The sequence below is a fragment of the Nicotiana attenuata genome, unplaced genomic scaffold, assembly GCF_001879085.1.
Source record: "Nicotiana attenuata strain UT unplaced genomic scaffold, NIATTr2, whole genome shotgun sequence".
Classification (NCBI taxonomy): domain Eukaryota; kingdom Viridiplantae; phylum Streptophyta; class Magnoliopsida; order Solanales; family Solanaceae; genus Nicotiana; species Nicotiana attenuata.
Genome location: NW_017670322.1, coordinates 898481 through 970569, shown reverse-complemented (window position 1 = coordinate 970569; position 72089 = coordinate 898481). Strand labels below are relative to the sequence as shown.

Sequence of the window (72089 nt, the reverse complement as noted above, 5' to 3'; positions counted from 1 at the left end):
GAGGGATCTCAACTGTGGCAGGGGCTGACTGTGCCTGAACTACAGTGGCCAAGTTTGACAACTTGGATGTCGCAGCTGACATCCAGTTGTTCAAACTGGCTAGAGACTGAGCAAGCTGGTGGGCAGTGAACCGGTGAGTCTTCGATGAAGGGACATCCGGGTCCGCTGCAGTAGATGGACCAGCAATAGTAGAAGGACCCAGAGGCAATGTCTCATTGGTAGCAGGGATGGTGGAAGGCTCAGTGGACTGCTCAATAACCGCTGGCTCCTCAGACTGGCCAGGTGCGGTGGAAGTGGATGCCTGAGGCTTTTTGGACCTCTTTGGGTTGTCGGGACCCAACTGACTGTACCATGAGTAGGGGGCCACCGGATCTACCTTGACATCAAACCTCTTCTTCTTCACCTTCAATTCTCTAAAGTACAGGGAAAGAGTGTTCGGGAAGGGGTAGTTTGTGTTGGTCTCCTGCCCGACCGTAGAAATCACCCTTGACATGATGTTGCCCACATTCAGAGGAAAACCAGCCATAATAGATGCCACTAACACCGCACGGGGAATAGGAACTGTGTGATCATGAGTGGAGGGATCAAGCCTACTACACACGAAGGTCAACCAACCCTTTGCTTCAAAACTGAACGTGTTTCTCAGAATCTTCTCCCCTGCTTTCAACCAAACTGGGACAGTGCCCGGGGCTGCCAAGTGCTGGGCCAACCAAGGACGAACCTCTTCTTTCATTGCCAGCTTTTCTAAGTATTGGGTTTCGTCCTCTTCGTTGAACCCCAAAAACTCATTCAGAGACTTCCCATCAAACATCACCACTTTGTCCCTCACTTATGTCGCCTTTGAGTCCTTCACTACATGATGAACATTGCAGTAAAATTCTTTCACCATATGTTCATTTGCGACTATGCAACGTTCCTTGAAGAAACCCCAACCCTCTCTAGTACGGAATTGTGCTTGCACATGTGGGTTTAGAGGAAGAAGATCAGAGTCAATAAATTGCCTCTCCGGAATCAATTTTCTTTTTAGGGTCCACCNGTCTCATGCAAAGAGAAGGCAGTGTTAGCCTTATGCAAATAGGAGACATGGCTTAGCCTCATGCAAGATTCGAGACAGGGCTTAGTCTCATGCAAAAAGAAGGCAGTGCTTAGCTTTATGCAAATATGGAGGCAGGGCTTAGCGTCATGCAGAGAGAAGGCAATGCTTAGCCTTATGCAGTGAACAAGTAGCAAATAGAAGTAGAATATTTCTTAGCTGGAGAGACATTTGCGTTTGGTGGCCTGATTGGTAGTGGTTTTGATATGTGTACATTTTGCGAATACCCCTGTTATGTTCACTGTGCCTGCATCCAAAGAAAAATTGTGAGTTTTGTAGGGGGGAGGTTGGTTCGTGCCTTCGTGTGCTGGCTTTGCTTTGCTCCGTTCTAGAGTCCCTGTTTGAGTTGCCTGTGTAACACCTGGTTGCCATAGAAATAAAGTTTCCAAAAATATGCACTAATTGATGAAATAGAGTTATTTTAGAAAACTTAGTGGTATATAATATCAAGTAAATTAGATTAACTAATGATTGTAACACTTTAGAGACATTGCGACTTCCTTGTACTAGAATTTTGAGGGTCCTCCTCAAAATTCTGCCCAGTTTGGTAAATGATCCTTCGGCCGTTCTGCATGTAGCGGGGTTGGTTGGATCTGCTCCGGAATTTTGAGAATCCTTCTCAAAATTCTGCCCCATTTACTTAACCGTCTTGCATATGATGGCGTCGGCTGGACTTGCTCCGAAATTTTGAGGGTGCTCCTCAAAATTCTGCCCTAGTTTCTGGTTCTGGGGGAAATGAAGATTTTATTAAGATATGACCGAACCCACATAGCTTCCTACGTATCCCCTCTTAAACGCGAATCAAGTCAAGCATAGTTCAATTCCATCAGATGAATGAATGTAAACAATCTAAGAATAGTATCTCTTGACTGCATCTGAATTGATAGGTTTTGGCCAAACTTCTCCATACATTTCTGCGAGTATGAGTGCTCCTCCTATTAGATACCCTGTGAACCATGTAAGGACCTTGCCAGTTGGGTGAAAATTTTCCTTTAGCTTCGTCCTGATGCGGGAAGATCCGCTTCAGCACCAGTTGCCCTGGTGCGAATTGTCTTGGTCTGACCCTTTTGTTGACAGCTCTGGACATTCTGTTTTAATAAAACTGACCGTGACATATTGCATTCATTCTTTCTCCGTCTATGAGGGCTAGTTGCTCATAGCGTCTTCTTATCCATTCTGCATCACTGAGTTCGACTTCTTGTATGATCCTTAAAGAAGGAATTTCTACCTCAGCTGGAATGACAGCTTCGGTACCATAAACCAGTAAATAAGGAGTTGCCCCAGCATTCTTTAGACTGAATGTCATCATCTTGTAGCAGTACACTCCCCATGGTGTGATGAAGGTTGTTTTCTCTGCGTCTTTTTCATCCATCCAGATCTGGTGATAACCTGTGAAGCAATCTACAAAGGATTGGAGTTCATGCTTGGCGCAATTATCGATCAGGATGTGTATATTTGGCAGTGGGAAATGGTCCTTGGGACTTGCTCTGTTTAAATCCCGATAGTCGACACACACCCTGACTTTCTCATCTTTCTTCAGAACCGGTACAATGTTTGCTAACCAGGTTGGTACTCAACTACCCTGAGGGCTTTTGCTTTGATCTGCTTAGTGACTTCCTCCTTGATTTTCAGACTCATGTCTGGTTTGAACTTTCTGAGTTTCTGCTTCACCGGCGGACACATTGGATTGGTAGGCAACTTATGAGCCACTATGGATGTGCTCAGACCAGTCATGTCATCATATGACCATGCAAAGATATTCTCATATTCCTTCAGGAAACGAATGTATTCTTTTTTCTCTGACGGTGATAAGTGAATGCTTATGCGAGTCTCCTTGACGGTTTCGGCGTCTCCCAAATTGATTGCTTCGGTTTCGTCCAGGTTGGACTTAGGTTTGTTCTCAAAGTCCTCAACCTCTCTGATAACTTCCTCAGGTATTTCATCTTCTTCTTCTGAGTCACTATCCTTATACTGCGTTGTCTCATTACATGTCACAGTCATCGGTTCATCAGGAAAAGTAATAATAACACTGTAGAAGGAAAAAAATATGAAAGAAAATAATGAATACTAAATAGCAATGCATTGATTTAAAATTTGAAAATATCCAAAACAAGTGTGGCTCGATGGCTCGAGCAATTATTTCAAAACAAAAATGTGTCTTTAAAACAAAATTACTAAAAATATCCTATATGCCTAGTATGGCTATAAAAACAAATCAAGCTAATTGCCAAGCTACACAAGGACTCGGCGGGCCCGGGATGGTGTGGCAGTCCAATTCCTGAGAACAGCTCCCTTCTTTACAGTCTGAATGGTGAGGCCTTCTTCCTCCTCCTCCTCAACTATCGCACTGCAATCCATATCCTCGTCTTCCAGGAACAAGTTTCTCAGTCCAGCCAAAGCTTCTTCCTCTGCAGATCCCCATATTGTATCGGCCTGGTGAAAAGTCTGACTTAGGTGTAGTACCGGCTGCTCGAGAGGGTAATAAGGACCATGCCATGAAGGCGACCAATCATCATATTCCTGCCAGGTGTACTGATACCCAAGTCCAAAGGTGGTACCGTGATGTTTCAACTGTATCGGTTTGGTAATGCCCTTGAGTTCCTTCCCAAGCCCTTTGCCGGGTTCATACCAGACCATGCCAGTATGCTTTCTATTTTGTTACTCCACCACTTGTCCTTCTCAATTGCGTTGACATGTTCAATGTGGTGATAAGTTTCTCCACCCAGCCTTCTTCTATTCTCGATGACCGGGATAGTTTGACTGGTGTAAATGGGGTTACTTCCATCTCCGTGAATGATTACCTCCTGATGATTCCACTCAAACTTCACGGCCTGGTGCAGCGTAGAAGCCATAGCCCTAGCGGCATGTATCCAAGGGCGAACCAATAGAAGATTGTATGTGGCTGATATGTCTAGTACTTGGAACTCCACATCGAACCAAGTTGGTCTCATCTGTAAACAAAGGTTGATCTCCCCTATCGTGGCCCTTTGAGACCCATCAAATGCTTTCACGTTCATACTTCTTGCCCGTATCTCTTGGAAAGCTTTGCCCAATCTTTTCAGAGTAGTTAATGGACAAATGTTGAGGCTTGAACCCCCCTCTATTAGGACCCTGGCAATGAATTTGTCTTCAAACTGTACCGTGATATGCAGTGCCCTGTTGTGACATAAACCTTCAGGCGGTAGTTCATCCTCGTGGAAGGTGATCTTGCGACTCTCTAGCACTTGCCCTACCATGTTGGCCATCTCTCCATTGGTGATATTGTTGGGCACGTAAGCTTCATTCAACACCTTCATCAGAGCACTCCTATGTGCTTCAGAATTTTGCAATAGCGATAGGATGGATATCTGGGCGTGAGTCTTGTTTAGATGATCGACGACTGAGTATTATCTCGCCTGTACTTTCCTCCAAAGATCGTTTGGTCCAGTTTCAATAACAGGTTGTTTAGTAGCAGCCTCCTTGCTTGATCCTCCCAAATTTTTGGGTGTATAGATCCTTCCAGTTCGGGTCATCCCTTGTGCGGCATCAGATTCTTCCAGTTTTGCTTTTCCTTTCCGCCTAGCTTCGGCGACGTAATCCCAAGTTATGGTGTTGGACTTGGGAGTGGTTGATACTGTCACTGTGAAAGGTGTGGCCACTTCTGCCTCAAATGGAACTGGTGCGGCTGCAGGTGGTGCTACTTCTACCTCAAATGGAACCGATACGGTTACCTCAACGGCTCAACCTCAACTGGCGGCTGTACCTGGACCATAATAGGGTTGAGCGTAACTGCAGGCTTCTTAGGATAATCACCCTTTTTGATAAGTCCAATTGATCCCTCGGGATCCCACTCCTCGTCAGTTTCTATCACATTGATCCTTTCGCCCCTATGATCTGGAAGAGGATTGTTGCGGATGTTGGGTGCAACTTCCTTCGCCTGTATGACCTTATTATCAATCAATGTCTGGATCTTATCTTCAATGTTCGATACTCGTCAATGGTGTGCCCCTTCATACCGGAATGATATGCACAGATTTTATTCGGGTTGACCCATTGAGATGAATTCTCCATTGCCACAGCGGGAACAGGGGTGACATAACCAGCAGCCTTCAATCTTTCGTATAGCTGGTCGATGGGTTCCGCAATGGCAGTGTATTGTCTGGGTGGTTTGCGATCAAAATTAGGTCGGGTTTCTGGTAATTTGGACGAGTTGGAGATGAATGATAGTAGGCTGACTGGGTGTTATAAGTGTGATAGGCGGTGGCGGGTTGAGAGTATTTGGGAGGTGAGGGTTGGTACGCAGGTGGAGGTGTTTGGTATGTGAGTGGGGATTTTGGGCCTTGGGCCACCATTACTGCCCCTACTTCTTTCTTCTTTGATATTCCACCTGATTGCAACGCTTTGTTCGTGGCTTGCAGTGCCTCAAAATTTGTCACCATCCCGCTTTTAATGTCCTCTTCAATGCTTTCTCCGAGTTTGATGATATCGGAGAACTTATGATTCTCAATAACCATTAACCTTTCATAATATTGTGGGTCTTGTGCCCGGACAAAGAACTTGTTCATCTGTTCCTCGTCTAATGCTGGTCTGACCTTGGCTGCTTCTGACCTCCACCGAGTAGCATACTCGCGGAAAGTCTCAGCTGGCTTCTTCTTTAAGTTTTGGATATAGAAGACATCTGATACATTCTCCGTATTGAACATGAACCGGTCCATAAAGTCTGATGCCATGCTCACCCAATCGGCCCATTTCTTAGGATTCTGGCTTATGTACCAGGACAGGGCATCTCTGGTAAGACTTCTCATGAAAAGCTTCATTCGAATCCTTTCATCTTTTCCGACCCCCACGAGTTTGTCACAATAAGTTCTCAAATGAACCTTGGGATCACCCGTTCCGTCAAACATTTCGAACTTGGGAGGTTTGTAACACTCTGGCAGTTCCACATTTGGTTGTATGCATAAATCCTCGTAGTTTAGGCCTTCTATCCCTTTACCTCCTTCAACACCCTGAACTCGACTTGTCAACTTCTTAAGTTCCTCGGCCATGTTCTTGATGAGCAGGTCCTTCTCAGCGGATTCTGGTGTATAGGAGATTGGTTGGGCAGGGTGAGGTAGTGTTTTCACGTATATGGGATTGTTTTGGTGGGTGTCAGGGATTTGGGTATAGTGGTGATCGATGGTGGAGTTTTGAGGATTGGGTATAGCTCGTGGTGTGTTTTGAGGGGTGTGATAGGTAGTGGTTTGTGGGTACTAGGTTGGTTGATGATGGTGTTGTGAAGGAGTTGGTACCGGCAGAGGATTGGGATTTTGAGGCGGTGTGGCGTATTGATAGGGTGCGGGAGTATTTTGTGGGCTTGGTTTGGCGTATTTTGAGGAGGTGCTGGGTTTTGAACATTTTGTTGGTTGATGTCCTGGACATTCAGAGTGAGGGAGAGGTTTACCAAGTTGCGGACCTGCTCAAGTTCCCCTTGTAACTCCAATATTTTCTGTTTCAATCGCAGGACCAAATTATTCTGAGCTGGAGTACTCCTACCGTCTAAAGTTTCAATATTCTCAGCATTTTCTTTTCGTATACCACTCAAGTCATCCATCTTAGATTTTCCTCTGCTTTTCGGATTACTCAGAGGATGAGGAGGTGGAGGGCCTCTAGATCTGGTGTGATATGCTGATGATGCCAGTATGTGCGAACCGAACTTAGGGCATAGGAATAATAAAAGTAAAGAAAAATAAAAGGTAAACAAGTTAGTAAGGGTTCTGAAAAATGTTTGCAGTATTTAAACACATATTGCGGGAATGTAAATTCGCATCCTAATTTGGGAGCCTCGTTGTGCCCGAGGTAGGCCTAGCGACAAATAGATTTGGAGAATTTCAGTACCAATGATTGCCTCATTTCATTAATGTAAAAATTGATGAATCTAAAACGGCACTAAATAAGATAAGTCACTAATGGCACTTGGCCTTATTACATTTAAAAAAAGCAAATAAACCTATTCTACTTGGTCCCAGAAGGACCTTCTCCAGGCTGAATGCTCTTGTCAATCAAATTCGCAGTTCGCGCAGGTTCAGCAGTAGGTATGCTCTTGCTAAATGTCCTCCTTCATTTCCTTCGGTGTTCTGGCATTCAGTGACCCTCTTCCTCATCTTTCCTTCCAATTCCATCAGACTGTACTCTAGATATTCCAACCTTTCGCTTGATTTAACATCCCTCTCCCTCCACTCATTAATTAGTTCCATATCGGTATTATGTCGCTCCATGTGCTCGGCCTCGGACTTGTGAACTCTTTTGCGCAGTTTGTTGTACTTCACTTGTGCCTTGACAACTTTATCTATGACTCTATTTCCTGGACCAACCCTTGACTCGAATATTCCTGCTATGTTATCCTCTAGCCATGAGGGGTAAAATTACACATGACCGGCATGATACCGATCTGGCTCGATGGTATCCTTCTCCACGATTATTTTCAAATGCCACATGTGCTGAGCTTCACATTTGTATGGGACGTCGTCATCCTAAAAATCTGCCCTGTAGTGACTCATTTTAGAAACTCGTGGTATGACCTGCTTCCTGCCTGCTTGTCTCATAACCCTGATGGGAGCATAAGGGTATATGCCCCTCAACTCGATCAGTACCAAGTGTGGAACATCCCTAGATCTGATAATGAACTCGTCGGTAGGCCATTCAAACATCCATTGAACCTGATCCTCGGTCAAATTGTTGAAAAACTGTACCCATCCTATAGCATCTTCTGGTTGAGCAAACCTGTCTGGGATATAGGTTATTTTCTTAGGATGATGGAACGCTATGTGATCATTCCACGGCTTTCGCGGAAGCTTTTGACGGTATTGACCATTTTGGAGATGTTCTAGCAGCCAAACTTGTAGCAGTAGATTGCAACCTTCGAAGTGTTTGTACCCTTTCTGACAGCGCTCTAAGGCCCGGTATATGTCTACTATGATCATAGGGATAATGGTATATGTCTGCCCCTCGATCCCATCCATCAAGGTTTTAGCTACCATGGCCAGTCTAGTGTGGATTCTGTCCCCTTGGATCCGAAACATTAACATACCCAAGAAACAGACGATGAACACAAAAACCGTACGGTGGATCCAACCCAAGGAAGTGATGGAGAATTCGTCATCAAAAATACGATAAGCTCTACTGTGACCATATCGCTCATAGAGGAAGTCAAAGGGTATGTAGGAATTTTTCAGGCACTCCAAGTCATCATTCTTCTTTAATCCCATCATTTTCAGAAACCCCCTAGTAGAGCGATTTTTCGGCACCAATAAACCAGGACTGTTCCAAGGTAGCCCAGCTAATCCCCCTATTTCTTCCAAGAAAGGGGTCATTTCTAAGTTTCCAAAGCGAAACACGGCTCTTTCTTTGTCCCAGAACATTGTGGCAGCTTCGATCAACATGTTGTTCGGCTGGAGGTCCGATAAAGAAGGCAAGTTTCCCAAGACCCTTTTCACATGATTCTTATCACTTGATGGAAGATCCTCCCACCAATCTAGCAGCAATGGTGGCATGTTACGGACCATGCCGAACCTGGGGACTTCGTGCCTCATTTTTTGTAAAACAAATATTGTTAGGCCCGTTCCCCCTCCATACCTGACTATTTATACAACAATGATTAGCATATTGGCACTTATTTCTTCAAAAGTAATGCACACAATCGTGGTGGCGTCCGTTGGGATTATAGAAAACCCGATGGACTTTTGGACGAGGCTTGTCTTAAAGGGTTATTATGTGAACAACATATTAACCCAGCTAGGTTTGACCATGATGCATGTACAATTAATCAGAGCAAGGTTTCTAGAGAGGTCTAGACTGGTACCCTCAAGCGAACAACTTGAGGGGGAAAGGCACGGAACGTCGACTGCACCACTGATCGACTAGTTTTACCGCAAATATGCTTTTCCGAATTTAAAGGGTGATATATAGGAAGGGCGCAAACACTCATCAAGCGTTGCTATAGGATTGGTTACGCACGAGTGGAATATGATGTTGAGCATGATTTATGCAACAATAAATAGCATATTGTCACGTATTTGCACGTTAAAAGAATGATAAATGCAGTATTTAATAATTAAAAGACGCTTAAGAAGGAAAACAAGGAGACAAGTCAGTTTCTGTAATAAAGGAAATCATAAATGCATGAAAAATAGGCAATTAAATCCAAATAAGGGTAAAGGGGAAGGGTACACATGTATTAACAGAATAAAGCATGTTCAAGACTAATTCACCAAAACAAGTTTGTTATGGTAAGAGCCTAAAAATATCCCCAGCAGAGTCGTCATGCTGTCGCACCCCCTTTTTCCCTGCGGAGTCCGGGTTTCGACATTTGGGACAACTCCTTTTCCTTTTGGGAATTGGGTATGAGATTTGAAGAGTCGCCACCTAACGGATTAAGGTGCGTTAGGGCACCTAGAGCAAAAAACTCATAAACTAGTTTACATCACTAGAGATTTGGGTAAGGGCTCGAAATTACCTTGAGGGGAAGGTGTTAGGCACCCCTCGAGGTCCACAACGGTGGGTCCCGACCAAACTCAATTTAAGCGAATTAGTCTTATAAGCAGACAAACAAATAGATATTACTTTTAAAACAAGTAGTAAAAGGGGTCCTAGTTTTTTAGCCTATAGGATCACTTCTGTGCAATACTTGGTAATCGTCCCCGAGTTGGGGTGCTACACATAGCATTAGCGCACAGGTTATCATTTCCTTTTACTACCAAATTACCCTTCCCCTTTGTTTATTACCTAAGCGCTCTAATAACATCCAATATGTGCCCAATGCGTGCACTACCCGTCCCTTACCTATGGCCTTGGAGGTGTTTAGGACCTCTATTTAAGGTGGTTTTAGACTCACCTATGGTGCTTAAAAGGAGAAAATCTAAGCGACAAACAAAAACAGGTAGGACTGTCACATAAAGAGAAATTAAGGGGGCTCATATTTACCTCCACAAATAGACAAACGAGTGCACGCCATTCAGATAAGCAGTTTTTTATAGTTTTAGGAGTCCTACGGGCAGGATATCTAAATAAATACAAACATGATATGCAACAGTTTTATTTAGGCGAGGCAATGAGTACCTATCAGTTTGCCTACTAATTTTTACTACTTACTGAATCTGAGCACGTTTCAAACAACAAGAAAATCACAATTTTAAACCCAAAATTTAATTGTCCTACAGGCTTGCCTACATGATAACTGGCAGAATCCCATAATGTCTAACCGCTGATCAGACCATAGTTTTGTAAACCAGTAATTAACTCAAACAGGCGGATTTTTATCTTTGGACCTTATAGGCATGCTTCCTAGGTGCTGAAGCTGATTACAAGCGTCATTTCACGGCATAGAAACTGATTTTGTACCCGTTCCCTATAGGCATGATATCTAAGTTGTCAAACTGATTTTAAACTTATTTCCTATATGCGTGATGTCTAAGTTGTTAAAACTGATTTTTAATGCGTGCTTCCTATAGGCGTGATTTCTAGGCGAGTAAGAGCATTAATCAGCTGCCAAGCTAGTTCAGCAAGGGAATTCCTAGAAACATGATTTTTAATGCATACATGAGGGTTTTGAAAGCATGATTATTGATGCAGAATTGAGAAAACGACTTAGTAGCAGGATTTCTAGTGATGGAAATGGAAATTAAGGACGAATATATAGATAAAGCCTATAGGCATAGTTTCTAATACATATAAATAATCGCAACAATCCTATAGGCATGATTTCTACCCGATCCCAACAAAGATATATAAAATCCCTCCCAGCTTTACTAATAACCCCAATATCTATTTTTACAAAGATTATTATTACAGACCAATATGAATGAATTATAATATGAAAGAACCATTATACCATAGGGAGCCTTCATAGGCCCAATATCAATCCGGGAACCAGGCCTTCAAGCATAGCATCTCTGAGTGTAGTGGAAGCCCACACATAAAACTGGTTCCTGGTGTGTCAAAGTCCCTAAGGGCCTCAGGGACCCCCAGGCAATGCTTACACCAGAATCATATGTTCAACAAAGGTTCACAAAGGATTGGAGAACCAGCCCCAATGTGTCAGAGTTCAGAGGAGTCTCATGGACCCTAAGCAGTGCTCACACTGGGGGTGGCATGACCCTAGACAGCTAAGAGTAAGAGTTGAAAATAGTATATAAAAGTAGGGGATAGTTTTAGGAAAACAATTTGGATTTTAGAAATGAATAGGAACAGATTACCAGATTACAAGAACTACAAACAGAACCACGCTCAGCAAATGGAGTTCAGACATCAACTTCAGTATTCAAACAGAATCACAATTAGTTCAAACAAGGTTTCACATTTCCTGGGCATTGACTTAGTTCATTAGCTATCACTAAGTGAGCATATAGGAATATATCAATCAGAGAACAACATGTTGGGATCAAGTTGCTGATCAGACAGTCATACAGAAAAAGCAGCAAAAGTTGAGAGCATAGAAATCATGAATTAATCAGGAAACTGTTGGGGTAGACACATAAAGCAGGAAGGAAAACATGCTAGTTGAGAAACAAGTGTACAAGTATCCTAGATCAAACAGGAATATGCTAAAGTGTATGAACCATATTGACATATTGGACAAAACAAATTCACATGGGTTAAAGCATGCTAGTTAACGGAAACATAAGGGCAAACAGAGGCATGTTGATATTTACAGCAGATAGACATGATAACAAAGATAGACATGCTGTTTGGAAGCAGTAAATAGGAGGAACATAGGTCTAATCACATAGCATATTGAATGATAGCAGAAGTGGAGACATAATAGTTAAGAGATAGCAACAGGAAGGTGAAGCAAATAAGATCCAAGAGTCTAGCCTTGGCTTTCAGCCGGCTAGACAATGCAACAAACACAAGTAACAGAAAGAATTGCAATGGAACGTGTAAGAGCAAGAATATGTGTGAACTTTTTTTCTATGTGTGTGTCCGTGTCCTTAAAGAAGTCAGAATGGGGAATTATATAGCACTTAGCAGGGTGAAACAAATAAAGCAAAGAATAATTCAGAATTTAAAAATAAGGCAAAGAGACCAATCAATCAGCCAATTAAGGCTTAACAGGATCAATCCAGGCGGAGTCATGGAGGTATTGCTTAAAATAACACGGAATTGAGGTCTAAACAAGGTAAATAATAGGTCTAGCAATCAATTAACAGTCAGAACACAAAAATCGGGCCAGTAGCAAGGATAGTTAGTCACATAAATAAGGTAAACAGGTAAATGAGAGACAGCCTAGGGGTTGGTAAAACAATCAATTCCCATAAATTAAGCTTAGTGGAATAATTAAGGCAAGTAGTGCCAATTAGGAGTCACAAATAAGAAAAAAATAAGTAAATATCACAGAGAAGTATCAATCTCGGCAAAAAACATAATTTGAACCCTAATAAAATCTATCAATTTCTTCTAATTGACAGGGATGCAAATAACGGGCAAATGTTAAAATAATCAATGAAATAAGCAGAAACCCTAGGTTTTAGAACATAGGCATGAAAAATCAGTCGAACCAGTGAAGAAAATAAGACTTAAACACTTAGAAACTTTAAAATCTTTTTGCAGAGAACTTAAAGATAAAACCCTAGTTTTAGAAAAATAGTAAAATCGGTTAATAATAAGGAGGAAACAGAAGGTTTGAAGAAAAAAAATACCAGATAAACTTACAATCCTTTCAGATCTACGAGGATCTGAACAAACTCAAGTAGAAAGAGATGAGGGTTTTTGAAAAAAAGGAGTTAGGTGAGAGAAATCCAGTTAAGGACGGAGTTTCAAACCATAAACATGAAGGTACCGATGCTCACAACCATAACAATGAACACAAGGCAGGAAGAAAAGAAGAGTTTAGGTCGATTCAGAGTTGAATATCTTTGAGAGTCCTTCAAAACACGAAGAAATCGAATAACCAGTAGAGGTAGGAGGTCGGATAAGGCGGCAAATCACCCAATGATTCCTATATCCGGTTGGGAATCGAAGGGATTTGGAGGGGATTTGAGTGACGGCGCATCTAGGGTTTGAGAGCGTCTGAGAGAGAAGAGAGAAGATAGGGATTCAGGGGTGGCGGTTTGTGTAAAATGGGATAGGGTTTGGGGGTTTGGTATATTAAAAAAGGAAAGAGAGTCTAGGACCGTTGATCTTTTGAGATCAACGGCCAAGATTGATTCCTGGCTGGGGCGGGTTATTTGGAGATTGGGTCATGGGTCACATTTAAGTAGGCTAGGGTAGATTGGGCTAAGGTTTTATTGGGTTGGGGTCTGAAATCGATTAAGGAAAAGGGGCTATTATTTAAATACCCAATTAACTTAATAAAACAATTTTATAAAATAATTTATAAAATGATAAAAATATCATTTGTGCATGAGAAAGATTTAGAATAATTACTTAGTATTATAAAAATATAAAAGTTTATTTTCTTGTGAAATAAGGTATTTATGCACACATAGGGCCATTATTGCAAAGTTATTGCAATTATAATCCTAACATGTATATAAGGTTGTTCATGAAATATTTAAAGCTTAATATAAATATAAATGATAAAATTAAGCAATAAAATTATCATAAAACCGTTTGTAATGCAAGTAGTAATTATTTATATAATAAAATGGAATAAATTAATTAAAATCCTTTTAAAATTACAGAAAAATTATGGAAAAATGCTGGTTGATGCTTATGCACTATTTTGAAAGTATATATGCATTTTAAAAATATATGAGGGAAAAACTAGGTATCAACAGCTGCCCCTCTTTACCCGGGAAGGATGAAAGAGTTTTCGGGTAAAGAAATGATGACTGATTTTGAGCGAATGGAATGTTTTGAAAAATATAGGCCACACCACGGTCTCTGATCTGCCTATATATCCCTGGTTTTACAGGAATCAGGCCATGTGTAGTTCTAGATTCGCCGGCGAAATATAGCGATGAAGCTATCACAAGAACGGACACAAGATTTCGAATAGATGAAATGGTTACGGTGAGTAGTTAGGTCTGGAATAGTACGAAGGAGCAGGATTGCTCCTGTTGGGATAACGGTTGCTCATCGGGTTACCTACAAATGAAAGACGCACTATTCGCATATATTTTGCGTAAGTTTAAACATGACGGAAATTCCCTTTGGACCATGAGAATTGTCTTTGGACGGTTGAGGATGTCGTCCCTAGACCATGATGTCCCGGGCCATGAATTGCGCGTTAAGGGATTTGAAGGCCATGAAATGATGTTCCCGGTCCATGAAAATGGTGCCTATGAACCATGACGTCTTTGAATAATGAAGTGCAAGTTTTGGGAGATCCTCAGGCCATGGCATTGTGTCTTCAGGCTATGAGGATGATGCCTTCGGACTNCATGGGGTCACACTTAAGTGGGCTAGGGTAGATTGGGCTAAGGTTTAATCGGGCTGGGGTCTGAAATTGATTAAGGAAAAGGGGCTATTATTTAAATACCCAATTAACTTTAATAAAACAATTTTATAAAATAATTTATAAATGATAAAAAATATCATTTATGCATGAAATGATTTAGAATAATTACTTAGTATTATAAAAATATAAAAGGTTATTTTCTTGTGAAATAAGGTATTTATGCATACATGGGCCATTATGGCAAGGTTATTGCAATTATAACCCTAACATGTATATATGGCCGTTCATGAAATAATTAAAGCTTAATATACATATAAATGATAAAATTTAAGCAATAAAATTATCATAAAATCGTTTGTAATGCAAGTAGTAATTATTTATATAATAAAATGCTAGAATAAATTAATTAAAATCCTTTTAAAATTACAGAAAAATTATGAAAAAATGCTAGTTGATGTTCCTGCACTATTTTAAAAGTATATATGCATTTTTTAAAATATATGAGGGAAAAATTGGGTATCAACAGCACTTTCTAATGAAGTCGGCGGCTTCCATTTTAATGGTGGGCCAGTAATAGCCTGTCCGTATGAGGCACCTAACGAGGGATTGATTACCGGTATGGGCTCCACAGTGGCCTTCGTATACTTCTTCGAGGACACGCCTAGTTTGGTTTGGTCCTAGGCATTTCGCCAATGGACCGCCAAACGTTCTTTTGTACAAGTCATGGTTAATGATGATTTATCTGGCCGCCATGTGATTTTGCACTAAACATGCTGCACAGAGTTCAGGTAGGCAGTTAAGACTGGTAAGGCACGTAGGCATGCTTTCCTAAGCTAAACAGGATAGTTACATATACTAGTATTGCTCAATGAAAAGAAATTTGCTTAATGAAAACGGGGTTTTTTTCAACAAATTGCCCGTGTACGCACTCGTCACCTCACGTACACGGCATTCATATATCAAACAGTACCAATCCTAGGCGGAGTTCCCCCACACAAGGTTAGGCAAGCTGCTTACCTCAATCCAAGCTCAAACCAATCCGAAATCACGCTCTTGCCACGAGTATCTAACTCCGAGTGGTCCAAATCTAATCAAATCAATTACATAACGTAAATATAGCTACAAATAACTAATTTAGCTAATGAAATCAAGCTAAGGTGAGCAAATAGAAAAACGCCCAAAAATCCTCCACGGGCCCACGTCTGGGAATCAGGTAAAAGTCACAAGTTATGAACACCCATTCACTCACGAGTTCACTCGTACCCAAATTATCCAAATTCGATGTTAAAACCCCACTCAAAACTCAAAATTTCGATTGGGGAACTTTTCCCAATTTTCCCAACTTTCTTACTCAAAATCCTTGATTAAATGACGAAACCAACTATGGATTAATGAAATAGGATTAGGAATCGTTACCCAATAGCTATCATTCGAAATCCCTCAAAAATCGCCTTCCACCGAGCTCCAAATTCAATTTTTGTGATATGAATTTCAAAAACCTCGAAATCTCATTTTCTGCCCAGCGATTTCCGCTTCTGCGCTCCCACGAACGCACCTGCGGAAGAACAATTGCAGGTGCGAAATCCACTTAAATGGGCTGGGATCGCACCTGCGAGCAATGGGTCGCACCTGCAAGCCGCTCCTGCAGTCCCCAACCGCTCCTGCGCTTCCGCTTCTGCGGACTTTCCACCGCACCTACGATCCCAACTGACAAGGTCCAAATCCGCATCTTCGGTTCCCTAGCCGCTTCTACGGCCCCGCACCTGCGGCCCAAAATGCGCAGGTACGATTACACCAGATACAACAGCATCAGCCTTTTTCCTAAGTCTCAAACCAATCCGTTAAGCACCCGAAACTCACCCGAGGCCCCCGTGACCTCAACCAAACATACCAACCAATCCTAAAATACCATACAAACTTAGTCGAGCCCTCAAATCACATCAAACAACGCCAAAAATCACGAATCACCCTCCAATCCAAACTTTAAGAACTTGAAACTTCATAATTCTACAACTGATGCCAAAACCAACCAAACCATGTCCGAATGACCCCACATTTTGCACACAAGTCATGATTAACACTACCGACCTACTACAACTTCTGAAATTGGATTCCGACCCCGATATTAAAAATTCCACTACCGGCCCGGAACTTCAAAAATTCAACTTTCGCCATTTCAAGCCTAAATGAGCTACGGACCTCAAAAATACAATCCGGATACGCCCTTAAGCCTATATCACCCAAAGAAGCTAACGAAATCGACTGAATTTCATTCTGGAGCCGTCTTCACACTGTTTCAACTACGATTCAAATTCTAAGACTTAAGCTCTCATTTAGGGACTAAGTGTCCCAAAACACTCCGAAACTCAAAACGAATCATCCCGGCAAATCATAATAGCAGAAATAGATATGAGGAAGCAGTTAATAGGGGGAATCAGGGCATTAATTTTCAAAACGACCGCCGGGTCGTTACAGGTTTATTGATAATTGCACACGTCATGGTGGAAAATTTAAACTTTATCAATATTGATAATTTATTCATTTGGCATAATTGATTTAGCCATGTTAATTTAAAGTATGATGTGCAAAAATAAAAGAGAATTCCCACGGGTAAATATTAAAAAACTAGAAAATTCTGTACGAATTCTTTTATGTTTGTTCTTATTAATTAATAGACCAATTAAAATTAGGATTGAATCTCATGAATACTGGAAATATCAAAGGTGAATATGGGCCCATTCACCTTCCATGTATACCATATAAGATGCATCTATGATATGGTTACTTGTGCGATTATTATTAACCCGCAACCTGGTGTTTGCGAGGTAAGTTGCTCAATAATTTAATTTAGAGCATAATTTCCAGATTTTCTATCCAAGATAGTTCATCTTGATAAGTTGGGTTACATCACAGTTGGTTTAGCAAAATAATTTATTGAGTGTCGTTACTTAATAGCTAAACTATTTCTTATGGGAACAAAGTTATATATATATCAGTTTGATATACGTGATATATGAAAGTATATTGTTTTCTCCCCTCACAGGTGGTTCAGGGCCAGGAACCAAATAATTCCATCTTATTATTATTGATGTACGGTCTATATGTTGATTAACACCATAACGCACAAAGATGGATTTTCAAAATTGAGGAAGCAAGTTAGTTTTTCTAACATGAGGAGGAGACATGATAAACAGTTGAGAAAAAGTTACGTGCAATGAATTATCATTTGTACACCTAGATCCTCGAATAAGATAATATGAACTTGAAGTTCATAAAAATATAATCCATCTGCAATATATTGCAAAGCATGCTAGACGCATATACTGACCCAAAGAAAGTAACTATATTCTCATTGCAAACGCTCCTATTAAGTCCTAGAAGGACAAAGAGTATGGTACACTTAAAGCATATAGACAAATCGGTTTCAAATAAACTTCTTGATAAAGAAGATGAGCAAATGATCTAAATGATCATAGTAAGGAGGCAAGTGATCTAGAAGATCACATGATATAACATTTCATAAAATCTCAGGAGAGGTTCAGGTACCTGAAATGAATGGAGAGATCTCTATGTTATGTCTTTATGAAAAAATATTGGTACCGATATAAAATGTTCGTCGACGACATCTATGATAGCGCTAAATAGATATGAAGATCTTAAGTCTGGAGAAAAAATTCAAGTAGAATTGGTTTCATATGAAAGACATGTAGTTTTGGACATGTAGTTCAAACACTTGAAAGTATAAAGTCAATGATATGTGCAATCAGTTTTCGATATCTTATTTGTCTAGCATGACATAAAAAACTTGATATGCATCTAAAGTCCATTCATATGGCTTATATGATTTAACTTATATGACAATCCATGAATAATTTAAATTGCTTAAAACATATATCTAAAATTCTTGGTCATGAAGTACTACATCCTAAGTACAATTTGTGCACATTTGTATCTTGCTATAATTATAAGCATGATAATCTGATAGCGAGAATTTTCAAAGTGCAACATATTCATTGGAGTTAATACGGGTGATTTATTCACCAAATCTTTGCCGACGTCAACTTTCAAGAAGCTAGTGCACAAGACTGGGATGCGAAGGCTCAATGATGTGAATTGATGCTCTCATCAAGGGAGAGTGAATACGCGTTGTAATCTTTTTTCCTTACAAGGTTTTGTCCCATTAGGTTTTCCTTGCAAGGTTTTTAACGAGGCAATCAAAAGGTGTATTGTTAGATATGTGTACTCTTTTTCCTTCTCTAGAATTTTTTTGCCACTGGGTTTTACTGTAGTTAAGGTTTTAACGAGGCACATTATCTGTTGGATAGACATTCAAGGGGGAGTGTTATAAATAGTATTTTATTTATGGTGAATGTCTAGATTTTAGAGAGATTTTAGGGTTTGTTACTTGGTGGCTAAATCACTTTTTCCCTATAAATAAGAGGAGTTTTATTCCATTGTAATTGATCTCAAATCAATAAGAGTTGTCTCTCTCTACTTTTCTCTGCAATACTCTTCTTCTTTTATTGTTTTATAACAAAGATCAAGTTTAAAGTCCACAAGGATATAATGTTGGTTTAAGGAAAGAATTGAAGTAAGGTAAATTTTAATTAAATTTTAATTTCTAAATATTAGGATCTTCTATATAGTATAAATAAGGAAAATTTAAAAAAAAAAATCAGTTGATTTTGAACTCCTAAATATTAGGAAAATAATTAAATGAGTGTTTTATCTAGTATTTAAAGGATAAAAAAGGCGAACAATATTTCGCTAAGGATATTTGTGCTTTTAATTATTCTTAGAGTACACGCGTTGCACATATACTTTTATTTATTGTATATAAACTTTTTTAAAATTACATAATGATTATTAAAGAATGTTTTGAGTTATAAAAATAAATTAATAGAAATTCAAGACCTTGAACATGATAATATTATTTAACTAACTCAACAAAGAAAAAAAAATTACCTCAAAAATTTCCCGAATTCTTTACTATATTATTCACATATTACTAAATTTTACTAAGATGGCATGAAAGCCACCTTTTTGGTTAATTTATTTAAAATTGTCACTAGTTTTTCTATTAAAGTATTGTGTCAGCAAATGTTAGTTATTTCACCAATTTACAGCAAAATGAAAAAATCACCAAAATCTTTTTGAGTTCCTCTCCACTTATACTTTGCACGTGTTTCTCATCATAATGAGTAGTTTTGGTTAAAAAGTTACGTAATATTATTCAAAATTTGTGTTTGAGTTATAAAATAAAAATAGAAGCTACTAAAATTGATGAATATTGATCATATATAACTAACTTAATAAAGGAAGAGACTTTATCTCAAATTCAGTTTAAACTTTGTTCTAAAGTCATAATTTTATCAATTTAATTTCACAAGTTATCATGCTTTTTTTTTTTAAAGTTTCGGCAAGAACACATAGACCTTAAAAATTAAAAGTTTTTCTAAAGATATTTTTGAAAAGTTATTCTCAAATATTTTCGAGGAGACACAAACAGAGTTAATTAGCTATACTTTTATTCAATTCTTGAAAGATTTTTAAAATAACACAAAATATTAATGAATCGATTATTTTGCGGGCTTAATTGCACATATATAAATTATTTCGTATAATTACAATAAGATTTTTTTCTCAATGGTGATGATCTAGTAAACGATGCTTATCACGTTAAGCATCCTAAATGTTGCATATATGAATCCGTTTGAATTAGTATAATTTATATAAGGTGTAATATCAGTTTTAAAGTTCTAAATATTATGAATTCTATCTAGTTTAATAAGGAAAGACTTAATAATAAATTATAGTTGATTGCAAATTTGTAAATATTAGGAAAGTAACATAAATTACAATTTTGTCCAATGTAAAATTTAAATATAAAGGGTAAAAGATGCGAACGATATTTCACTAAGGGGCTTCGTGCTTTTAATATAGTAATACTAATAATATAATATAATATAAATTTAGTACTTCACGAAAATAAGGTGTACATATGAGTATGAATAACACTCCATTTGGATCATTGTTCCCCATCATTTTATAATGTATTGTATTGTATCGTATCGTGTTATGAATACAATGTTTGGATAGATTGTATTGTTTGTTATTGTTAAATAATATTTTGTTGTTTGGTTTGACTGTATCGTACTGTACTGTAACTGATAAGTTTCCTAAAATATCCTCGATTGTTTAAATATTAAATTTATTAAAAATTATGCATAATAATTTTTTTTTTAAAAACAAAGCAGAAGAAGGGAAAATACCTTACGAGAGCAGAACAAAGGAGCGAGACAGAAGAAGGCAAAACAAAGAAGCACAACTAATTAGAATTGAGTTGAAAGCAAATTAGGAGAAAAATTAGAATTGAGTTAAAAGCAAATTAGGAGAAAAAATAAAACAGAAAGCGGTAAAACACCTTTAACTGCGGCAGAAGTTCTAGAAAAAAACAAAGTAGGTTATAGGTTGGAGATTTGGAGTTAAAATAGAAAAAAGGTAAAATAGAATTATATAGTAATAAGTTAGGACATAATTGGAAAGAAAAATAGTAAACAATCCCACCACACCAAATCGGTTATTTCATAAAAGGGGACTTTTTATTATTTTAACAATACAATACAACTAATTTTAATGAAACAATCAAAACAAACATTATTTTGAAATAACAATAAAATATAATACAAGGGGGAACAACCATCCAAATTTTTGGACATGTTAGAATATAGTTGAAAAAGCAGAGGTGGTGAAGGACGATATCCCCTCTTTAACTGTCCCCACACCATTCTTCAATTCGAAGAAACAAACGACTTTGATGTTTGTTTAGTTGTTACGACTCCCCAACTTTACTAACCTTAGCAGCTGTCGCCTATTAGTATTAGTATTACAATTACAACATGCCCGGTGGTCTTAAACTCAACGCTGTGACCTCTATTTATTCTCACAAGCCCTACAATTTCTTCCGCTCTTTTACCTCCGTCACCGGCACCTCTATCTCCGCCGCCGCCGCCGTAAGTGTGTCACCTCACATGCGTCGCTGTTGGCGGGGGACTTCAATTTCAGTTCCGGCGTCCGGTGATTTTCGTCACCGCCAGAAATTGTTAGGGTTTTTGGGTAAGGGATATGCTAACTTTCCATTGAGAAGTATTTCTACTACTCAAATGGGCCCCGCACCTGATCACAAGGAGGATGATCTCCGCCGTGAAAAAGCATCTCCTCCACCACCACCGCCATCGAAGTCTGAGAAGTTGCTGACATTGCCCACGATTTTAACAATTGGCCGCGTGGCTGCTGTTCCGCTTCTTGTAAGCAGTAAGTTTCTCAACTATTTTTGCTGGATGCATTTTAAACAATGTATGCTCTTTGATGATTGATGAATTTAGATTTCTCTTAAGCAAATACTTGTGAATAAACTCATAATTGATTTTAGTGGGAGAGACATTCGGTGAAGTAACTAAAATCTGGTCTTTTAGTTATGGATTATATGTGGAATGTAATACACAAAGGTTATAACGAGATGGATAGATATGGAGGATAATGGAAGTAATTAAAATTGGGATTGTTGAAATGAGAACGCCTTTGGCCTAAATATACTCTTCCCATAATTTTGGTCCTTTTTACTGTAGGAGGATCAATTGACTGGTTTCGGTTTTACATTTTTGTTAAGTTTTTTCTGAAGCTTAAATAATGTATTAATACATAGCATGAAAAGTGCTATAAGTTGTAATGCTTTTTTATTTCAAAATGCCGACATAATAGATTTAAATTTTTTAATCAAAGATCACCATCTTTGACTCTTAGTAAGCAAAAAGGACAACATTTTTCTGATTGAGAGAGTGCCATTAATTGACATTCTTATTCCTAATACATTACATTCTTATTCCTAATACATTCTTAAAGCACCTAATCAATAAACGTGAAACAAGACCAACTATGGAAGCACCCGAGAGAGTGGCCTAGCAGTTGGTGAAGTGGGTGAAAGCCCTGGACATCAGGGTTGAAATTCTAGCAAAGACAAAAAACACTAAATGATTTATTCCCATCCGCCTTCTGCCTAAACTTTGGTAGGTAGAGTTGCCCGGTGCCTATGATGGCAGAAGGTAGTAATACTTGATAGAATAGTCGAGGTGTACAAGCTGGCGTAGACCAGTGGCAGAACTAAATAGTATGAACGGAGTTCAACCGAACCCGTTTCGCCGAAAAATTGCAATATGCAAATAGGGTAAAAATGATATTTGTGGCTATATGTGAGCTGTTGGATCTCCTTGACATGAAGAAAAGATCAAGTATTTTAGTGAAGGGGGTTCAAAAGTTACTTTAGGTTATAGCCTTGTAGGTTTAAATCCAACTGTGATATCCTAAATTTTTTTTGAATCTCCTTGCATACATTTCTAGTTCTGCCACTGGCCTAGACACCACTGACATAAATAGTAAAGACCTTCGACTTTGGAAGAAGGGAATGCTTCCACTAGAGGGGTCTATTTCGGTGTTGAGCGAGGAATAAACCTAGCATTATCGTGATTTGCTAGTCCCTAGAAAATCACAAATTTTGTTCATGTCCGAAAACAATGCAGTAGTTATTTGGAATATTTACTCGAAGTTTGTTGAAGTATGGCTGCACATGATCTAAGACACTGGAGAAGCTTACACCTTTGCAAATTTTAGTTTAAGTTCAGTAGAAAATAGCAAACTAGGTCGAATTCCGCAAATTGATGATATTTATGCACTATGTTGTGCAGGTCGCTTCTGAGTTGTTACAAAGCTTTCCAGTAAGCAACTAAGTATAGCATTAATAAACTACGTTGGCTATTGAATGGATGATATGAGGATTCATATCGCCGACCCAAACTTGTTTGGGACTAAGGTGTAGTTGTTTGTTGTTGGCTATTGACTGGAACCATATAGGTGCATCTAGTTAGTGAATTTCTTGTGTAACCTGATCTTTATCCAACCATACTGCATATAGGTATGCATTCGTGGGCTTTTCTATGCCTTTATAGTTCTCCCACTTGCATAGTTCTGTTTGTTTTGGTATAGCTTTATAGGTTCCTTTTGGAAATTTGCTGGACATGGTCTAGTTAGGTCACAAGTCAATTGATCAATCAAGCTTCAAGCTCAAACTAGTTAGGCGAGCTATATAAGTCCTTTAATCTATTTCATAATGTTTAGCCCGTTCCTTCAATATTTAGACTCATCATTGTTCTGAATTTTTATACACTGACCATCAAACTATCACAGACCTCGTCTTTATCTGGGCTTGGGACTGGCTAAGCAGCAACAACAACAATAACAAAAAACCCAGTTTGATCCCATTTGGAGGGTAGTTATGCATGAAGCTAACATAGGTGGACCTCCATAGGTCACAAGTGCCAGTGTCATTATAGTGTGTCTTGTGGCTTCATGCATGAGTAGATCATTGAAATGTTTACTGATTGACAATCCCTTGTGCAAGTTCTTTCTGTTTATCCAGCCGTCTTGAAAATGTTGATGAAATAGAAGATGTGTTTTTCTTTTTTTGATGGAAGGTAATAAAAATATAAGATCTGTTTTAATTTGTATAGTAGCATTCTTCGATTCGTGGCAGAACCTCAGGCTGATAAATGAGAGTATACATTGTTTGCAATTGGTATTTTATATACAGAAAACTGATCTTGTATTCTGTTTAATCTAGCATTCTATGTTGATAGCTGGTGGGGCCCAACTGCTACAACGGCCATATTTATTGCAGCAGCAATAACTGACTGGCTTGATGGATACCTTGCTCGCAAGGTTCTCATTTCTGCTGTTTTGAGTTTCGTATTATCATCTCTTCTGGATTTCTTATTTCCCATATTTTGGATATCACAATCTTAGATTGTTTGACATGCTCAGATGAACTTAGGAACTGCCTTTGGTGCATTTTTAGATCCAGTCGCTGACAAGGTATTCTCTATTGTTCTGTTTCAATTGGATTGTCATGCTTGCCTGCAATTTTGGTTAGTTTACTAGCAAAATTGCAGGTTATAAGCATGAGACATGGTGGTGTATTTTCTTGTAAGGATGATGTTAGGATTTTTTATATAACTGTCTTCTCGACTGCAACAGCTAATGGTTGCTGCCACCTTGATCTTGTTGTGCACCAGACCGTTGGAGTCCAGTGTGTTTGGACAGTTGCCATGGCTATTAACTGTCCCTTCAATTGCGATAATAGGCAGGGAGGTGAGTGATAAGCTGTATAAGTCCCCGTAATTGTATTTTCTTTGACCATATTTAGTTAGTTACGGTTAATTCCGTAATACCTTACAGTCACTAGATTAGGATTACATGTGTGCAAGACATAAATTTCTTTCCACCTTTAAAAGTTCAAAGGCCTCCATGCATTTTTCATCAAAAACAAACTTAGCATCTTTCTCTAGAAACTTGCAAATTAATAACAATTTGGGCAAATAAGTTGTTTGCGTTTCATAGTTTTTTTCTCCAAACATTTTTTGAAGTAAGTTGCTATATTTCTGTCTCTTAAATTTAAAATAAAGGTGATTTCTAAAGTAGAAAAAGTGAGTGTTCCTCTAGAAAGATTTTGATCCTATTAGCACTCTACATTTCCTCTCTGTGAAGCTTTGCTTAAGTAGAAATTTATCTGTCACAAATGGTTTTTTGGTGCAAAAGAGCAAATAATTTCTGTGCCACCTCCTCATATCTCAATTTCTTTGTGTTAACAAAAATGGAAGATTTTATGATTTATTCTGGGAAAAGAAGGTAGTATCATTTTTGATATATCTAGGTTATAGGCTTGCACATTGGCATCGACCTTTTTTCAACTGTTCTATGCTGCTTTGATTAGCCTTATTAGTACTCCCTGCCATACCGTTTCATATCATGGATTTTGACTGGAAACAAAGTTTAAGATGATAATTTGCCTTATATATATAAATAAGTACATATCATATTAGTGATAGTGGGAGAAAGTATAAAATTAATAGTTGAAAAGTTTGATTGATAGGAAAACATTAAAATCAGTGTGTAAAGCTAAAACATCCTAAAATGGGAAGTGTGATAAATTGAAAAAAAGGAGTAGTATCTTCTACAGTCAATGATGTTTTAGCCTTGCACTCAAATGAAGGTTAGAACTGTTTTTTTGCTCATGTTATGGCGAGTCCACAATGAAATATGCTTTGCTTCAAAGTCATGTGGACGGGTAAGTTAATTAGCAAACACTCTTGAGAATAGTGGTGGCAAAATGGTTAAAAGAAAACAGTTAACCACCCATATTATCCACTAAAAAATGGGTTGGATAATGAACTTTTTAAAAACGGGTCAAATATGGATAAGAACCATATTATCCATTTAGAAAAATGAATAACCAATGGGTCTAACTTTTATATTTGTAAAGCTTCAAATTGGGGGTTCCTCAAGTTAGGGAGACTAGGAATTCTCCCAAAAGTGATCATATGCAAGAAGTCATGGATAATATGGATATCCATATTATCCGCCGGTTAACACGTTTTTTATCCGTATTAAATATGGGTCGGGTCGGATGATTTCTCCGTTTTTTCATTACCCATTTTTCGACCCGAATCATATCCCGCCCGTTTGCCGCTCCTACTTGAGAATATGGATGTGAACTCTTATTGTACAGTTTGAGAAACTTAGGTATTAGTTAAGTTGAAATGTTCATCAATATCTTGCCATTTGAATTTTAGGATACACTCTAAAACACTTTGTCATACACATTTCTATAATTTTACATGGAAGTTGCTGTAACTCAAGGGGTGATATACTAAATAAATCTTCTAATTGGAGATACATTTTTCTTTTTTCTTTCCATATCTCTCTTCCTTATGCCTCAGAAATCTAATTGCAAAATTGTTTCCCAGATTACTATGTCTGCAGTTCGAGAATGGGCAGCTTCTCAGGGTGGTAAACTTTCAGAGGTTCAAGACCCACCCTCCCTTGTATTTTGTAGACTAATACTTTCCTGCTTTTTTTTGTTGCATTAGTAACTGATAAAGTTTTCAGGCTGTAGCTGTGAATAACCTGGGGAAGTGGAAAACAGCCACTCAGATGACTGCATTGACCATCCTCCTGCTAGCCAGAGATAGCAGGTAACTTTCTGTTTTCAGTCTCTTGCATGAGCCGTGATTGAAATCTAATAATGTTAACTTTTTTCTCTCTAGTTTATCTGGGGTTGGAACTCTTGTGGGTTCTGGTGTGATCTTGCTATATATATCAGCATGGCTTGCTGTATGGTCTCTGGTCGTGTATATGAGAAAGATATGGAAAGTGTTGTTAATGTAGCAATCTTGTTCATCAACCAACTACATCTTGGCTCATGCTTCTTGCTGTTGACCAATATCACCCTAAGCGATACATACTGATGATGCGTGCAAGGAGAAGCTGTCTTCCTTAATCCTTTCACAGTTGCCTCCTGAGGACGATGGAAGAAATTACTGACTCAATTCTAATGTCCCAAAATATATAATTCTCTGTGCATTTGGTTTAGACAGAAAGATAAATGATGATGCAGGATGTCATCACTATTCGGTTTTCCTCTACATTCTTTGACGCTATTCTTTAGCAGAGAGACAATGAAGTCTCTCAACAGGAATTAGGATTATTGGACATGGGATCCACAACATGTAATCTGGATTCTAACTGGAAAAAATAGTTCTATGCAATAAAGCACTTATTATTGTGTTTTTTCCTATGGAAAGTGATACTAATACCTTTATGATACTAGTCTTAGGGTACGCGCGTTGCGCGTGTAACTAAGTCGGCGACTTTTTTAGAAAATCGTATAATTACTATTAAATATAATATTTTGTATTATAAATCGTTCCATGTTATTTTATATTATATTGGCGAAATACATAAACGGTCCATTTAAGTTGTCCTCAACGACCAGACAAATACCTCAACTGAACCATTTACCATTTAGACACTTCAAATAACTATTAAATATATCAAGTAAGTACTTGTTGCTGATGTGGCATATGCGTGTTTGCTAACAAAGTCTCGGGCGCGTGAAGTCATTTCTTTCGTAGTCAAATTAGAAAATTAAAAAAAAATTACTTAGTTACAAAAAAAAAAATTAGAAAAACTTGCTTGAGTGCTTTGTTTATGCATCTTTGTTCTTCATTATTTGTGCTACAATTCTGAATTTAATCCTTTCCACTGCTCTAGACTTCAAATTTGGAAAGAAGTCTTCGAACCCAACACAACTCTTGAAATCCGAGTTCGTATTTCATCGTTCTTCATTGTCCAATATTGTTGAAGAAGCTGGGTTGTTTCGATCTGAAAATTGGCAGCCAAAATTGATTGGGTGTTTGAAACCTTTGTTGAAACTTTCTTTGTGAAATGGAATCTACGAATTTAGGTGGATTGGAGTTGATTCGATTGGCTTTGGTTCAAAAATTTTGAAGTCTATTCGAAGAAGACTACGACTTGGTCTTCCGATTTTGTTGTTGCTTGTAAAAATTGGATATTGGGGTTTGATATCGATGTTAATTAGAGTTCTCATTTCAAGTTTGGACTCATTTGGTGAAGTAAAGACTGAGATTGGATTGAAAATTTTGAGCAAATCTAAAGAACGCCAAAAAAGCTGCTATATTGTTCAACTCCTCTGTTCTTCAATTTTTGAAATTTGGCTTAAAGCATCGCCCCTATTCCTAATGCGTAGCCAATTACAGTAACTAAGTTTAATTTGTTGGACTTGGGATAAGGGTGGATTTGGGATAAGGGGATGAGGGACGCTGATGGGTGAAAGCAAGAAGATGAAGGGGGGGNGTGGCAGATTTCATGGTGCTATTTGAGAACGCGGCTGGTGGCATAAATGCCGAACTGCGTCAAAGAGTTGAGCAGTTGGAAGCACTGGTTGGGCAGGCTCTAGAAATTGGTGGCGATTCTTCTGTTCTTGCAAGAATGGCACGTTTGGAGGCAGACTATGCAGCGAGGCATGAGACAACGCTGGCAGAAATGGCCTTGGTACGCCAAGAGAAAGAAGAACTACGTGAGGAGGTGACTGAACTTCGAAGGGCATTGCAAAATTCTGCCCCTAGAAGTGATGAACGCACTAAGTTGAGGATTCCAGAGCCAAAGGCTTATGGTGGTGCTAGAAGTGCCAAAGAATTGGCAAATTTCTTGCGGGATATGGAGCAGTATTTCCAAGCTGCTCGTGTGCCGGATGATGAAAAAGTGGTGATCACACCAATGTACTTGGCTGATGATGCAAAGGTGTGGTGGCGTACACGAGTTGCGGATAGAGAAAGTGCTGGACTGCCCAAGATTGAGACTTGGGAGATGCTGAAGAAGGAATTAAAATCCCAATTCCTTCCAACAAACTTGTCGTGGATGGCACGAGATGGACTGCGTCGCTTGAAGCAAAGTGGCACGGTGAGGGAGTATGTCAAGGAATTTTCATCCTTGATACTGAATGTAAGTAATATGGCAGAGGAAGACAAGCTGCATTACTTCATGAGTGGATTGGAGGGTTGGGCGCAATTGGAGTTGAGAAGGCAGAATGTTCAAAGCCTCTCTACTTCCATTGCAGCGGCAGATGCGTTGGCGGACCTAAACATAGGTGATGAACCTGCTGAAACTTCGCATTAAAAGTCAGACCGGAAAGACAAAGCAAAGGAATGGAAGAAAACGGGAAGGGCCAAGCTGCTGAAAATGAGGGACTTGTCAAGACTGTGAGACAGGAAATTCACAATGGCAAGGAAAGGAGCGTCAAATTCAAAGGCTACTTTACTTGTGGTGGACCGCACTTGAAGAAGGACTGTCTGGTGCAGGTTAGGATGAATGCAATGCTAGCTGCGGAAAAACAGGAACAAGTGGCGGAAGCAAATGCCATTGTAGCAGATGTGAATGGAGCACACGGGGCGTTGTTTGTCAACAACCCCTTGGGGTTGATTAATTGAGTTGGCTCGACGAGGACGTCGATTTCAAAGGGTGCGGGTGGTTTGTTAGACCCTAACTCTTTGTCATCGGGCGTGGCACGGCTGTGGCAAGGATTTGGGCGTGATGGCCTTGTCAATGGCCTAGGTGCGGATAAACGATCCTGCGGGCGACGGACATGACATTGGCATTGAGGGCTGTTGTGGGCAAGTATTGGCCAAGGCCTTGGGACAGGCAAGGCGCGCTTGGCAAAGGCTTGATGAGGCAGCATGGGCAATGTAAGGGCGGCATGGCACGGCATGCGCGCCAAAGTCGGAGGCATAGCACTTTTGGGTTGTGGCAGCTATGTGCGGGCTAAGCTAAGGCAAAGCGGGAAGGCAAGATGATGGAAAAGGCTTTCAATAGCTAAGGCAAGGCTATGTGAAGGAAAATACAAGCAATGGCACGAGGGAAATGAAGGTTGACATGGGCAAGGCAGAAAACTAGGCCAAGGCAGTGCGCGGGCGGCAGCAGCGCCGGGCGTGTGCGGAAAAATCATGGCAGCGGGTTGCGGGCAAGACATTGGCGCGGAGCAATGTCAAAGTGAGCTAAGGCTTGGCACAAAATCAGGCCTTGGGCGAAATTCAGTTGGCCAAGTGAGGATGGCACATGCAATGCACATGGAAGGCAGTTTTGGCGGTTACCTTGTCTTAACTTTTTTGTCCCATGATCTGATCATGCTTGTTCCATCATCCATTTCGTGTATATTGTGTCCTAAGTAGTTGGGGATGTCAACTACATGTTAGGAACAAGATTTAAACTTATCCCGACAAGTGGCAAAAGCTGTAGACGACAAGTGTCATGTGATGTCAAGTTTAAGGGCTGCCTATGTTCTATAAATAGGGCCTTTGGACTTAGGCAGAGAAGAGGGTGGGTAATTTCGTGGGAAATTATAAGTGGGAAACAAGAGTGAAACGTGAGGGTTTCAAAGTGTTTCAAAGGGGACTAAGGCTAGGCTTGGGCAGGTCTTAGTGTTGGCCAAGAACGACTTGTGTTCTTTGCCAAAAGTGGGCTGTGAGCGGATCGTGTTCATAGCAAGTGAGGGTCCTTTGTATATTTTCTAACTTAATGCAAAGGTTGGAAATTTTCCCATAGTTGCTTTGTGTTCTTAAATTTCTGATTGTTGCCTAAATTTCGTTTAAGCCAAACTTGCTGAAAATTGGCTAAGTGTTAAAGAAGGCTGAGTCAAGTGCGGAACTTGACTGCCGCGCGGGTGTGACTTTGGACTGACCAAAAACGCCCCCGTGACAAAAGCCATAGTGGATGGGAGGATCAGTGGTACTTCATTAAGTTGAGAGAAAATATTGGCATGGTGCTTGTTCGGTTACATGAAATTTTTTCCTTACAATATAATAGCAAAATAAAAAGTTTTTTCCCTACATTAATCACTAACCAGTGGAACGAATGGTAGTCAAGAGATCACAATTTAAACTGCAGAACGCGGATCTATTAGCCAAACAATGTTCTTTGATTTCTTCCTTAGTTGGTTTAAATTTTCCTCTAGATGTTCTTATCTATATTCAGGATCAAAGTACATATGCTTTAATTGACTATTATTAGATGTTCTTAATTGAAGCATGGCGCATTATATTGGAAGTGCAAAAAATGTGCAGGTTGACTTGGTTATCAAAAAATATGCGGGACTTTAGACACAAACATGATAATTGAAATACGAATTCAAGAGGAACCATCCTGAACCAACCTTCTCTTCAAGGTGTTTGACCGTTTTAATTTTTATTCAACAAACCGTTGGATCACAATTGACGTAACACTTGTTTTCTTCACTGCCTTGCCAAGAGTTTCAATTAATGCTTCCAAGCAGAGATGCATTCTGCAAAATAAGAAGCTGCTACCTTTTTGTTATTTGTTGCGTCTTTTCGTTTGGGGCTGTTGCTATGCGTTGGGATCTTTTTATTCTTTGTATATATTTAAATAGGATATTTAGGTTTTAGAAGGTCATTAAGGTAATTTAACTTTTCAATTAAAGGGTTCCTACTTTTAATATAGTACTAGTCTTTATGTACGTGCCTCACACGTATAACAATAGGCGCGCCTAATAATTAACATAAGATATGCAAATATACTTGTTACCAAAAAAAAAAATTAATCTCATGCAATTTACGATATTTTAAAAATGCTATTTTTAGCTAATTCATTTTCTATCACTATTACTTTTTCTGGTTACTTATATGAAAAAATGGACAAGGACGAAGACTTTCGTGCATATGAAAAGACTTGGTGACCATGAGAACTTGCATCCAATTGTGTCCTTTTACAATATGAGGAATGAAACAATTTTGGTCTTTGAATATGTGAAGAATGTTGACGTTCCAATTTATCTAGATATATACCACTCATACTCTCATATCACTAATTGATCGCCACTATTTTTTCCCTTTTCTTCTTTTTTTTTCTATTTTTTTACCTATGATTTTATTCTTTTCTAACTGGTCTTAATATAACATATAATTTTTAATGAATTTAACTAATATGTTTTAATGGTTTAAGAAAAGTCGAACTAAAATCTATATAGAGATCTGGTGTGTACGTTGAGTTAGAAATTATAGCCCTATGTAATTAATGAACAATATTAAAGAAGTTTCCAACCTTGATTTCATGCTTGAAACAACGGAAATCAACACTACTTGAACTCCACTAATAACAACCAACGCTACTTACTAATAACAACCAACACTACTTACTTGAACTCCACAGTAAAAAAAGAAGCACGACATAAAAATAATTTTCTTTGACTATAATACTGAACACGTCTTATATGAGTCCCAATAGTAGTAACTAACTTTATAGACGATTTTAAATCCTTGTGGGTATCACGTGTATGTTAAATATTACTTATAATTTTATATACCCAATAAATGAAACTATGAATAAATTTCTAAGGGGTATACATGTCGGTTATTGTTATGAGGATATTTTTGTAAATTAATATTTTTCATGGAACATTAATGCTTTTAAAATAATATAATTAATATTTATCATGGAACATTAATGCTTTTAAAATAATATAGATAGATATAGATGAATCAGATCAACAATAATAAAATTAGGAACTTTCCCAAAACACATCAAAGATTGCAAGAACAAAAATAAACAAATCACAAAATACAAAAAGAGGTTAAAATCCATGTACACAATTTGATTATATGCATATACATCTTACGTAAAATATAAAGAGGAGGAAATCATGGGTGTGCCTTTCTAATTCAAGTAGGATCAACTTTGCAGGGCAAACGTATGTGTAGTTTAAGTCGAAAAAGAATTCCATTGTTTGGTAATTTACAATTAGATGCTTAAATTATACAAATATTTAAGGGCGTAAAAGGCGATCAATATTTTAGGGATATTTTAGTCGTTCAACATTTAGCATAAATTATTCGTGCTTTTATAATAATAATAGATAGATAATAGATAATAGATATAGATAGAATAGATAGATATAATAATGCGGGAGCACTAATATAATTCCTCCATTCCAAGTTGTATTAATTCTTTTGAGATACATATTCCTTCTATTGTTACAATAACATGTAACTCTTTATGATAAACCTATTTTTGTAACTTAGAAAATAACTTGTTACAACCGGTAATACATAGATAGGTAAAAGTTATTTATATTGTCAAGACAATAATGTAAAAGTTACTTTTTACCAGTTACTAGAGCGAAAAGTTAACTTTATTGAAATGTTATTGAGTACTTTCTTTTTCCGAAAATTGATGTCCATAAAACTTTCTTTGTTTTATACAAAGTGGAAAGAAAGTTTTAATAATGGCAAGAAACTTACTAGTCCTAAGTACACATAGGAAAGGAATGAGAAAATAAAGTACACATAAGAAAGGAGTGAAATAGTGGTGCTATTTATATCACCTTCTAATTATACGGACAAATTCAGGACACCTAACAATATTTGGCTATTTTGTAATAAGAAATTCTTTTCATCTAGAAATCCGGAAGTTGGTTCAATATTTTATACTTCCAATCATATATTAAGTCATTCTCCAAAAAAAAAAAAAAAAGTGAAAAGAATTTTCTAAATTGATAATCCGTTGTATGAAATTTTGCAAAGTGGACAGATTGTTCCCAGTACGCACAGGAAAAGGAGTGGACAAGCGGTGCTATGTACTGTTTTATATTTCTCGTTACCACCTGATAACAACAGAAATTTTCAAGAAACTAAAAAAAAAAAAAAAAAAATCATTCCTTTTCGTTTTTCTAACACCGAATTCTACTCAAAGAAGGAAAATATATAGGAAATTGATCAGATACTATAAAATCAGGGCAGAATCACTAATATAATTAGGCATCACAATGGCGATAAGTCATTCATCAAGAGAAATAACGAAAAGAAGACCAACAAAACACAACAAAAAGCTAAAAAAGAGTGTTGTCAATTCCTCCAATATCAAATCTCTTCCGAATGACCTACTCTCTCAAGTTATTGCAAGAGTTGCTTCCTCTTCTTTTACAGATTATATCAATGCCAAGCTCAGGTTTGTATTTCTTCAATATTGTTTCTACATGTTGCATTCCTTTTAATTTTGTTTTGACATGTATATATATGCATGCATTCATGTCAGCTGTAAAATCTTCAATGAAATTTCGAACGATCGATATATTTATCATCACATGTCAATGGAGAAATTCCCTATAGGACCTTCATGGAAAAGAGACAAGGAAGACAAGGAAAAAAAGCTTTCTTTGTTCATGAGAATGTGTGGGGAGAGTGGGAATGCTGAAGCGTTGTATCGAAAAGGTGTGGTAAGTAATATTCTTCATGGAATCGATTTTTAATTTTTAATTTTTATTTTTTTATATTCACAATACATGTACATAAGAATATTAACATGCAAAAGTACTGCTGTTTACTCAAACTGACATTATTGTTCTAATTTTCCTAAATATTGCGGAAAAGAAAGATATCGTTCTAGTTGTTTCATACTGGTTGTCCCTAATTAGTTAGTTAATTAATCAATTAATAGAATCAGTTCCTATAATTTTTTAATTTCTGTTAACTTATTATTTTTTTGAATATTTTAGTATGGATATAAGAACTTTTTTTTTCCTGCCACTTTAGGTTGATTTCTTTAGGAAAGAAAGGCCAACATATGCAATAGAATGCCTAGTTAAAGCTGCAGAAACAGGACATCTTGGAGCACAATATGTAATAAGCATAATCCAAGTTTTCATAGGTGGAGAATTCAAACAAAATGGCATAACTGCAATTGGAAAAATGAAAGCAAACAAGCCAATGAGGAGAGCATTAGGAGAGTGCCGAAAAAACTTGGTTGAAATATTGAATAGTATTTGGGTACTCAATCCAATCTTCTTGGCACAAAACCCATATTGTTGCACCCTTCATCATAAGCGCTCTTACAAAAATAAGTGGCGTCAATGGCCTTCTTTTGACAGTGACGACGAAGATGAAGATGAAGATGAAGATCATTTTAGTTGTGATGCTTGTAGTTGTGATGAAGAAGTTGCATACCTTGTCAAAATTCTGCCCTTGTATTAGTATCTTTTTTTTTTTTTTTTTTAAATAAAAACTTTTTTCTTTTGTATATTGTAGGATGAATTTTTTTTTTTTTTTTTTGAAATATATATCATATTAAAGCTGTTTTTTTAAGATCCGAGCTATAGTTGACTCATTGGCACCCAACTGAAAGAAGAGTCTTCGAAAAAGAATTTAAATCTAATTCTAGTGAAGTGAAAAACTAGGGATGATAAAACAGTGAGAAATATTGGAGAAACAAAAAGGATATTCAATAAAATTATTACTCCGTTGGGAAGAAATGAGACATACAAACAATGGTGGCGTCTATGTATCGAAGCTTAGAACATCGTAAGCACAAAATATAGAGCAAATAAAAAATTTCCTTCTCCTTGAAGTCCAATAAAATGTGACATTCAAAGGACCTGCATATTCTGTTAGCTATTCATGGTTAACAAGGTATTCTCGAGTCCATTTTCGTGCAACAACAACCATAAATAGACTCAATCTCAAGTTAGTTGGTTTTGACTTTTGACTATATGAATTATGATTGTTATAATGATTTGATAATGTCATAAGATTTCAAGAGGATGGGTGCACTACTATAAAGATATAAATATAGAATTTATATTTGACGAGTTTAACTTTAGGCTCTTACCATGAACGGATGAACCCATAACACTTTTGAAAATATAGGTTCAAAATTATATTCTTTTTAATTTTGTTAGTGATTTGAACACCTATAATCCGTGTTAAAGACAAGACCGTCCGGAATAGGATTTGAACCACCAATTTAACTATAGGTTCACTCAATAATTATTGTACCATAGGAGTTTTTGAGCTTGGGTGCGCACACATATTTAAGCAATTTTAAAGAATTATAATAATATTATACATGATTTAGGAAGAGGAATATGGTTCACGTGAACCTATAACCCTTAACATAGATACGAACCTGATTTGTTTAGTCCATAATGTTTTAGTACTCCCTATTTAAAAATTATCTAGTAGTTATAGTAAATACAAGTCTTCTAGTTGGTACCTATAAAAAAATTTAACTTGTGCTGTATTTTATGTTTGAATTTCAAAATATTGCAATTTTTTTTGAGATAACTTCTTTTTCATGTTGTTTTAGCTCTACCTCTTCTTCTTTTTACACCTTCAATTATCATATTTTCACATCTAAGAAACCGGTGCCACGTGGCTAAACTTAGAATATTGTTCTTTTATATCATGTTACCCTACCATTTTACAAAATAATCATATTGTTCTATTTCTTGATGTTGTGTATTTTAGCATCCTAACAAGGTTTTTACCTTTTATATTTACCTCACTCCCCTCTTCCTCTGAGCTAGTCATATATTAAACATAGGGGAACAAATCCAAATACCATACCATACTTCAGTGTGGAAGTAGTACCTATGACACCATTATGCATAAAAGAATAAAGTACTATCCATAGAAATATTAAGTAGCTCACCTTCTTACTTTCCAAGATGTTGGAATAAGACCTATTATGCATATACATACAGAGATACAAAGAAATTCCAAGTCAAATAACTGCGAACATGTATATATAAAGCGCAAAAAATTTAATTTGCAAAAGATTTTTTTTTTTTTTGACAGAACACCAATTTAAGCATTAGAATTTTTGAGTTTTAAACATCTCTTAAAAAACTGAACTTGTCATATTTTGCTTTCTACCTCACCACTTTTGTCCATAACATTCCAGGTTTCATATGCCAACCAGCAGAGAGTTTTGACAGAATCTTTTTCCAGGCATAATCATCAACTTACCATTTATGGTGTGGTGAGATTCCAAGAAGCAAAAGCTTCATATACTACTTCTATTGTCCTTTTTTTCCTCCTTTCTCTTTCTGTTTTAAGAGAAATGTTTCAAGATATGGATTAAAAGGAAGGTAACTTATTCTAGGTAATGGAATCTCCAGGATGTCCACCTCCTTTAATTGAGATCACTGGCCCGTGAAAGGAGCTTCGACTTATCAAATGGGAATCTAGAAACAAAACTACGACCGTGATATCATCGTGAAAATGCCGTCTCACTCCCCGATCTATCTTTTTCAAGTCCGAGTATCTCATTTCTCTTTTCTTTGCTGCCTCCTGAAGGGCAGCTTTTACAAGTTTTCTAGCAATACCCTGCACAATTTTGAAATACATTAGTCCACTCGGAGTAAATAACCAACTTTTGGACAAAATAACACTATGCAAGTTTAAATAGTCGGCCAATTGCTTTTCCTTGAAGAAGACAGGTTTTCCAAAAAAAAAAAAATAGTCCACCTGGAGTAAATAACCAACTTGTACACAGAATAAACCATAAGAAAGTTCAACAGTCGGGCAATTGCTTTTCCTTGAAGACAGGTTTTCAAGAAAACAAAAGAAACATACTCAATCGCATTTATAGCCATAGTGGATTCTGTTGCAAATTATAATCATTGACTAACCTTTTAACTGTATTTGTTTTTTTTTTCTCCGAAACCTTTATTTAAGATGGCAACACAAGTAAGAAGCTCATCCCATTGAGCCAAAATAGCAAGCCAGTTTAACCATTGAGAAGAAAGAGAACAAGAAACAGAGAGTTTAACTTTGACAACATATCAGTAAGATCTTACATGACGTGGACAGCTGTTCACAATGTCAACGGCTTCTTGATTGCTGAGATGCTCCCATAAGCCATCTGATGCAAATATGAGAAACTGATCAGAAGGAAGGAGTCTGTGCGCAAGTACTGATGGCTCCGCAAGAAGGATTGGCTTCTCGAATGTTCCGGGAGTTCTGAACTTAGGAAGCAAAGGCTCTCTGTTAAACTCTGCTCTCTTCAAATATGCATCACCAATTGATCTTGAAACCTGTAAAAGTGCATTAGATAATAACCATCATATACAGAAGAACTGATATTATATCTCCTCCATACTTTCCACATCGTGCAAATCTGTTTGCTTAGCATAAGAGCAAATAGATTTCAGCTTTCCCTCTAGAAGCTTAGCATAAGAGCATTCCCTTTTTGCTTCTTTTAGGAGAAATTAATATTATTTCCCTGAGAAGTTTGTGAGATGGATCATGGTATGCCTAAGAACTGTCACTTATTCAGTAGTAATTAACGGGAAGCCCTCAAGACCTTTTGAAGCTAAGAGCGGCCTGAGACAAGGAGACCCTATGTCTCCTTTTCTCTTTGTATTACCATGGAGTACTTTAGTCGATTGCTGAAGACTCTGAAAGCAACACCTGAATTCAGATACCACCCAAGATGTGCCAAAATGCAACTGGTGCAATTAGGTTTTGGTGATGACTTATTACTGTTGTGCTTCCAGGAATTTTAGAGGCATCAAGATTGATAGCTAACAGTACCAAAAGCTCAGTCTTGGTGGAGTATACCTTACGGTACAACAACAAATACTGGAGGTGCTTGGTTTCACAGAAGGAGACCTACCTTTTGAGTATCTTAGAGTGCCACTTAGCACCAAGAGGTTATCAGTAGCTCAGTGCCAGCCACTAATTGAGAAAATGATTGGAAGAGTAACTAGTTGGACAGCAAGGTTCTTATCTTATGCAGGCAGAATTCAATCGATAAAGAGTGTCTTTTTTAATTCAAACATTTTGGGAATCTTTATCTTGCCAAAGAAAATCCTCAAACACATTGAGACTATATGCAGGAAATTCTTGTGGACCAGGGAAGTTGGTATTTCCAGGAAAGCACTACTAGCATGGGATACTTTATGTAAGACCAAGGCTACTGGAGGGATGAATATAACTGACATAACACTCTGGAACAAAACTGCCATTTGTAAGTCATTGTGGAATCTTTGCAAAAAAAAAAAAAGACATATTGTGGGTTACATGGGTTCATATGTACTACATAAAGGAAAAGCCAAGTGAGGAAATTCAGGCTAAGCAAGCATCATAATTTAATTCAGAAGATCATGAAAGCAAAGGCCAATGTGGAAGCTGCTGGATACACTTTACCATATCTCCAACAGATTGAGGACTTCTAAACAAGTAAAATATATAACTTTATGAGGGGGTTCTTTCAAAAGGTGGACTGGAGAAGACTAGTATGCAACAACCAAGGGATACAAAATAGACCTTTATTTTCACTCTAGCATTGCATGGCAGGTAATCTATCAAAGACAGCAGGGGCGAAGCAATGTTGGCCCAGGGGTGGTCAGGGTGGTCAACTGACCACCCTTCACCGAAAAATTATACTACGTATAAGGTAAAATATTAGTTGTTATTAATTAAAAATAGACTTTGAACACCCTTGCATAGCCCACTGACAATTTTGAACACCCTTATTGAATTTTCTAGCTTCGCCACTGAAAGACAGGCTAGAAAAATGGGGAATAGTCACTGATAAAATATGCCCTTTGTGCAACATAGAAGAGGAATATATCTCCCGTTTATTTTTTGAGTGGTCTTTCTGTGCAAACATTTGGAATAGGATACTAGAATGGCTAGGAGTCCATAGATTGGCAAGACATTGGCAGAATGAAATTAGCTGCGCTGTGGCAAATGCATGAGAAAGATCTGCTACAAATTAAGTATATAGAATGGCCTAGCAGGGTGCACATACCATATATGGGAGGAAAGAAATCACAGATGCTTTCAGCATACACAGAGGAGCAGTGATGCACAAGGCAACTAATCCAGTTGAATTTTATCCATCGTGTTTATCTGTTAACAAGATAGTAGAGTCCAACAAGAATAAGAGGGGTAGATATTGTTCCTCAGGTGCTAGTTAGCTCAAGCCTGGGACTGTTTGTCCAGATTTAGCCTAGTTTGTGCTTGTTTTCTTTTCCCTTGAGCTGTACATATTTACTTTGGTTAATGACATTCTTTTATTTTCCAAAAAATATATATATATATATATATATATATATATATATATATTTGGAGCTGTAAGAGGTCCAGATTTGAAAGTCCCAAAATAATAAAATAGAACCACATATTCAAGATGTCATTCCTAAATTTATGCTACAGAGAGAGAGAGAGTAAACCATTTTGTGGTCCTAAGTCCAGAGGCATAACAGCGATCAGTGCATCAAACCTTATAACTAAGACAAAATTTCACTTAATTAATATCTACACAATCAGAAGTATGATAAGATGAAGTTTTACAGCAGTTCAAGGAATTCACCTGTATAATACCCTTCACACGCCAAACCTTGTGCTTTAATACTACTACTTGTGGATCATCAGGATGAAGAGAGCGTAGTTCCTCCCGGACAGATTCCAAATTTGCATTGTGTTCAGACGACCATTGAATAGCTTTAACCTCTTTCAGATCCCCCTCTTCTCTTCCTAATACCGCACGAGAGTCTCCAGCATTTGCAATGTATAACATCCCATTGCATATTATACCCACTAAACAACATGATCCCACAGACGCAATGTGGGGTTTAATTAGCCATTGCTTTCTGACTAGAGAAAGAAACTCCTCTTCTGTAGCCAAATATGCCTTGCTTATGACATCAGCTGACATTCCTTGATCCTCTGAGGTGAATTCTGCAATACAAATAGCTGTTAACTGACTAACAAATGCATCAGTAATCTTCAAAAACCATACACAAGAAAAAAAGTAATGCATTCACGCCCTTGTCAAAGAGAGGAAATAAACAGTCACGTGGTTTTTTTCGATCAACTCCTTTCAGGGGGAATTAGGTTGTTTTGAGCATGGGGTACACCTTATATCTTTTAATTACTTCTCTTTACCGTGATATGTCAAAGAAGGATCAGTTACCAGAGGATGGTCTCCATTACTACAACCAAAATTTAGTATTTGTATCTTCGCAATTACAGGTATCCCGTTAGCAAATAAATTGGAGGTTTTTAAACACAAGGGACTAATCATGTTCAGTTATAATCTCCAAATGCCAAACAGAACATTCCGCTAATGCTTCAAATTTACACAGATAATTCATGGACAAGGAACCTGAGAATTCTACATTATTGATCCTAAGAGCACAAGCTGCTTCTCTTGCAAGCATATATGTTATCCGCTCTCTTTTGATTTTCAAAAAGGTGAGTCAAACCAACAGAACGTTCCTTCTACTAATGCATACATACAGTCAGCATTCCTTCTTCACAACTTACATCAATTATCATTCATAAAGGAAGTTATTCTTTACAAAATATCTAACTATCCAAGATTTTTAACAATGAAAGTGTTGGCAATTTGGGTAAAAATATCCAGATTCCACTGCTAAATCATACATAATAGTATGTTTTATATAAAATAAATATCTTTCTTTAATAAGGTTTATAGAAGAATAATATTTTGATGGTCCTTGACCCAATATTTATAAATCAGCCTTAAAATACTGAGCGGTGAGGGCCTTATACATAGTGATGTTGAGACTGAATTCTTCTGAAAGATACTCTATGCATGCATAATAAACCGTCACACCATTTGCTTTCATCTCTAGTCAAACAACTATAATTTTCTTTCTTTTGTCTATTCTTCCAGGTAATTGAACAAGAAGAGCATTTTTCTGCAGGAAACAAGCTTCTGGACCACATACATGTAGGTCAACATAAGAAATGCAAGAGCTATAATTGATGATGAAGCAAAGCATTGAAAAAGAAGAAAACCATACTCTTGAGGTTCTCAAAAAGGCGGTCATTTATGAAGCGGGCAGCTTCTGGACCAGCATGGCCATCATAAATTCCGACAAAGGTCCCTTGAGGACCTGTATCTGCCAAACTCAACGGCCCGGATTCAAGCTGGCACTGATCCTCCAATACATTATTTGCTTGAATTACAGCCATTGAAAATTCTCCATTTACATGATGCCCTGAATCTTTGTACCACCACAATCCATCGACCCGGCCACCTGGATCTCCACCTCTAGTGCTGCTATTCTCACCTTCATTCTCTATCGAAGGCTTCCAACAAGGGTATACAAACTTTCTCAATGTAGTTGTCACCATCCCTTTACATATTATTGCTATAATAATTATAACTCACCCAAAAGAACTATCACTCAAAATATTAATCAAATTACTACTATTCCAGAATCCAAACCCCAGTTTCAGACCTATTCTATTATGAGGATTACCACAAGTTCCAGACTTTGTGCATATATCAATCAATGCAGACACCATTAATCTGCATAACCACAATATCAATAGCCAAAAATCAATTTGCATTGTAAACACATTAGATTACCAATCTATACTAAAAAGAATAATGGGTTTTCAAGAAAATACACAAATATGCAAAAGTCAAAGAACTCCAAATAAGAAGAATAGGGGATCAAATTAAATACCTTGAATCAAAGATTTTCAACAGTGATGGCAATGGAAGACACCCATTATCAGATTATTTTGTTTTTTATTAAATAAAGATTGGAACTTTTACTCACGAGGAAAGAGAAAAATTCTCTATGTAATGTGGAAAGGGGTAGATCAGAGAGTGCGTGTGAGGGAGAGGGAGAGAGAAGGCCACTGTGGTGGTGAATGTTTTCTTTTTTTTTCTTTTTCTTTTTTTATTTTTCTTTCTTGTAATTGTAGTTAAGAAAGAGAATAGACACATATAAATAATTATTGGAACTTTGAATGGGCCCTTAAGAAATTCTGATTTGTTAACTTTTCTTTCTTCTAAGTTGGCGTTTGGACATAAGAATTGTATAATTCCAAAAAAAGTGAAAATAATTTTCAATTAAAAATATTACTTGAAAATTAGAGTTGTGTTTGGACATGAATATAATTTTGAGCTATTTTTGAAGTTTTGTGAGTGATCTCAGTGAACATTTTAAAAAATAACTTTTTGAAGTTTTTTAAATTTTTGAAAAATACCAAAATGCATTTTTAAGCGAAAATTGAAAATTTTATGACTAAATGCTGATTTCGAAAAAAAATAAAAAATTTTTGGAAAAAAATGAAAAATTTCTTATGTCTAAACGGACTCTAAGAAATTGTTTTCCTTTTGGGCTTTTCTTTTTCTAGATTCTCTTTTCGGCATTGGGGTGGTTCTGACTTTGACCAGCAACAAACCACCACCCTTTTAGGCAATTTTTTCTCTCTCTCTCTCTCCGTGTTCTTTCTTTCGTGATTTTCTTGCAAAAAGAATGAAAATTATTACTCTTTTATTTTCTATAGTGCCGGGTATATGTGCTGTCTATCGCTTTTGTTTTTCATTAATTTTTTCATTTTTATGATATTATTTTTCGTATGGTTTTTATTGGTGGTACTGATATTGTCTCTTTTCGTCTTCTTGAGCTGAGAGTCTTTCGGAAACAGCCTCTTTACTCCCTCGGAGTAGGGGTAGGTCTGCGTACACACTACCAAAAGTATTACACAACTAGGGGTTTTTATGGTTTGGTTTGGGTCGGTTTTTCCCTAATAAGAAATCAAACCAAGTAAGTCGGTTTTTTAAATATTGGAACCAAACCAAACGAATTAAGTCGGTTTTTTATCGATTCGGTTTTTATCAGTTTTGTCGGTTTTTTCGAAATATGAGACATACACTAGCAAACACATATTCCGGCAACTACATTTTCGACGTAAAACTATCAAATCAATTGCTCTTTGAAAAATCTATCATTTACCTAGATATATTGATGATAATTAAATCTAGTGATGAATAATTTAAGTACTCAATTAAAAATCGACTATTTTTAACATGAAATAAATTCTTGTACTTAGCAAAAGAAAATTACCAATCAAACTAGAATGCAAAGGCAAAGAATTAGGTTATTATAATAACAAAGAACTAGACTAAAAATACAAACGACTAATATATACCATAAAATTTTAGAAATTTTATTAAAATATACATATATATATATATATATAGGTGTAATAACAAATTTAAATAGCTACTTTTATAGTCGTTTTGATTCGGGTTTTTTCGGTTATTTTTTGATTAAAACCAAAACCAAACCGAATTTGATCGGTTTTAAAAATTCAAAACCAAAACCAAACCAAACCAAACCTAACCTATAAAATGTATCGGTTTTTTTGGTCGGTTTGATTTGATTTTCGATTTGATTTGATTTTTCGAGTTTTTATGAACACCACTAAACACAACAACTAGCTCATCGATCTGTCACCTGGAGTACTAGTATCTGAAAATAATAAAGAAGAAAGTGGTCATATGCCTAATAAACCGACACAGTTTAGTAAGTGTCATTAATTTTATCTTTAAGAGGTGTGACAAGTATTGACAAAATATGCCTAACAATATACTTGAAACAATTTAAATAATCACGTCATGATCATAATGATGTAAAGATTCACAACATGTATCATACTTTGTAGTTTCAAATATCAAACCAAGAAGTTTCAACTATCAAACATCGTTAATCTCATTTCCTTATTCGCGTTCTCATTTCCATAATTTATTTTATGTATATACATACGATATTACTCACATTGGTTACAGCGATCAGCCCAACCTTCCAACTGAAAGGGCTATTGTGACGCCCATGATGGAGGACGAGCCAACGAAGGCGAGTCGAGTAGGACTGACAGACTTCTAGGTTGGCAAGCATCTAAAGAAGAGGTGCATATGTTAGCTTAGGCAAATCACTCATCGAAATGAAAAAGGAAAGCGAAGAGATTTATAAGGCAAAATATAAGTTCACATGATGCGCACTTTTGGGCTCGATGCAGCGTAGCCTGAAAGACAAATTCGTATAGGCCTAGGTCCAAAGCAGACAATATGTGCTATAAGCTTGGGCCGTGATAAGTATGATACTAGAGCTTGACTCTCTCTCAATACAATGGTGGGACAAACCTCAGCGAAAATGCCGAGTCCCAATAGGGGGATCAGTATGGTGCATGTGATAGAGAGCGGGCCAATAAGGTCGTTAATTAGAACTGACATGCTTCTAGCCTGGCAAGTTTCTGAAGAAGGGGTGCACATGTCACCTTAGGTAAATTATATATCAGAATAAGAGAGGAAAGTAAAGAGTTTTATAAGGTACAATATAAGTTCTATAGTACGCGCGACTTTGGACTAGATATGGTGTTGCCTGAAAAATAAATTCATACGGGCCTAGGCCCAGAGAAAAAATACGTGTCATGGGCTTGGAACATAATAAGTATGACTATTTGATACGCCATGATGTTTATTGCGCTCATGTGGTGTTGATGATGATCAAGGCATCCTCCCCCTGCCAAGGCTAAGCATATTATCGCACTCGTAGCATTAGTGTTAATGTAATAATATATCCAACCTTCCCTCTTAAGTAATTATATATACCGTTTCATCTTTTAAGACAGAGAATAGGTTCGTATAGTATTTTGGATTGTTGTACTTTAGTTGGACACCGACGAGATCAAAAGTGTTTTGACGCATTCGAAAGAAGTTAAAAAATTGGAGAATATTACAACAGTGCTCCTTGGTGCATGCGTCACGTGAGAATCGTACTAGACAAGTTATGTGCGACGGGCATGCACCATGCAGCCGGCACACAAGGACCTTCGCATGCGTTTGGCAGAAGCATTTTGTGATTTTATTTTATTCTCTACTATTCTAAGAACTTGGGAGCAAGGCCTTAAGTGATTTTGAGCCAGATTTTTATCTATAAGCTTAGGGTAAATGATCAAATATAACTTTGAGTTCATATCATTGATTAGCCTTTAGATTCAATATTTGAACAAGGAATTTGAAGGGTGAAATTAGGTAATTTTAACATAAACCCTAGAATTACCCAGTTAATGATTTAAGTGCCTTAATAAACTTCAAATAAAAATCTAAGCATGAATTTGGACTCGTGGATTTATGAATAACTTGAATTTGACTTTGATTTTGAAGTTGGACCACGGGGAAATAGGGATTGGCTTTGATTATGACCGAATAGTAATTTATGAAATTGAGTCTAATAGCTTTGTGTGACATTATTGAATAATCTTTTTAATATATTGAAGTCTTTTGGTGAACTCGGACGTGAAAAAACTATCTTGGAGGGCATATCTTGCTTGGATCGGGTTAACTTAAATCTTTAACTTCAATAAGAGAATTTTCAGAAATTAGAATATTTTACATATACAACGTACACGAAAATACAGTATATATGAGGTGACAAGTATATATATATATATATATATATATATATATATATATATATATATATATATATATATATATATATATATATTCTTGCTACTTATTGTGCATACCTTTCTATATTTGTGACGTCACTAATTTTGTTGGTATAATGTCATAGGCATCTTTCACATGCTAGTTTAATATTATAGATTACACTAGCGTTTGACAATAGATTCCCAAATTTATTTTGAAAAATCTGATTTGGATGAAGTTTGGTTTGAAAATGAAAAAGTGTTTGGACATCAGTTTTCAAAACATATTTTCCAAATTTATTTTGGAAAAAACATGAAACATGACTTATACCCACAAGTTCTAAATACTATCACAAATACCCAACAATACCATTATCAATAACATTCATTATATTATCGCAAATCATAGTCCTGAACATAAATAAATTTTGTACAAAATCATTATTTTTATAATAAACTACATGATACACTATCAGATGATCGATCAGACGAAGCAACATTGTTACAAAATAATAAATGGTGGGCTCTTTTATAAAATACAAAAGTTTTGGGCAATTTTTAAAAAATGTAATAGTGATATTTTGGCGCAAAACCAGTTATTGAGCTGGTATTGGGATTTGGGATTTTGCCAAAATGTAGGCAAAACCTATGGCCAAATATGTGTTTGCCAAATAAAATTCAAATTTATTTTGACAAAATCTATGGCCAAACGGATCCTACATATATATGTGCAAATTACATGGTTAAACTGATTAGTCATGCACTGGCCATATGTCTGTCAATTTTCATATGTGATTCACATTTGTGGTATTTGGCGTATGAGTTGGCTACGCGAATTAGGATTCAGGCATGTTAAGTTGTCTACGTACTAGATTGAGATTTAAACATGTTGCATTGTCCATGATCTAATGATTGAGCCTCATGCTTCGATTATGGTGTCCGAATCTAATTATCCCTCATGAGTCACTTGTCTTGAAATATGCAGAGAACTTGGATATTGAGACATTTTGAATATTATCATATGCTTTATCTGTTCATACTATTATATACTTTGTTTGTGCATCAAGTGTATGAAATACTCGTGGTTAAGTCATATTATTATTACTAGCACGGACCCAGCATACCAAATATTTTATTTTTTTCAACTGCAGTGGTGCTAGTAGACATGGTACCACCTATCGAAATCCGAGCGAAAAATCAAAATTAGAAAGTTTCTTATACAATACGAGTATAATATAGGTTCTGTTATTTATAAGATTCCACAAAAAATAAAAAGATACAACAAAAACTTTTCACAACCTATCCATGAAATCAGTAACTGCATCTTTTTTAGCTTGCCAAAATTTTGTTGCAAAACTCTATAGTCGCTCAAAACTGATTGCTATTAAGTTGGCCAGCCCAATAAATTGTATTGCAAGCACTGTTGTCTTGACTACTTTATTTTCTTTCCTAGACATAATACTTGGGTGTGCTGCTGCAACATATGGTTTAGATAAGATTAGAGCCTGACAATTAATATTTTCAAGTCACTTTCTTCTAAACAAATAAAAATAAAATAGTGAATGCTTCAATACCAACTTCGACAGCATGTAAATAGGAGTCAATTTACTCAAATTGTCACTCAACTTTCTCAAATTATCTCCTAAAGTCATTTTTCTTTCGTTTGTAACAACAAAGTCACTAAAATATGCCTATTGCACTCAGAAGGTCACTCAACTAAATTTTCCAAATTTTGGATTGCCAAATACCTATTTTACCCTCTAAATTATAAATATTTATCTTCTTTTATTTTTTTTAACTTTTCAATATTATGATTTCCCCTTTTTAATTTATGTTATGGACTTACATATAGAATAAATAAATATTATTTATAAATTTAAAAAAATAAAAGGTATTTAAGCATCTATAATGTTGGAATAACAAAATAATGAGCAAAGTAATAAACATTAATTAGAATAATTTGTTCGTAATAATAATTTTAGCATTAACAACAAAAATTCAAAAATTTATTTACACAATTCAGAATGAAAGATAATAAAGGTTGTAAATATATATTCCATGCATGTAATATAAACATAATTATTTAAATAAACGTATTTTTATAATATACATATATATATTCTTGAAAATTATGCTCAATTATATTATATATATTCCATGCACGACTTAACATAGCATATTTTACCCCACACAGATAGTCTCCCTACTTTCCGGTGACATAACTTTGCGTCGTCGGAAGAATATATAATATATATTATAAAAATATCTTTATTTAAATAATTATTTTTGTATTACGTGCATGAAATATATATTTTACAACCTTCATTTTCTTTCATTCTGAATAGTGTAAATAAATTTTTGAAGTTTTGTTGTTAATACTAAAATTATTATTACTAACAAATTATTCTAATTAACTTTTTTTTTGATGCTCATTATTTTGTTATTCCAACATTAGACATGCTTAAGTACTTTTTATTTTTTTTTACTTTATAAACAATATTTATTTATTCTATAGGTAAGTCCATAATATAAATTAAAAAGGGAAAATCATAATATTAAAAAGTTTAAAAAAATAAAAAGATGTCACGACCCATTTTCTATAATAGGTCATGATGGCGCCCGACACCTTTGTCAGGCCAGCCAACGCGGAAGTACAATTAAGTTCTCATTTTCATTTTTACCCAAAAACTGAGTGTAACATATTTTTCAAAGTTAAAGTTAAGGCCATGAGTGGTACATAAAGTATCAAATAGATATACAACCCAAAACAAATGTCTACTATCGTGTGTGCCAGAACCTGGTGTCACAAGCTACGGGCGTCTAGTAGAATATACACAGAATAACATAATGTCCTACTGTCTGAATCGGGATAGACAGAAACAAAAGTACAGGGAAACACTTCTTCGGCTGCGAATCGGCATGAAAGAGAAGCAGCTCACCGTAGAAGTCCCAAGGATGCTCACTGATGCGCACCAGAATAGTATCCAGATCCACCTGCCTCAGATCCTATACATTTAAGTACAGAAGCGTAGCATGGGTACATAAACAACATGTACCCAGTAAGTATCCCGTCTAATCTCGAAGAAGTAGAGACGGAAGGTCGACTTGATACTTACTAAGGTCAAGTAATAACGAAAATAATTAATAATAAGCAGGTATAACTCAAGTCGTAAAATTTCCAAGTATGAAATAGAAATCTTTCCTTTAACCTTCCATAAAGAATGTTCATTCATATATAAATATTCAACCCAGTCTAAAGTCGGAACCACAGGTGGAGGACTAGATAACTCATGCGCAAATAACCACCGAGGAACGTACGGCCCGATCCAACAGAAAAGTAAATGTGCATTGCCGAGGGTCGAACGGCTCGAACCATAGATATATCTATTACCCCGCTCGCGAATCATACATGCGACGCGGTAAAATTTTAATAAACAACCACCCTGCTCGCGAATCATGCATGCGACGCAGGTACACGTAAAATACATGCTCAAGTAGCAGACTAAGAACTTATCGGGGTGCAATTATTCAAGTAAAGGCCAATCCTCTTCTAACAATTTAAGAATATGAAGTTTAATTCCTCTTAGAAATTTATTCACAAATTCACCTTAATTTAAGAATTCAAAAGTCCATAGGATTACAGATATTCTTAGTATAGCATGCTTTTGGATCCTAGACTACCCGGACAATAGCATAATAGTAGCTACGCACGGACTCTCATCACCTCGTGCGGGCGTAGCCCCCCACAGATAGGAGCACATAACCAATTAACTTACCTAAGGGGACAATTCCCTCTTACAAGGTTAGAAAGGAGACTCACCTCGCTCCGAAGCACCCTTCCAATATCGAGAACAAGCCCAACACCCTCAACGCGAAGCCGAACGAGCACGAACTAATTAAACAACGTAAGAACTAGTCAATAAAGACTTACAAGGTTGAATTCTAGCTAGTTAAGCAATTTCCTAACCATTAACACAAGTTTTCCTAAATTCCGACCCCGGGCCCACGTTCCCGGATTCCGAGATTTTTCGAAGGAAGTTGTTCTCTATCACCTAAGGATCACAAATATATGATTTCTAGTTCATTTCATGGCAAATTACATGATTAAATCTTAGTTTTTATTAAACCCTAGGTCTAGCTCTAACCCCTTGATTTTACCTAATTTTTAGTGTTAAATCTACCTAATGTTTATGTATTTGAACTAAAAGTGAGTGGGGATTACTTACCTTGAAATGTTATGTTGAAACCTCCTCTTTGGAATCACCAAAATCGCCTAAGTGTTGAGAGAAATGTGAAAGAAATGAGCTTGAGCTCGTATTAAATGAACCCTTCTGTCCCCAGTTATTTTCGCATCTGCGGAAGTATTTCCGCTTCTGCGAAGTCCGCTTCTGCGGCTCTGGAGATTGGGGGCTGGACCGCTTCTGCGGTCTGGGGGCCGCATAAGCGGAACCGCTTCTGCGGTCCCTGGGCCGTTTCTGCGGTTTCCCCTGGCCTGCCCCTATTTCGCATCTGCGGTCCCGCTTCTGTGGTCCAAGAACCGCAGATGCGGTTATGACAGAAGCAGCAAACTTCAGTCATTTTCCAAATTCTAACTTCACTCGAGCCTCGCTCGTTTGACGCTCGGGGCTCCCGTGCCCCGTCCGAACATACCGACAAGTCTGAAATCACGAGACGGACCTATTCGAACTCTCGAAACACTCAAAACAACGCTAAATCGAGGAATCAACCCCAAAACCAAATGAATCAAATCATTGAACTTCAAGTTCTTAATTCTCCTCCAATGGGTCAAAACGCCCTTAAACTACTCGGATTGACACCAAATTTTACGGGTAAGTCTTAACTGATATTTTGGACTTGTACCAAGTTTCGAAATCAAAATCCGAACCCGATACCTAGGAAGACAATGATTCTTAGCTTATTTAAATCTTTAAAACTTTAACTTAACAATTTCACATAAAAATGCATTATCCGGGCTAGGGACCTCGGAATTCGACTCCGGGCATACGCCCAGGTCCCATATTTTCCCACGGACCCTCAGAAATTGTCAAATCACGATTCCGGGTCCGTTTCCCCAAAATATTGACCGAAGTCAAACTTGGCCTTTTTAGAGAAACTTAAAGAGGCAATTGGACATATTCTTGCTCAAAACTCTTCTAACTTCCGAACCACCCGTCCCCGCAAGTCATAAATTAGTTAAAGCAAGTGTGGGAAGTTTTATTTAAGGGAACAGGGTTCAAAAATGCAAAACGACCAGTCGGGTCGTTACAAAAGAAGATAAATGTTTATAATTTAGAGAGTAAAATAGGTATTTGGCAATCCAAAATTTGAAAAATCTAGTTGAGTGACCTTCTGAGTGCAATAGGCATAGTTCAGTAACTTTGTTGTTACAAATGAAAGTAAAGTAACTTTAGGAGATAATTTGGGATAGTTGAGTGACCATTTGAGTAATGGACTCTGTAAATAGTTGACAACCTTGTAGACCAGTATAATTGCCTGCAAGTTTCATAATGTAATCCACGCAGGAATCAACTATCTCTTTCTCAATTCTACAATGTCTATGGGTTGAATTATTTCTTATCTCATCTGTTGAAGGATTTTTAAGAAGGAAAGCAACCCTTTCATATCATGCATGTTCAAAACTACAAAAGAGAATACTCAAAGAAAGCAAATAGCGGTGTCACAATCTAAAACCACCAATCGGTCGTGAAGGCGCCTAATAACTTACTTGCTAGGCAATACAAACCTAACAAAAACAGAACAAGATAACAGAAATAACAAAAATAACATAAATTCAAAACCAACTAACATAAATAATTGTGTCGATACATAAAAATCCTCCAGAACTGGCAATGCAGAGTCACAAGCTCTAAAAAAGAAGTACAAGTCTAGAATGTAAAATAAAAGCACTGTAAAAATGAAAACAACAACACTAAAATAAAAGGAGACACCAAAGACTGTAGACTAAATGCACCTCTACCTTGTCTCTCGGCAATTCACAAAAACAATCACAGCGACTCTCGGCTCGGCCCAACACCTGGATCTACTACAATTAAGTGCAGAATGTAGTATGAGTACAACCGACTTCAAGTACTCAGCAAGTAAGCATAACTAATTTCGGCAAGGTAATAGAATAAAAAATTATTAATGATACTTGTTAATAACTTGCCCAATTCATAAATTTCACAAGTAAATAACAATAATACCATATAATTACAAAATATAGATAAAGTCATCTCGGTGCACAAAAGATAATGTGCCAAGCTCTGTATCAATTATCAATTCGGCATATAAAGAAGATATGCATCACAAGGCATGTATACATTCCTGATCTAGAATATAGAGAAGATATGCGAATAACACATGTATACATCCAAGAAAATTTCAAGTAGAGAAGAAATGCAATAATCAAACCAATCTCATACCGCGTGTACATCATCAAAAGAGAAACATGAAAAGATGACCTTAGGGGAATGGATCCTTATCTACACGTTGCACGGACAACTCACGTGCCATATATCACAAACGCACAGACAACTCATGCGCTATCATAACTCAGATCCCACAGACCTCTCACGTGCTAACAATCTAGTCAGTATCACATAGAAAGCATATACAGGAATACATGTACATGAACAATATATATCAAATTACATACTCATGGACTAAGTGACATGCTAAGGTGTAGGCATGTGCAAAGTGTACTACAATAGTTCAAATCAAACGATTATGCCACAAGAATAGCAATTAGCATAGTTGAACAGGAGATCAACCAACAAATAATCTCTAACATGATTCAATTAGCGTACAAGGGGGTACAAATAAGAAGCATGATAATATGAAGCTTAGTAATCAATTCACGACATATCATAACATAATCGCTACTCCCAGCACGGATAATAACTTGGTGCACACATATGGGATTAATCCCCTCACATGTGCACCACCTATAACGCGTAGCCAACACTAATAACTCAGGCAACTAGTTCCTCAACCAAGTTTACATAAGATACTTACGTTAAGCAAGCCCAATCAAGTATAACGACCCAAACAATTATTTTGAACTTTATCATTCTGTTCAGTGGTTTAAAGTCTCGAGTAGCTTCGTACTATGTATTTTGACTTGCGTGTATAGTCAGTTTCAATTTTTCGGCGTTTCAGGATTTATTTAGAAGAATGATTCCTACTTTAGAAGCTTATGTCGTAAGAGCTGACCGGAGTTTGACTTTTATGTAGACAAATCCAGAATGATATTTTGATTATCCAATAGCTTGGTATGGTAATTTTGGACTTAGGCGTATGTCCGAATTTGGATTTGGAGGTCCTTAGGTTGGTTTGGTGCGTTTTGGCAAAAGTTAAAAAGTTGAAGGTTTGGAAGGTTGAGAAGTTTGAGCAAGAGTTGACTTTGTAGATATTGGGTTTGGATATCGGTTCCGGGAGTTGAAGTAGGTCCCTTGTGTCATTTATGAATTGTATGCAAAATTTGAGGTTATTCCGAGGTATTTAGGCTTGTTCGCCGTTAGTTTTGAATTTAAAAATGTTCATTAGTTCATTAGGCCTGAATTGAGGTGTGATTTGTAGTTTCATGTTGTTTGGTGTGATTTGTGGTCTCAAGTAGGTCCGCGTTATGTTTTGGAATTGGTTGGTATGTTTGGATGGGGTCTCGGGGGCCTCGGGTGTGTTCGGATCGGCTACGGGCCATTTTCTTATTTTTTGAACTGCTGGTTCTGCTAATTGATTTTCTTTATCGCGATCATGACTATGGAGTCGCGTAGGGTAATGTGGTGGCAGACATTTTTGTGCATCGCATTCGCGATGCTGAACACGCGTTCGCGAAGCAGCTATGTTCTTCGCAATCGCGAAGTGGATACCACGATCGCGTATAAGGAAAGCTAGAAGATGGCTTCAAGATCTTGTTTTCCGTGTTCGCGAGAGAACGATTGCGTTCGCGATGTTGCTGGGTAAGTGGTCACCGTATTCACGTCTAACATATTGCTTTCGTGAAGAGGAGTTCAACAACTGGTCATAATTTGTTCTTCGCGATCGCGTGGGTATTTCCATGATCGCGATGTGTAATACCTGGGAAGATTATTCAGCACTCTATTTCAAGGGCTTTTGTTATTTTATCACTTTTTGAGTTAGAGAGCTTGGTTTTGGGCGATTTTGGAGGGAATTTTCACGATTTGGATCGGCGTAAGTGTTTCTGACTCGGATTTATCCATTATTCATGATTACATCTTTGTTTTATCATTTAATGAGTGATTTGAATTGGAGAAATTGGAAATTTTTGTAAAAAAATTTTAAAACGTAAATTGATGATTTGAAGGCCGATTTGGGGTCGAAATTGGATGATTTTAGTATGGTTGGACTCATATTGGAATGAGTACTCGGATTTTGTAAGTTTTGTTTGGTTCCGAGGTGCGTCCGGAGTTGACCTTTTGGGTTGACTTTTTAGTTTTCATTATAGATCAAAGCTTTATTATCCAAAATTGTATCCTATGGCTTTTATTTATGATATTAAGTTATTTTGGCTAGATTCAAGCCGTCCGGAGGTTGTTTCACACGGGAAGGGGCTCTTTGGGTATTATTTAGCTTCTTTGAGGTAAGTATCTTGCTTAACTTTGTGTGGGAGAAACTACCCCGTAGGATTTGGTCTAATTGCACTATTTGAATTATGTGAAAAATGTGTACATGAGGTGGCGAGTGTGTACCTGGGCTTATATGTAGAAAATTGACCGATTTAGACTATTAGGATACTTTTATGCATCTAATTAGAGGTTGTATTTACTTGTTAAATCTTTCATTGTTGAATTCATTCTTATATGCTTATATTATAGTCAATATTTCATGTTATATCTTCTATTGTCGAATTTACTCTTATATGTCTTAATTGAAGTTACTATTACATGCTATATCTTTCATTGTCAAGTTTATTCTTAAGCAAGTAATTGAAGTTGAAGTTATTGAGAGTTATTAACCTATTTTAGTTGAAGTTTTTGGTTTATGGAGTATCCTTCAATGTTGAGTTATTTCCTGTTTTATTCTGTTGTTATTGAGATTCTTGTTCACATTGTGGTTGAGCCGTGAGCTATGTGTTGTGGTGACATTGGTATTAGTGTTTTGGAAATGTTGTGGTCTATGGGTACGGGTGGTACAAGTTGATAAGTCGTGTTGTTATGATTTTGGGACATGTGAATTTATTGTGGGGATTGATTGTTGCTATGCGGAGTATAAGGGTAGCATCTCACTGTTGTTGATGTGCGGAGTGATACGGGTGGCTATTAATATATTATCCGGGCAGAGTATTACGCGTGGCTATTGTGATATATTGTCTGGGTGGAGTGATATGGGTGGCTATTATGTTATTGTCTGGGCGGAGTGGTACGGGTGGTTATTAAGTTTATTGCCTGGGCGGAGCGATACGTGTGGTTATTATGATATTGTCAACGCGGTGGAGTAATAGTGGCTATATCAGGGATGATACGTGATGGCCTGAGGGCATATTATTGATGATATACGTGTGATGATGTGATTTACCTTATGTGGTTTGTTCACATTACGTTATTTGTTGTGTTTTTTCCAATGTGCTACTCGATGTCTTTGATATTACTTGTTGACTTGGGCTGTAATAGTACACTTGCACATGCATACACCATAACATGTCATCTAAACCAGTTCAGGAGTATGAAACTTGATATCCATTGATCATGCACACGCATTCTTGTATATATGCTTTCATTGTGATATTGAGCGTGTGACCACGCCAGGCAGATTGTGATATTAAGCCTGTGACCACGCCGGACGAATTGTGATATTGAGTGTATGACCACGCCGGGCTGATAGTGATAGCAATCAAGTGACCATGTCAGGCAGATTGAGATATTGGCACGTGCGTTGTCCGCGCGATTGTGCCTGATAATGTGGGCATGGGGTGTCATGTGTATATGAGTTATGATTTGGGAGTTGTGGCTTGTGATTAGAAGGACTGGTACCTCGGCGTAAATTTTGTTGTAAACTTTGTGTTAGAACGGCTTGATTATTTGGCTGTCATTTATTTTTACGTAATTGGCTTTGCTAGTACTTTAACCGTGTTCATGTTTCTTTACTGTTTTACTACATGTTTATTCTTCGATGCTATTTTTTGTTTCTTGCTTCCATTATTAGCCTTATACTGATATACTACACATGTTTTTATGTCTAGTAGGTGTCTTGACTTGTACCTCATCATTACTCCACCCAGGTTAGTCTTGATACTTACTGGGTACCGATTGTGGGGTACTCATGCTACGCTTTTGCATATTTTTGTGTAGATCCAGGTGTTGGAGGCTGTGGACCTAGGCAGTGTTAGCTTCCTAATCGTAAGGATTCAAGGTAGAGCTGCTCGATCACCACAGTCCCTTGGAGTCCTTTTCCTTTTGATTGTACTGTTAATTCGCTATCCGAACAGTATTATATTTTATTTTGATATACTTCTATGTATTCATCTAGAGTTTATGACTCTCTTCTACCTATTCTAGGGAGGATTGTTGTGATTAGTGTCGCGTACGCTTGTATCACCTTTATTTCAGTATTTATATTAAACTGTGTCTTCAAAAAATACCATGTTAAGTGGTTAACTCCTTAATTGATCGGCTTACCTAGTTGTAGAGACTAGGTGCCATCACGATCCTTAAGGTGAGATTTTGGGTCGTGACAAGTTGGTATCAGAGCTCTAGGTTCATAGGTTCTATGTGTCACGAGCAAGTTTAGTAAAGTCTTGCGGATCGGTACAGAGACGTCTGTATTTATCTTCGAGTGGCTACAGAACTATTATGAAGATTCTACTTCTTTCATTCCTATCGTGCGGATTTATTGATTTTGGAGTTTGATCCTTTGTATTTCTATTGTCTCACAGATGGTGAGAGCACGCACTACCATATCAACTGAGCACACACCTACGCCCCCTGCTAGAGCTGCAAGAGGTTGAGGCTGAGGTAGAGGTAGAGGAGGAGCACGTGCCGCAACTAGATTACCTACCAGAGCAACAGCCGAGGAGCCACCGGTAACTCTGGTTAGGGGACATGCACCGGAGGCGCCTGTTGCTACCCTTGGACTTTAAGAGACTTTAGCACAGTTCCGGAGCATGGTTGGTACATTGGCAAGCGGGGTTTATTCCAGGGGTACAAGCTACTTCACAGATCGGGGGAGGAGCTTTGACTCTCACGGCCCGTTCTCTAGAGAAGTAGGCTCATGCTGGTCACACTCCGGGTGTTGTGCTAGTACAACCCATTATTGTGGTTTAGCCTGAGGTCAGTCCAGAGGCATCAGATGAGGAGAAGAAGAGTCTTGAGAGGTTCAATAAGTATGATCCTCCCACTTTCAGTGGCGCAGTTACTAAGAATGTGTAGGGTTTTCTAGATAAGTGCCACCATATTCTCTGCACCATGGGTATTATGGAGGTGAGCAGAGTTGCTTTCACTACATTTCAGCTGTCAAAAGCAATGTATAGGTGGTGGCAGGCTTACGAGGAGGGTAGGCCAGTGATGCATCCCCACTCACTTGGGCTCTATTTTCAGTTATTTTTTGAGGGAGTTTGTTCCCAGACCCTTCGAGATGTGTGGCGCATAGAGTTCGAGCAGCTGTGTTAGGGCACTATGGCGGTGTCGAAGTATGTCATCAGGTTCAGTGAGTTATCCCCTCATGCACCTATTTTGGTTTCCACCGTTAGAGAGTGAGTCCGCAGATTTATAGAGGGGCTGAGTTATGGTCTTACATTTAGCATGGCTCGGGAGTTGGAGACTAACACTCCATTTCAATAGGTTGTGGATATTGCCAAGATGGTAGAGTGTGTTCGGGGTCAGGAGAAGGAGGATAGGGAGGCCAAGAAGCCTCGAGTTCCTGGAAGATTTAGTGGATTCTACTCTTCGGCTCTAACCCATCATGGCGGAGGCTCCGTCAGCGGACCAGTCCAGTCCGCACTTCAGACTACTCGTAGTGCTCCAGCTAGTCAGGGACCTTAGGGTACTCATATGGGGCAGTCATCTTTTAGTGCACCTCCTGCACGGGGTTCTTACATCGGGTATTCCAGTCATCCAGCACAGACTCAACACCAATAGCCATGCCCACAGAGGGGTTGTTATGAGTGCGGCGATACTAGGCACATCATGAGAGATTGTCTTAGATTCCGGAGGGGTGGACTTCATCAAAGAGCTTAGGCTACCGGCTCCACTCTAGTTGCTACTCCACCTACACAGCCAGCTAGAGGTGGAGTACATGCGCGTAGATGGTATCCTAGAGGGGGAGGCCCGGCCTGGCCCGTTGATTTGCTTTCCCTAGTAGGACGGAGGCTGCTGCACCAGATGATGTCGCTACAGGTATGGTTTCGGTTTTCCATAGAGGAGCATCAGTCTTATTTTGAACCCGTCATATTTAAATGAGTCCTCCTATCTTGCTTCATATATGGATGTGTTTCGTGATTGTTGTACTCTATGTATGTTGTTGCACCTATTGAGAGATTCTATTATGGTAGTCCGTGTCTATCATTTTTGATTGTTCACTATTAAGAGCTATGGGTCTAGGTGAATGTTCTATTATTTCACAGTAGGTTTTGAAGTGATTTCTGGTGGTTTGGGCACGACTTGTGATTTAGGTGCCCTACATGTTTGGGGCACAACTTGTGATTTTGTTCCACGGAATTTAGTGAGTGAAAGGTTTCGGTTGGTGTGATATGTATTCTACTTATGATTCAGAGCTCAAGATGGGATCCTCATGTGTTCGTTTGGGTTGGTATGTTTGGACCGGGCTGCAAGCCGCAGTGGAGTTATGTTAGGATGATATCCTTTTCGATTAGTTTGTATGTTTTGTTTCTTCCTTGTGAAATGGACTCGTAGTACGATACCGATGGGGAGTTGTACTTGTTTGGTAGTTTTTTCATGTGTTTCTCTATCTATATTCAGTCATATTTGAGTTGTGCTTATTGAGTTTATTTTGCGAGGTATGTGCCCAAATGGAGTTGGGTGTGACTTGTTGATTTGGGTGAGTGGTTATGAGGTTTTCATGTTTCTTACATCATTAAAAGTGTTGGAAAGGTTTGGTACAAGGTTCTAGTTGATATGAGTTTATTTACCGGTGTTGGATTTGAATTTGGGCAGCCATTATGGTCTGAGTTGTTGCTATGGGCATATGGGTGACATATTGAATCGTGTGGTTATACCGTGCGATCATAATTTTGGTTTGTAGTAGTTGGTGGGGGATGATGCATGGTGTATGCGTGGAAACTGGGACTTTGGGGGATGCTTAGAGGTTGAAATTTTGTTTTTGGGCTTATTGGTTAAGGTTTAAACGATAATCTTTTGTTGAGATGGTGTTGTCGAGCTTATGCGGATTGGTGTGACGTGAGATCACCCGTGAGTATGTGTATGGTGAGTTCATTTAGTGATTTGATGACTTCGAAACGGTGGCACTATCAAGGGAGAATGTTTGTTTAAGAGGGGGAGAATATAACAAATCGACCGGTCATTTTGAACTTTTGCATTCCGTTCGGTGGTTAAAGGTATCGAGTATCTTTGTATAATCCATTTTGAATTGCGCATAAGGCCAGTTTCGATTTTCGGGCATTTCAGGAGTTATTTGGAAGAATGATTCCTACTTTAGAAGCTTATGTCATAAGAGCTGACCGGAGTTTGACTTCTGTGTAGACGGCTCCGGAACGGTATTTTGATGATTTCAATAGATTTATATGGTGATTTTGGACTTAGACGTATGTCCGCATTTGGATTTGGAGGTCTGTAGGTCGGTTTGGTGCGTTTTGGCAAAAGTTGGAAAGTTGAGAAGTTTGACCTAGAGTTCACTTTGTAGCTATCGGGTTCGGATTTTGGTTCCGGGAGTTAAAGTAGGTCCATTGTATTTATGACTTGTGTGCAAAATTTGAGGTTATTCCGTTGTGTTTAAGCTTGTTCGCCGTTAGTTTTGAATTTGGAAATGTTCATTAGTTCATTAGGCTTGAATTGAGGTGTGATTCGTAGTTTTGATGTTGTTTTGTGTGATTTGAGGCCTTGACTAGGTCCGCATTATGTTTTGGGATTGGTTTGTGTGTTTGGATGGAGTCCCAGGGCCTCGGATGTGTTTTTATTAAGTTATGGGCCATTTTATCATGTTTTGAACTGCTTGTTCTGCTACCTGGTTTTCTTCATCGCGATCGCGATCATGGAGTCACGTTCACGTAGAGTAATGTGGTGAAAGGCATTTTTATGCATCGCGTTCATGAAGCTTGGGAGTTGTGGCCTTCGCGATCACGAAGTGGATACCACGATCGCGTATAAGGAAAGCTGTAAGGGGGCATCATGAACTTGTTCTCCGCGTTCGCGATGTTGCTGGGTAAGTGGTTATCGCGTTCGTGTCTAACATATCGCAATCGCGAAGAGGAGTTCAATAGTTGGTCATCATTTGTTCTTCGCGATCGCGTGGATATTTTCGCGATGGTAATAAAGAGTCATGATGTCTAAAATAGAAGTATAAGGCTGGAATACAAAATGAAAATAATATCTTAATGAAAACAATAGAACTAAAATGAAAAGAGATGCCAAGGACTACGGTCTAAATGCAGCTCTACCTGGATCTCTATAATTAAGTTTATAGGTAGTATGAGTACAATTGACCCAATATATTCAACAAATATCACAACTAACTTGGCGAGGTAGTAGAGGCATGAATTATCAATGATACTCGCTAATAAATTGCTCAGTTCATATATTTCACAAGTACACAACAATAATACCATCTAATCACAAAACATAGATGGAGTTACCTCGGTGCACAAAAGATAATGTGCCAAGCCCTGAATCAATTATCAATCCAGCATATGGAGAAGATATGCACAACGAGGCATGTATACATCCCTGATCTAGCATATACAGAAGATATGCAAATAAAACATGTATACATCCAAGGAAATTTCAAGTAAAGAAGAAATACAATAACCAAACCAAACACTGATCACTTTTTCCTCATACCGCGCGTATACCATTAAGAGAGAGACATTATAGGGTGACCTAAGGGATGGGTCCCTATCCACACGCTGCATGAATGACTCATGGTGTCATTTTTGACTTGTGTGAAAAATTTGGGGTCAATCGGACGTGATTTGATAGGTTTCGGCGTCCTTTGTAGAAATTGGAAGTTCAAAGTTCATTAGGCTTGAATCTATATGCGATTCATGTTTTTGATGTGTTTGAGGTGATTTGGGGGCTCGTCTAAGTTCATATGATGTTTTGGGACTTGATGGTATATTTGGTTGAGGTCCCGGGGGCCTCGAGTGAGTTTCGGATGGTTAACGGGTCAATTTTGGGCTTGGCATTTCATCTGAAGACTGCTGGTTTTCGGTTACTGGTTCCCTTGTATGCGATCTCGTGGGTAGGTCCATGATTGTTTAGGCTTGTTTGGGGGTAGTGGTATTTTGCTCTATGCGTTCGCGTGGGTTTGGCTAGGCTGTGAGTCACGAACGGGTGGGCAATGCCGCATTTGCGAAGAGATGAGGAGGCTACTGGGTGTCATGTGCTTATGCTTCACGATCGCGTGAGGTGAGACACGATCGCATAGATTGGAGGAGGCAGAGGTCCATGTTCGTGAGAAGGTCACCGCGTTTGCGTGGAGTAAGTTTGAGGGGCATGCTGGTTTGTGCTATGCGAACACGGGAGGATGTTCGCGTTCGCGATGAAGGCTTAACTGGCCAGATTTAAATTTTCAAAATGAGGGTTTGAGTTCATAACACAAAAATTGATTTGGGAGCTTGGTAGAAGGCGATTTTTGGAGAGATTTTCACGTGGGTGTTTGGGCAAGTGATTTCTACCTAGTTTTGGTGAATTTCCATGATTATGCCTTTGTTTTCATCATTAAATTTGTGATTTAGGGTGGAAATTTGGGGAAAATGAAGAAAAGTTCTTAGGCTAGACTTTTGAGGTTTTGATCAAGATTTCAGTGTCGGACTTGAGTAATTTTGGTAAGGATGGACTCGTGGTCGAATGGGTGTTCGGATTTTGTGACTTTTGCCTGATTCCGAGACATGGGCCCAGGGGCCAACATTTGAGTTGACTTTTTGACTTTTGACTTAAAGCTTAGTATTTTCTTATGGAATTGATTCCTTTAGCTCGTGTTGATTTTATCAAATTGTTTAGGGCTAGATTCGAGGCATTCGGAGGCCGTTTCGCGATGCAAAGGTGTCTTGGAGTAGAGATTTGCTCGGTTTGAGGTAAGTAACAGTTCTAAATCCGGTTCTGACGGTATGAAACCCCGTATTATGTGTCTTATGACTGCTTTGGAGGTGACGCACATGCTAGGTGATGGGCGTGTGCGTGTGCACCGTAGTAATTGTGACTTGGTCAAATTCCATGGAACTGTATAGCAGAAAAACCTGTTGTTATCTGTATATTCTCCATGTGTTATAATAAATGAACTGCAAACCATGTTATAAATCATGTTTAGGCTATGTGCTGGTACTGTAGGGACCCACGGAGGCCGAGTTACATGTTAAATTGTTTGCTAAATTGCTGTTGTACTCAGTCTCCATTTTACTTGCATATCATATCTCAGTCTCTTTTGTTCCTTGTTGATACATTACATCATTTCTGTTTGGGCTGATTTTCATGATTTTTGAGAGCCCGAGAGGCTGGAGAGGTTGGTGACTGAGTTGGGGCCTGAGTGTCGAGTTGTGAGTGATATATGTATATATGTGGATCGGATTGCACGCCGCAACGAGCCTTATGGCTATATATATGTGGATCGGGTTTCACGTCACAACGAGCCTTATGACTGTATATATATTTATGGGATTTGGCTGCCCGCCGCAGCGTGTTTCATTGATTTATGCCATGATTGGCTTGATATAGCGCTTGGGATGAAGGAGCCCTTTCAGAGTCTGTACACACCCTCAGTGAGCCCAGGTACCTACTGAGTGCGCGTGGTGAGTGCCAAGTGCCGAGTGTCGAGTGCTGAGTGAATGGGAGGGCTGAGTGACTGAGGCCCTGAGAGGATGCAGTTGATTTTACTATCGTTGCACTTAGCTTCCATGTACCACAAACTTGAAATTTCTAAAAGATATTACACTCTGTTGCAGTTAAACTTATCATGAAGTAACTATTTTGACCTAATTTATCAAACTTCAAAGCATGTCTATCTTCCTATGTTGAAATCACTGTAATTAAACTATAACTGTGAAGCTCGTCACTACTTTGAGTTCTTTATTTAGTCTTGTTACTTATTAAGTTGGTTGTACTCACGCTACACCTGCACTTCGTGCGTAGATCCAGGTATTTCCGGACACGGTGGGTATTGATTCTATACGCAGTTGACCTTTTAGAGATTTTGAGGTAGCTGCTCGGCGTTCTCGCAAACCTTGTTTCTTCTTCCCTATCCTTCCACTTATTATATTTTGTTTTGGATTATGAGAGACAGTATTTTCCCATACTTGTGATACTTAGATGCTTATGTACTCAGTGACACCCCGAAGTTGGGAGTTTTCGCGTTGTGTTTTTTGGATTTTCTCTCCTGTTTATGAGAAGTTTTATTATTATAACTGCTTTAAATCCATTTTCTTTTAAAAGTGTTGGAGTAAATTTGTAAATGTCGGCTTTCCTAGTACTACGTTAGGCGTCATCACGACAAGTTAGGATTTGGGTCGTGATAAGTTGGTATCAGAGCCTAGGTTACATAGGTCTCACGAGTCATGAGCAGGTTTAGTAGAGTCTTGCGGATCAGTACGGAGACGTTTTTACTTATCTTCGAGAGGCTTCAGAACCCTTAGGAAACTTTACATTCTTGTATTCTTGTTGTGTGAATCTATTGATTCCGGTAACTAAACTTCTGTATTCTATTCTCTCACAGATGGTGAGGACACGTGCTACCGGGCAGGATGGACAACCACCAGTACCACCAGCTAGGGCCACGAGAGGCCGAGACCGCGGTAGGGGCAGAGGTGCAGCTCGTACAGCAGCTAGGGCAGCACCTGCAGACCCACCAGTTGCTCCAGCTCATGAGCAAGTACCAGATGCAGTTGAGCCAGTGGGGCCAGCTCCGGCACCAGCTGTACCCATTGTGATTCCATGTCTTCAGGAGGCCCTGGCTCAGATTCTAACTGTGTGCACTAGTCTTGCTCAAGCGGTCTCCATTCCGGCCGCAGCAGCCACTTCTCAAGCCTGGGGAGGTACTCAGATCCCGCTGCCCGTACACCAGAGCAGGTGATGCAGGGACTGCAGACACTGGGGGTCCTACCAGCCCAGCCGGTTGCAGCTGCTTAGGCTCAGGTAGTTCCTGTTATAAATGATGATGAGCATAGAAGAATCGAGAGATTTAGGAGACTTCAGCCTCCGTCATTTAGCGGGGCTGAGTCGGAGGATGCCCAGGGCTTCTTGGACAAGTGCCAGTAGATTCTTCATACAATGGGTATTCTGGATACCAGTGAGGTCTCGTTCACTACTTTTCAGTTTACTGGGGCTGCCTTCAGATGGTGGGAGGCTTATGAGAGGCGCAGGCCAGTCGGTGCATCACCACTTACATGGCAGGAGTTCTCCGTTCTCTTCTTGGAGATGTTCGTGCCGCAGTCTTGCAAGGAGGACCTGCGTAGACAGTTTGTGTAGCTACGTCATGATGGCATGTCTGTGATGCATACAAGATGAGGTTTTCTGAGTTTACTCGTCACGCAGTTTGGTTGGTTACCACTGATAGGGAGAGGATCAGGAGGTTCATTGATGGCCTTACATATCAGTTGTGGTTGCTTATGAATAGGGAGAGGTTATCTGGTGCTACTTTTGAGGAGGTGGTCGACATTGCTCGACAGATAGAGGTGGTCTGCAGTTAGGAGCGGGGTGAGAGGGAGGCCAAGAGGCCTCGTGGGTCAGGTTGTTTCAGCGGTATTCCTTCTGGGGGTCGGTTCTAGCACGGTAGGGGTCTTCCTTATAGGCATGCTCAGATAGCTCGTCCAGTTCACCGTGGTGCATCATCCAGCCATGGTTCATACAGTTCTCATCAGGGTAAGTCATCTCTCAGCGCCCTACTAGCTTAGAGTTTGTCCCGTGCTCCATCGGTTCAGGGTTCATCTATACCGGGTCCTTCTAGCAGTTATCCCGGTGCTCGAGGCTCCCTTCAGTCCCCACCACCATGTCAGATCGGGGTTGCTATGAGTGTGGGGAGCTTGGTCATATCAGGAGGCAGTGTCCCCGCTTCTTGGGAGGTCCAGCTCAGCAGAGGAGTCAGATTACGACTTCAGCATCATTTACTTAACCACCTGCCCAGCCAACTCGGGGTGGGGCTCAGGCAGCTAGGGGTCATCCTAGAGGGGGAGGCTAATCAGGTGGCGGCCAGGCCCAATTCTATGCTCTTCCTGCCAGACCAGATGCCATTGCTTTAGACATAGTGATCACAAGTATTGTCTCAGTATGCCACATGGATGCTTTTGTATTATTTGACCCTGGTTCCACTTATTCGTATGTCTCATTGTATTTTTCTCATTATCCGGATATGCCCCGTGAGTCCTTAGTTTTGTCTGTTCATGTATCTACGCCAGTGGGCGATACTGTTGTTGTGGATCGTGTATATCGGTCGTATGTAGTGACTATTGGAGGATTGGAGACTAGAGCTGGTCTCTTGCTGCTTAGTATGGTTTATTTCAACGTGATCTTGGGTATGTATTAGTTGTCTCCATATCATATTATTCTGGATTATCACGCTAAGACCGTGACGTTGGCGATGCCGGGTTGCCAAGGATTGAGTGGAGAGGTTCTCTAGAATATGTTCCCAGCAGAGTGATTTCATATTTGAAGGCCCAGCGAATGGTTGGGAAGGGTTGTTCAGCTTATTTGGCCTTTGTGAGGGATATTGGTGCTGATACCCCTGCTATTGATTATGTTCCGGTGGTGCGAGATTTTTTGGATATGTTTCCTATAGACCTGCCGGGCATGCTTCCCGACAAGGATATTGACTTGGTGCCGGGCACTCAGCCCATTTCTATTCCTCCATATTGTATGGCACTAGCTGAGTTGAAGGAATTAAAAGAGCAGCTTCAGGAACTTCTTGATAAGGGGTTTATTAGGCCTAGTGTGTCGCCTTGGGGTGCACCGGTTCTGTTTGTGAAGAAGAAGGATGGTAACATGCGGATGTGCATTGATTATAGGTAGTTGAATAAAGTTACAATAAAAAATAAGTATCCTTTGTCGCGTATTGATGATCTGTTTGACCAACTTCAGGGAGCGAGGGTGTTCTCGAAGATTGATTTGAGGTCTGGGTATCACCAGTTGAAGATTCGGGACTCGGATATTCTAAAGACAACATTCAGGACCCGTTATGGTCATTATGAGTTCCTTGTGATGTCTTTTGGGCTGACCAACGCCCCAACAATGTTCATGCATCTGATGAACAGTATGTTTCAGCCTTATCTCGACTCGTTTGTCATAGTGTTCATTGATGATATCCTGGTGTACTCTCGTAGCGAGGAGGAGCATGCCCAACATTTGAGGATTGTGTTGCAGCGGTCGAGGGAGGAGAAGCTTTATGCCAAGTTCTCCAAGTGTGAGTTTTGGCTCAGTTTAGTGGCGTTCTTGGGGCACGTAGAGTCCAGTGAGGGGGATTAAGGTGGATTCGAAGAAGATAGAGGCGTTCAGAGTTGGCCTAGATCGTCCTCAGCTAGGAGATTCGGAGCTTTCTTGGGTTGGCTGGTTATTATTGTCGCTTTGTGGAGGGTTTCTTGTCTATTGCATCGCCCTTGACCAAATTGACCCAAAAGGGTGCTCCTTTCAAGTGGTCGGATGAGTGTAAGGAGAGCTTTCAGAAACTCAAGACTGCCTTGACCACAGCTCGAGTTCTAGTTTTGCCTTCAACTTCACGCTCTTATACAGTGTATTGTGATGCTTCTCAGATTGGTATTGGGTGTGTTTTGATGCAGGAGGGTAGAGTGATTTCTTTTGCTTCGCGCCAGTTGAAGCCCCATGAGAAGAACTACCCTGTTCAAGATGTGGAGTTGGCCGCCATTGTTCATGCATTGAAGATTTGGAGACACTATCTCTATAGTGTGTCTTGTGAGGTACTTATAGATCATCGAGGTCTCCAGCACTTGTTCAAATAGAAGGATCTAAATTTGAGGCAGCGGAGATGGTTGGACCTGCTAAAGGACAATGATATTACTATTCTGTATCATCCGGGAAAGGCCAATGTCGTGGTCTATGCCTTGAGCAGAAAGGTAGTGAGTATGGGTAGGCTTGCATTCATTCCTGTTGGTGAGAGACCGCTTGCAGTTGATGTTCAGGCCTTGGCCGACCAGTTCGTGAGATTAGATATTTCGGAGCCTAGTCGGGTTCTAGCTTGTATGGTTTCTCGGTCTTCCTTATTGGACCACATTAGAGAGCGCCAGTATGATGATCCTCATTTGTTTGTCCTCAAGGACAAGATTCAGCATGGTGATGCCAGAGATGTTACTATCGGGGATGATAGGGTGTTAAGGATGCAGGTTCAGATATGTGTGCCCAATATAGATCGGCTACGTGAGTTTATTCTTGAGGAGGCCCACAGTTTGCGGTATTCCATTCATCCAGGTGCCGCAAGGATGTACTAGGACTTGAGGCAGCGTTATTGGTGGAAGAGGATGAAGAAGGATATAGTGGGGTTTGTAGCTTGGTGCCTTAACTGTCAGCATGTAAAGTATGAGCATTAGAGACCGGCACTACAAGGAAATCACATATTACATGGGAATTTTTTTGGGGATTATGTAGGAAAATGGATTTTCCTTCTGAAAAAAATCCGATGGAAAAACCTTCGTAGGTAATTATTACCTGCGAAATTCACAAATCCCCAGGTACATTACCTGCGAATTTTCGAATCCGTATGTAAATTACCTGGGATTTTACATTCGCATGTAAATTACTTGCGGATTTTTTTGTAGGAAATTCTAAAAATTCCATTAAATTTTTGGTAAAAAGTTTATGAAAATTAGGAGTTTTCTTGGGGATTTTCATAGGGAAATATCTGCAAGTAAATCCCCATCAAAATTCCGAAGTAAATCTATATAATATTTTAGACAAAAAGAATTAAAATTACTGCTATAATATTTTTGCTATTGAAATTATTTTTATTATAATGACTCTACTCTACCATACATACTGAGATATTATGGCACCACCCCACACTTTTAGTTTTAGTAATCACTAATCACTAATCACTTATTAATTACCAATCCACGTTAAAATAAAAGAAGGCTTCTACCACAGAAGCCATTTACCATCGAGCACAATTCCAACATGCTGAGTTTATAAAGTGGAGAAGTCGATATCTCTTTGCCGATATGGGACAAGATGTCCCCACTGTAATTTCAACGTAGTACTAGTTTAATATTTCCCTATTATTATTATTATTATTATTATTATTATTATTATTATTATTATTGGTTTTTTCTTTTGAAAAGGATACATTAATTAAGGATTTCATAATCAAACAAAAAATTATTTTTAGAAGTAAAAGCAAGTAAATTAAATTACAATTATATTACTTTTAAATTAATAATATTCTTAGTTTTTTTAAGTTTCATTTGTATTACTGGAATACCACATTAATTTCTTTTTATATAAATAACATATTGACTAACAAGAATTATTATACATCACAATTGGAAAGAATTATTTTGTTAATCCTAACAACATATATACAAGATTAAGTTATTTTAATATATTAGAAGTTAATCAAGAGATGATGTAAAAAGTAAAATCATATGATCACTTGAAATTAAGTTCCAATACTAAAATTTACAAACTAATATCATTTTGTACATACTACAATCAAATTTTATCATTTTAAATTCATGTAAAAACAATAACATACCTAAGATAAAAAAGTTAGTTATATTTTTATAAATGCAACATATTTTTCTCTACTTAAAAATTAAAATTAAATTGTACACTTATGCACAATTTAATATATTTTCTGATGATATTAACTAAAATATGCTAGATATAATTGTATCTTAGTTTTGTTATATCATTTTTTATCGACCATATTAAAACTTTAGTTCTTAATATAACAAAATTTATAATACTTATTTTTTTATTAAATTTATTTTAAAACTTAATGACTGACTATGTTATACTTAATGGCTTGCAATGTTCAATCCGAATATATACATCCTTAAGTCTTATATAGAGTCAATATTTTAATAATATTTATCTTAATAATCGATAAAATAATACAATAGATAAAATTAATACGGAATGATGTGTTTTGAGTTATAAAATTAAATTTAAAAATATAAGCTCTTCAAAATATTAAATATTGATCCTATTTAGTTTAAAAAAAAATAGATGACATAGCTAAGTATGAAAACAATTTAGATAACCTTAAAAGATTATAATCTATTGCGTATCCGCTTCTTTTATTATAAACTTTGTATGAAAATGATTGTATAGGTACTATGTATTCTAGACATATCAACTAAAAGAAAAATCACGACATATAAATTTTGTAGTTAAGCAGCAAAATTTCGTCGCGCGATAAACGATTAATTATCAAAAATCATATCCAATTCAAGGTCTTATATATTAGTAACCAAATATAAAGAAGAATAAAGATCTTATTTGATCTTCTTGCAACAATCTTACAAAATTAAGTTATTATTGCCATCTTCTAAACAGCATGACCATAAGAAGTTATATAAAATTTGTCAAATTCAATTTGTATTTATATCCCACACAAGTAATTTCTAATTAATTTCTTAAGTAATAACATTTCTAGATAAATCCCAAGCTATATCATCAAGAATAAATTTCTAGTAAAATTACAATAATAAAATCTCTATGCAATTCCCCAAAGAAGTAGATCCCCAAGAAGTTTATTTTAACCAAATTCGCATCGATAAAATCTCTAGGTAATTCCCCAGGTAAGAATATTCCCAGGTAAATTCCCAAGAAATTATTCCTAACTAAATCCGCAGCAATAATATCTCCAGGTAATTACCCAGCTAAGAGAATTCCCAAGTAAATCCCCAAGAAAAAATTCGTATCCCAACAACAATATCCCCAAGTAATTTCCTAGATAAGAAAATCCCCAGGTAAATACATAAGAAAATATCCCCAACTAAATTCGCATGTAAAATTACCTAGGGATTTTCCTTCGGATTAACATAGGATTTTTTCCCATTTTCTTTATTGGTTTACCTGTGAATTTTCCTACGGAAATGTACTTGCCAATTCGTGTCCCCAGGTAATTTCCCAGGTAATATTTTTGGCGCATAATGGCACCAAAATTACCTACGGATTTTTCTAGGAAAATATTTTTTCACAGGTAAAATATTTTGAAGTTAGGATTTTTAATGTTTCCCATGAAAATCCGTAGGTATTATCTGCAAATAAAATCCCCAGGTAATATCCCCATGTAATTAGCACTTTTCTTGTAGTGCGGGCGGATTGCTTTAGAGGCTAGAGATTCCAGAGTGAAAATTGGAGGATCACCATAGATTTTGTAGTTGGGCTCCCACGGACTTCGAGGAAGTTCGATGCTATTTGGGCGATTGTGGATCGGCTGACCAAGTCCGCGCACTTCATTCCAGTTGGTACTACTTATTATTCAGAGCAGTTGCTGAGATTTACATCTGAGAGATTGTTTGCCTTCATGGTGTGCCAGTGTCCATTATTTCAGATCAGGGCACGCAGTTTACATCATAGTTTTGGAGAGCCGTGGAGAGTTGGGCACCCAGGTTGAGTTGAGTACAACATTCACCCTCAGACGGACGGACAGTCCGAGGGCACTCTACGCGCTTGTGTCATTGATTTTGGGGGTTCATGGGATTAGTTTCTACCGCTCGTGGAGTTTGCCTAACACAATAGCTATCAGTTGAGCATTCAGATGGCTCCGTACGAGGCTTTGTATGGGAGACGATGTCTATTTCCGGTGGGTTGGTTTTAGCCGGTTGAGGCTAGGCCATTGGTTACTGACTTGGTTCAGGATGCTTTGGACAAGGTTAAATTAATTCAGGATCGGCTTGGCAAGGCGCAGTCTAGACTGAAGAGTTATGCCGATAGGAAGGTCTGTGATGTTGCTTACATGGTTGGGGAGAAGGTTCTGCTCAAGGTTTCTCCCATGAAGGGTGTTATGAGGTTCGGGAAGAAGGGCAAGTTGAGCCCTCGGTATATTGGGCCGTTGGAGAGATTTCATGTGGGTGTTTGGGGTAAGAGATTCCTACATAGTTTTGGTTAATTTTCATGATTATGCCTTTGATTTCATAATTAAATTTATGATTTGGGGTGGGAAATTGGGGAAAATGAAGAAAAGTTCTTAGGCTAGACTTTTGAGGTTTTGATCAAGATTTTGGTATCGGATTTGAGTAATTTTGGTAAGGGTGGACTCGTGGTTGAATGGGTGTTTGGATTCTGTGACTTTTACCGGATTCCGAGACGTGGGCTCAGGGGCCAACTTTTGAGTTGACTTTTTGACTTTTGACTTGAAGCTTAGTAGTTTCTTATAGCATTGATTCCTTTAGCTCGTGTTGATTGTATTGAATTGTTTAGGGATAGATTGGAGGCATTCGGAGGCCGTTTAGCGAGGTAAAGGTGTGTTGGAGTAGAGATTTGCTCGGTTTGAGGTAAGTAACAGTTCTAAATCTGGTTCTGAGGGTATGAAACCCCGTATTATGTGTCTTGTGACTGGTTTGGAGGTGACACACATGCTAGGTGATGGGCGTGTGGGCGTGCACCGTAGTAGTTGTGACTTGGTCAAATTCCATGAAACTGTATAGCAGAAAAACCTCTTGTTATCTGTATATTCTCTATGTGTTATAATAAATGAACTGCAAACCATGTTAGAAATCATGTTTAGGCTATGTGCTGGTACTGTAGGGACCCACAGAGGCCGGGTTACACGTTAAATTGTTGCTAAATTGCTGTTGTACTCAGTCTTTGTTTTACTTGAATGTCATATCTTAGTCTCTTTTGTTCCTTGTTGATACATTACATCATTCTGTTTGGGCTGATTTTCATGATTTTCGAGTGCCGAGAGACTGGAGAGATTGGTGGCTGAGTTGGGGCCTGAGTGCCGAGTTGTGAGTGATATATGTATATATGTGGAATGGGTTGCACGCCGCAACGAGCCTTATGGCTATATATATGTGGATCGGGTTTCACGTTGCAACGAGCCTTATGGCTGTATATATATTTATGGGATCGGGCTGCACGCCGCAGCG

At 38.2% G+C, this 72089-nt stretch overlaps 3 protein-coding genes across 4 annotated transcripts; 2 read left to right on the top strand and 1 right to left on the bottom strand.

Annotated features, from left to right (window-relative positions):
• Nucleotides 1–21199: 21199 nt before the first annotated feature.
• On the top strand, nt 21200–27132 carry LOC109237864 (CDP-diacylglycerol--glycerol-3-phosphate 3-phosphatidyltransferase 2-like). Of its 2 annotated transcripts, XM_019404259.1 has the most exons (7): nt 21203–21761; nt 24121–24218; nt 24321–24371; nt 24534–24647; nt 26303–26359; nt 26445–26530; nt 26603–27132. In XM_019404259.1, exons 1-7 carry the CDS (start codon nt 21347–21349, stop codon nt 26721–26723), a joined length of 942 nt encoding a protein of 313 aa, XP_019259804.1. In that variant the 5' UTR covers nt 21203–21346; the 3' UTR covers nt 26724–27132. The 2 variants fall into 2 exon arrangements, with proteins under 2 accessions (XP_019259805.1, XP_019259804.1); XM_019404260.1 differs by lacking the exon at nt 24534–24647 and having other exon boundaries at nt 21200–21761.
• A 6436-nt stretch (nt 27133–33568) lies between these two features.
• LOC109237841 (putative F-box protein At1g67623) lies at nt 33569–34900 on the top strand. The gene is made up of 3 exons (XM_019404229.1): nt 33569–33869; nt 33957–34137; nt 34454–34900. The coding sequence occupies exons 1-3, from the start codon at nt 33688–33690 to the stop codon at nt 34889–34891; spliced, it is 801 nt and encodes a 266-aa protein (XP_019259774.1). The 5' UTR covers nt 33569–33687; the 3' UTR covers nt 34892–34900.
• A 1426-nt stretch (nt 34901–36326) lies between these two features.
• LOC109237863 (probable protein phosphatase 2C 38) lies at nt 36327–42386 on the bottom strand. The gene is made up of 5 exons (XM_019404258.1): nt 42151–42386; nt 41479–41990; nt 40020–40387; nt 37498–37734; nt 36327–37024 (listed from the first exon to the last, which is right to left on the bottom strand). The coding sequence occupies exons 2-5, from the start codon at nt 41810–41812 to the stop codon at nt 36797–36799; spliced, it is 1167 nt and encodes a 388-aa protein (XP_019259803.1). The 5' UTR covers nt 41813–41990; nt 42151–42386; the 3' UTR covers nt 36327–36796.
• Between the last annotated feature and the right edge of the window lie 29703 nt (nt 42387–72089).

Excerpts from the sequence above, each read along its gene's own strand:
- LOC109237864 (XM_019404259.1), top strand. The coding sequence starts at position 21,347 with ATGCCCGGTGGTCTTAAACTCAACGCTGTGACCTCTATTTATTCTCAC. Across the intron at positions 21,762-24,120 it reads TGTTCCGCTTCTTGTAAGCA|CATTCTATGTTGATAGCTGG; the intron begins GTAAGTTTCTCA and ends TGTTTAATCTAG. Across the intron at positions 24,372-24,533 it reads TAGATCCAGTCGCTGACAAG|CTAATGGTTGCTGCCACCTT; the intron begins GTATTCTCTATT and ends CGACTGCAACAG.
- LOC109237841 (XM_019404229.1), top strand. The coding sequence starts at position 33,688 with ATGGCGATAAGTCATTCATCAAGAGAAATAACGAAAAGAAGACCAACA. Across the intron at positions 33,870-33,956 it reads TATATCAATGCCAAGCTCAG|CTGTAAAATCTTCAATGAAA; the intron begins GTTTGTATTTCT and ends CATTCATGTCAG. Across the intron at positions 34,138-34,453 it reads CGTTGTATCGAAAAGGTGTG|GTTGATTTCTTTAGGAAAGA; the intron begins GTAAGTAATATT and ends CTGCCACTTTAG.
- LOC109237863 (XM_019404258.1), bottom strand. The coding sequence starts at position 41,812 with ATGGTGACAACTACATTGAGAAAGTTTGTATACCCTTGTTGGAAGCCT. Across the intron at positions 37,735-40,019 it reads GTGTGAAGGGTATTATACAG|GTTTCAAGATCAATTGGTGA; the intron begins GTGAATTCCTTG and ends GCACTTTTACAG. Across the intron at positions 37,025-37,497 it reads TGAACAGCTGTCCACGTCAT|GGTATTGCTAGAAAACTTGT; the intron begins GTAAGATCTTAC and ends AAAATTGTGCAG.